A 72,089-nucleotide genomic window follows, 5' to 3' on the forward strand; every position below is an offset into this window, starting at 1 on the left:
GAAACACATCTAGTTCTTATTTTTGTATGTAGGTGCCCATGAGAATGGCCAGATAAAGTTGCTTTCATTCCCTTTGGCAAAAAGAAATGTAATTTTCTGTGAAAGGAATATACACAATAGCAAAAATTTTTTGCTCCTATTTTATTCTCCCTCTCCCTAATGACTTTGAAAAAATAACTGATATCTTGAATCTTTAAAGCAGTAATTAAAATAGAATATCACTGTAATATTCTCATTCTAAAATACTAAATAAAAACCTCACTAAAAATATATCACATTGTACTTTACACAGATTTTAAAAAATTTAACAGCTCTACTTTTATGTTATTAGTACCCCTTCTAAATGTTACAAAACAGAAAACAAACCAAAAGAACCTGAAGAATTGAAATTGCCTGTAGTCACACAATCAGGAAATAAAGAAAAAGTATTTGAACCCAGGCCATTGCTATTCTGTAGTTCGGATCCTTAACACCTGTATCTGGGAGAGATCATGAAGAATAATCCAAGGCCCTTATTTTAAAAATGAAAGAGTTAAGGCTTAAACACAGTAAGCATGTCACCTCATATGAAGAAAGAATGGCTTTTCCACATTTATTGCTCTCTCTGTGCAGTTTGTGCCAGCATTATGATTGCTCAAAGAGCACTTGATGCAGAAGAGAACAGTAGTTTCCTCACAATCAGGCATAAGCTGGCATTCTCTTCAGTACCTAGTCCTGTTTAAGATTTGGATGTTTTGATTCTCTGAAATAAATCCTACCAATGTTTTCGTAGGTCAGTCTCCCAAGGCAACAGAAATGAAAGCAAAAATAAACAAATGAGACCTAATCAGACTTATAAGATTTTGTATAGCAAAAAAATAAATAAATAAAATAAACAAACAAAAAGACAACCTACAGACTAAGAGAAAGTATTTGCAAATGATGCAACAAACAAGAGCTTAATTTCCAAAATATATAAACAGCTCATACAGCTCAACAACAAAAAAAACAAACAACCCAATCGAAAAATGGGCAGAGGACCTAAATAGACATTTCTCCAAAGAAGACATACAGATGGCCAACAGGTACATGAAAAGATGCTCAACATTGCTAATTATTAGAGAAATGCAAATCAAAACTACAATGAGGTCCCACCTCACACAGGTCAGAATGGCCACCATTAAAAAGTCTACAAATAACAAATGCTGGAGAGGGTGTGAAAAGGGAACCCTCCTACACTGTTAGTGGGCATGAAAGTTTGTGCAACCACTGTGGAAAACAGTATGGAGTTTCCTCAAAAAACTAAAATAAGAGTTGCCATATGATCCAGCAATCCCATTCCTAGGCATATATCCAGACAAAACTATAATTTAAAAAGGTACAGGCACCCCTATGTTCATAGCAGCACTCTTCACAATAGCCAAGACACAGACACAACCTAAATGTCCACTGACAGATGAATGGATAAAGAAGATGTGGTACATATATACCGTGGAACACTACTCAGTCATCAAAAAGAATGAAATAATGCCACTTGCAGCAACATGGATGGAAACAGAGATTATCATGCTAAGAATGAAGTCAGAAAGAGAAAGACAAATACCATACGATATCACTTATATGTGGAATCTAAAATATGACACAAATGAACCTATCTACAAAACAGAAACAGACTCACAGACAGAGGGAACAGATTTGTGGTTGCCAAGGGGAAACAGGTGGTGGGGGAAGAATGGATTGGGAGTTTGGGATTAGCAGAGGCAAATTATTATATATATGATGGGTAAACAACAAGGTCCTACTGTATAACACAGGGAAGTATATTCAATATCCTGTGATAAGCCATAATGGAAAAAATATAAAAAATAATGTATATGTATGTATAACTGAATCACTTTGCTGTATAGCAGAAATTAACACAATATTGTAAATCAACTATGCTTCAATAAAAAAAGATTTGGATGTTTTGTGTATCCTTATAGGCAAATAAACTTTCAAACATTGCAAATGTATTACCCCAGAAACACATTAAAGATTTAATTTCAAAGGCCAAGTAAGTAAATGTAATATATACATATTACTATTATTACTAAACATATTGCTATATGTTTCCAAGTATATAATTTCATTGTAGGGGTGGATTACCATTGGTGGATCTAGTCAGAAGATCTAGGTGTGAAAAACGTATGAACACAGCAGTTTTAACTGGCTTGTATCTTTATTTGGTGTTGTGTTAGGAGAGAGAGTGAGGATAATGCAGATAATGGTGTTACTGACTGCAAACAAAAAAGGGGGAACATCTCAGGCTGGAAAACAGTATTAAAATTCAGAAAGATTTACAGCAAGATCCTATTTGACCCACCTCCTAGAGAAATGAAAATAAAAACAAAAATAAACAAATAGGACCTAAGGAAACTTAAAAGCTTTTGCACAGCAAAGGAAACCATAAACAAGACAAAAAGACAACCCTCAGAATTGGAGAAAATATTTGCAAATGAAGCAACTGACAAAGGATTAATCTCCAAAATATACAAGCAGCACATGCAGCTCAATATCAAAAAAACAAACAACCCAATCCAAAAATGGGCAGAAGAACTAAACAGACATTTCTCCAAAGAATATATACAGGTTGCCAACAAACACATGAAAGGATGCTCAACATCACTAATCATTAGAGAAATGCAAATCAAAACTACAATGAGGTATCACCTCACACCAGTCAGAATGGCCATCATCAAAAAATCTACAAACAATAAATGCTGGAGAGGGTGTGGAGAAAAGGGAACCCTCTTGCACTGTTGGTGGGAATGTAAATTGATACAGCCACTATGGAGAACAGTATGGAGGTTTCTTAAAAAACTAAAAATAGAACTACCATATGATCCGGCAATCCCACTACTGGGCATATAACCGGAGAAAACCGTAATTCAAAAAGAGTCATGTACCACAATGTTCACTGCAACACTATTTACAATAGCCAGGACATGGAAGCAACCTAAGTGTCCATCTACAGATGAATGGATAAAGAAGATGTGGCACATATATACAGTGGAATATTACTCAGCCATAAAAAGAAACGAAATTGAGGTATTTGTAGTGAGGTGGATGGACCTAGAGACTGTCATACAGAGTGAAGTAAGTCAGAAAGAGAAAAACAAATACCATATGCTAACACATATATATGGAATCTAAAAAAAACAAAAAATGGTTCTGATGAACCTAGGGACAGGACAGGAATAAAGACACAGACATAGAGAATGGACCTGAGGACACAGGGAGGGGGAAGGGTAAGCTGGGACAAAGTGAGAGAGTGGCATGGACATATATACACTACCAAACGTAAAACAGATAGCTAATGGGAAGCATCCACATAGCACAGGGACATCAGCTCAGTGCTTTTTGACCACCTAGAGGGGTGGGATAGGGAGGGTGGGAAGGAGATGCAAGGGAGAGGGGATATGGGGATATATGTATACATATAGCTGATTCACTTTGTTATACAGCAGAAACTAACAAACCATTGTAAAGCAATTATACTCCAATAAAGATGTTAAAAAAAAGAAATATGCTCTTATTATATATCCTATATTGGATATATAACTATATAGCTATAGTGTAGTTATGTAAAATGCTACTTATATGTAATAAAATGTACTCACACACAAAAAAAATGATGTTAAAAAAAATGGCTCAAAGATATTCTGCTTAAGTGTAAAAAACTTAAAGGAAAATTTTAGATAGATTAAAAGAGACCTTGTTTTGAAAGGGAAGAAAAGCCAGATGACAGCAAAGACAGAATTCTTCCTGCCCTCTTTCTTTTAATTTACCCAGTACTGGCAGGCCTAAGTAACACAGCATATTAGCAATTCGGATAAGAAGGGACTGTAGCAGAAAAAAAAAAAAACCAAAAAACAAAAAACAGAATTCTTTATAGAAACTATTGAATATTTACATTAAAAACTTGCTAGAATTATCCCACAAATGTATATTTCAGTAGAGGCTTATTAAAAGAGGTTTTAATAAGCCTTTAATAAGAGAGGTTTCATGTATGTTTAAACATACATGAAAAGCAAAAATTACAATTTAAAATAGGTGATTCATTAGCCTTCTTAAGCTTCTCAGTGTCAGAGGAATATCTTAGAGGAGATTGTCTATAAGTAACATAATCCATTGATTTGCTGCTACACCAAAAATGATTCTGCTAGTCTCTTTAACTTCATAAGCTAAAAAATAAATAGACAAATGTAGCTGTGGTCCTGATTCTTCCTGCAGCATGAAGAGGGGCCTATAAAATATGTCCCACCTCCTTTCATGTAAGATGCATCCTTCTGTTAAGGATTTTAACCCTCTATTTATTTTACCATGTTGCACCATGCAATGATTCTGCCCACCTTCACCATTTGACTGTTCGTAAAAAAGTATATTTTACTCTTTTCCACGAAGTTGGAATCCTGTTTTATCTCTGACTATTATTAACACTTGTTTCTGCAAGATTAGCAAAATGATGACAATTGATGAAGTTCGGTAATGGGCACATGGATGTGTATTGCATTATTCGACTTTGTGTTTGAAAATTCTCATAATAGAAAGTTAAAAGTAAAAAAAATTGGATTTTATCAGACATTTGAAAATTATTACATTTAAGAGGATATTTGATACTTTGAGGGAAAATCTTAAGTCATGATAGCAGATATAGAATATACTACTAAAACCATGTGTTTAGATGATTTGATAAATCTAAGATGAAAGAATCTTTCTAGAACAATGACATCATGTAGAATATATCTAAAATTTGCAAATAGTGGAATAAAAGAATATACACATTTTCTAAAAAATTTAAAAACTCTTGATGTGGAATACTCACAGAAAGAAAATACATACAGTCTAAAAGAAAGATACATTATACATTTCCTCTTATTCTCAGGAAACCTCTGAAGCAAATATTCATAGCACATAAGCACTTTATATTTATTAAGCATTGAGGGCTTGACTGTATATAACATACTCTATGAGCCATGAAAAGAATTTAATCCAAAAGGGATAAGTTTAGAGTGTCTACCTTTCTTTCCCAGCAGGATCCTGGACCTAGGCAAATATATTAACCTCTTTATTCAGAGAAAAACCAGCAAAGAGAGTAAGGAGACATGAAGCAATAAATAGGAGTTGAATAAATACTACCTTTGGCAAAACTACTCGTTTAGCCAGTTCATTGAATAGATTGAACTCAATGTAGATCATTCAGGAAACAATTTTTTTCTTACCACCTTTTTCAAAATCATTTTCTTATCTTATCTGTCCTGGACAATACATCTTGCAAATTCCATGCCTTCCTGTGTTACAGTCTGATGTTAGAAAAATCACATTTGCAGATGTTAAATACTATAGCAAAATCTACTATAAAAATTCAGATTCAATTCATATTTTCTCACAATCAGTAGCCAATTCAGTTCTGATCCAGTTTTCAAGAGACTGGCAGTGAGAAATGGATATATGTTGATATATATTCCAAAGTGCTCAGCCACTGTGCCTAATACTCTTCTCCTGAGTCTCTCCTAATTTGGGAGAACAAGGACATGAGAGAGTTGAGAGGGAAATGGTAAAGTCTGTCTTGACTGGCGCTGGTGTAAATCTGGCTGTTGCTATCTGTAATAGAAGAGAAATCCTTGCCCTGACACCACAGAGTTTGTTGGATAGTAACACTCATGCTCTGGAACTTAAATTACCCCTCAGAATTGTTTCTACGTGGAGGCAAAATATCTGGAATCCCACCCCAACAAATTATTTCTTGCTACTTAGTCACTTTAAGTATTGGGAGCATGACTGCATATATTCTATCAGCCATGGGAGAAGAAATCTAATCCAAAAAAAGACAAGAGTATGGTGTTAGGGTGAGGCTTAAAACTCCCAGTCACTTCTGACTCTCCGTACAATAGAGAGTCAAAAGGCAAGAAAATTCACAAGTAGAAGACTATTGCTATGAAGGGTGTGGAAGCTGGAACATGGGTACGCAAAAACATAAAAGGCACTGAAGGGCCCTGGGCAGGACACCGATAATGTTCAGTAGGCTCTCATGTATGTAAACCAGACACTCTATCTGTCCCCACGTAGGATTTGTTACTTAAAGCAGTTGGACCAGGGGAGACAAAACTGTGCACCTATCAATACTGGTCAGAAGAAACCCTACAGATTACCCATTTCTATTCTCAAATCCTCTTACATCTTGCTTTAACTTTGTGCTGACACAGCTCCCTAAATTCTAATTTGCCGCTATGTTGGAGAAAATGTGAGTAGTTAGTGAAATAAGCTAGGGTCCCAACAGATGCAATTCATCCTGAGGATTTAATTGGTACTTATTATCTCCATCCTCTACTACCTATTTGGGTGTCTCCTGACCCTAACTTCTGCTCATATTGGGGTCTTCACTGGAGGGTGATCCAGACCTTCCTATTAGAGAAGTCATAGTTCCCATGATTTTATCAACCTGTTTTTGCTGCAATTGCCCATTCACTGATAAAACTGGGCATTAGCATACTCAGAGATGCCCCAGTAAATAATCTGATTGCCAAAGATATTGTTCCTCCCCCAATTATATAGCAGCAACCCTATCTCTTCATGATGCCCGGTGTTAATTACCCAGACCAGTATAGTATAGTAAATATTTTTGTCCTTTTTAAAAAATTTTATTTATTTTTTTATACAGCAGGTTCTTATTAGTTATCCATTTTATACATATTAGTGTATATATGTCAATCCCAATCTCCCAATTCATCACACCACCCACATTTTGTCTTTTTTTAACTGCTGATCTACTTGCACAAAATGTTCAGAGTGATAAGGGGAAGGCATAGCTTTAAATTTAGTGGAAATTTTTTTAAATTGTTCACAGGTGGAAGTATTTTTTTCTCTAGAAACCAGGACCTCTAGACCCAAGACCTTAAACTTTCAAATACGGGAAGCATAAGTACTCAGTTTTGTCGCTAGGAATGTTAGTAAGCAGGGCCGCCCCTACTTACATCTCAGAGTTCTAAGATCAATATTGTAGGAGAGGAAAAATGTTTTCCCTTCTTCCCATCTTAGTTCTTTGGCTGATTTAATAAATTGACTTAAGGCAGATAAACAGGAGAAAAACATATTTAATTTCATACATACAGGAGCCCCAAAGATATGAGGCTCAAAGAAGTAACCAAAGCAAGCAGCTTTTGTATCTTTTAGACAAGAAAATAAACTTGTGAAGAAATGACAAGACAAGGGTTTGGGCTTAGGGGAGCAAATAGTGAAGAAGTAACGAGGGTTGTTTATACAATCTTCTCGGCCCTAAATTCTCTATCTCTGGTAATTAAGATGCCTTAATTACCCTCCTGGTATAGGGATGGTACCATTCACACAGGAGATTTATTTCCTGCTTTCTAGGGGATAAAGGAGGTTAGAGTGTTCTCCTTGCACTGGCTGTTTCTTAAGTAACATTAATTCCAAATAATCAACATGTCAAAGTGACATATTTTGGGGTGGCATATTCTGGTCCCCTTCAACTTGTTCTATCTGCTAAGGACACAGCAACATAAAATGACCTTTGAATTGAGATATACACTGAATATTGAAGAACAACTCTTGGTGCACATAGGCTGCTCCTCTAAGCTGACAACTCAGATACACCTTTAAGAAGGCATTCTTACCCACTGTCTACGTAGTTGGAGCAGTGGATTCAACGGTCATGTATCCACTGTAACACTTCATTTGCCATAAAGTGGTCCCTTTGTCCAAGGCAGTTAATCAGATTCTATGTAAGTAAACCAGACACTCTGTTTTCAGATCTGTAACTCGAGCACTTGGTCAGGAGAGCCATGTTTGTACTCCTGTCAACACGAGTCAAAACAAAGTACTGTTTTCTCCAAAATGGAATGGGTCCAATGTAATTGGGCTGTTGGGCTATTGGACAGAAAACCACAGTCTCTTCCTGGCTGTGGCTGGAAGCTACACTGGGTCTTTACCATGTGACCTTTCCAACAGGGCAACTTGCTTCATCAAAACCAGCAAACTCATATAACCATTATGGAGAACAGTAAGGTGGTGTCTTAAAAAACTAAATATAGAGCTACCATATGATCCAGCAATCCCACTCCTGGGCATAGATTCAGAGAAAACCAAAATTCAAAAAGATACATGCACCCCGATGCTCATCGCAGCAGTACTTACAATAGCCAAGACATGGAAGCAACCTAAATGTCCATCAACAGAGGAGTGGATAAAGATGTAGTACATACATACAACGGAATACTACTCAGCCATAAAAGAGAACAAAATAATGCCATTTGTGGCAACATGAATGGACCTAGATATTGTCATACTGAGTAAAGTAAGTCAGACAGAGAAAGACAAATATGATAATGCTTATATGTAGAATCTAAAAATATGGTACAAATGAACTTATTTACAAAACAAATAGAGTCACAGATGTAGAAAATAAACTTGGTTACCAGAGGGGAAAGGGGGGGAAGGATAAACTGGGAGATTGGGATTGGCATATATACTACTATATGTAAAATAGATAACAAATAAGGACCTGCTATATAGCACGGGGAACTCTACTCAATACTCTGTAATGACCTCTATGGGAAAAGAATCTAAAAAGGATTGGGTATATGTATATGTATAACTGACTTACTTTGCTGTACACTGGAAACTAACACAATATTGTACATCAACTATACTCCAATAAAAATTAAAAAACAAAAAAAAGGCCAGCAAACCGAAAAAAAGGCAGTGGAGATTCTGTTAATAAGACTGAAGCACAAACCTTTAAAATCTAATCAAGAAGTGACTTTTCATTAATACTGCAGCAAACTATTGGTTAGAAGCAAGTTTCTCAAGGGAAGGGAATTATACGAGTTAGTTGGTAGGATTTCTAACCTTACAAAATAAATTCGTTTTACTGTAACCCCCTTCTCTGATACTTTTGATTCCTTCTTCCACATTCTAACTAGGCTTATTTGGAAACTGTTTTATTATTTAATGTGGACCATTTTTTTTTTCTGAACTTCCAAGAACCATCCCAGTAATTTATTAATTCCTGAATCATGGCAGAATAGCTGCATGTCAAAAATTCTTCCTTAGCCAGACTGACATTCTTTTTTATTAAGATATAATTAACATATAATGTTATATTAGTTTCAGGTGCACAACATGATTTGATACATTGTATATATTGCAAAATGATCACCACAATAAGTCCAGCCAACGTCTAGCACCACACAGAGCTACACATTTTTTTCTTGTAATGAGAATTTTCAAGATTTACTCTCTCAGCAACTTTCAAATATACAATGTGGTATTATTATCTATAGTCATCATGCATACATTATATCCCAGGACTTGTTTAGCTGGGAATTTGTACCTTTAGACCACTTTTAGCCATTTGCCTACCCCTCACCCCCCGTCCTCCCTCCCGGCCAGCACCAATCTGTTCTCTGTATTTATGAGTTGTTTTTTTTTTTGATTCCACATATAAGCGAGATCATACAGTGTTGTCTTTCTCTCTGACTTATTTCACTTAGCATAGTGCCAAGTTCCACCCATGTTGTCGCATTCAGACTGACATTCTACTCCCCTTGATTCTACATCTCAAAAAAAACTATGTTAAGGCACGCTTACCTTGTTCTTTCAGATATGTATTATCCAGGGCCTGTAGTTCCCTTAGTGAAAAGTTGCTTTCCTTCTTTAGCAGTTTCAACGCTTGGTTAGGCTGAAGCTTTGCCCTTGTATTCGGTTTGGTGACCAGGAATCAAGTTAAGCAGATCATTAAAGGGAAAAAAACCACATTACAATGTCTTTAGCATAATATTCAAGTAATGGTGTTGAGAGAGTTGCTATAATATAATAAAGGTAAGTGGGTATAATAAAGTCTGGCTCCATTTTTTGATGTTTGCTACAGTTTTGGGCTCCACACTCTCTGCTCCCTTCTGCTCCAAATCTTAACCATCTGATACAAAAGCCCAAATGCTTCTTCATTTGGTTCCGGTGGGAAGTTCAAACCATTCTCAGGAAGCCTCACCCTAGCCCCACCCCATAACCTCTATAAAACTCCAAGCCAGTCTCTTTTCCCTTCTTTCCCAAGTTCTTTGGAACTGCCCTGCTCTCTCCTGAAAATCTCAGTACATGAGTAATAAACCTTCTCATACCTTCCTGATGATGTCATTAGTACTGATATCCAAATTAAATTTTGGTTGGCGGTCCATCCTGACTCTGTGGTATGGCTACAACAGTGGGCTACTTACTTTTGCAGGCCCAGAAGGTTGTGCGTCTGGGCATTCAGGTGAATTTATTTATATAATCACACTCCAATCTAATGATCCCAATTCTTTCTGAGGGCACTGATGATGATGTAGGAGACCTGGCCAAGTTTTCGAATCAGCTTTCTTTAAATGTTTGCAAATTTTGTCCCTCTTACATTAAATTCTGCACCTAGTCTTCAACTATATTTGCCCTCATGCTGCAAATGATAAAGTTCTCTTAAATACTGGATGGAAGTTGTCTGACTTTCACACTTTGTTAGTAATTGATCAACATGTGTTTATCATTTTCTCTCTTCAACACGTCAGAATCATCCAGTAACAATCACCTATTCCCATAGTCCTTACATGTACCATAGTTAAGTCAGAACATTTATTTCCATTGGTATCACAGAGTGGAGAATCTCAACAATTTTAAGGCTGGAGCATGCTAAGGGCTATCGACAGTCCGTCTCTCATGAAAATGGTTCCTTATTTCCAACTCACCAGCGAGTGATCCAACCACAGAATCCTATCATTAGGGTCCGCTTCTCTGGCCTTTCTTGGTACCAAATGTTTTAGATTGGCTTCTCTAAAAGCACGGATTCAGGTAGAAGTGATTATTTATGAAAGTGCTCTTAGGAAAAGCCAATAAGACATGGGGGAAGCATGATGGAGAAAGCAAAGGAGTCAAGCAAGGGTTTAATTTCAGATGAAGTCTCAGACTCAGCTCCGAATTGAGCTTTAGATCATACATTACACCTGAGAATTCTTCCTGCCTTGAAGCAATGTGCTGGGCTTTTGTTTTCCCACACCACTTACTCCTTAGCTTCAGGAAAATGTGTCTTGAGGGTGAGATAAAATTTCCAGGCCCTTCTGGATTTCCAAGCCTGCAAGAAGGCAACTCAAATGCCCAAAGAAAATCCTCTGGAAGCCCCAATGAGAGAAAAACAGAACCTGAGGGATTGGTGTATGTAGCTAATAAAGAATCTGAGGGAGTCAGAGTAGAACATCAACATTCTCTGTTACATTTGTTCTTACTGAAGTGTTCCCATATGATACATAATTTACCTAGAATATGATCCTCCTTATATACTCTATCATCAGCAGTTTAGCAAGAAACTCCCAAACTGAAGTGATGGCAGTAAGACAGTATCAGTATCACCCTATCATCACAAACCTAATTTTGCTAAAAATCTGTGTGTATTTTCTGTTATAGATTTTACATTTGCTTTCAGATTACTGTGTCCCTATTTGATGGTCCAAACTACCTCCCTAGCTTTTGGACATTTCTACTTCATGCACTTGATTGTCGCTATTTTATTGATAAGTAGAACGATAAACTGACTAGTTTTGTCACTAGTCCACAATACTCGTCCAATCATCCCCAACTTAGGCAATCATGTTTTATACTATTAAGTCAGTCCTTCAAATGCTGTGGCAAGACCTTCATAACCACAGTGTGCTCTTTCTGTTTACCTCAGGCCTTTTGCTATCTGTGTCAGGATGCCTCCTATTCACATGAAAGTATAGAAGGTTACATTGGCCCATCTTTGGCTCAGCTACAATGTATATGGTGTATAGCAGGCCTATTAAGCATCAGGTGATAAGAATACAACAGTGAACAAAATAGTTAATGTGATAATAGTTAATTTTACATATCAACTTGATGGGGCTCAGGGATGCCTGCATAGCTGGCAAAACATTATTTCTGGTGTGTCTGTGAGGGTGTCTTTGGAAGAGATTAGCATTTGAATCCATAGACTGAGTAAAATAGATTTCCCTCACCAATGTGGGTGGGCATCATCCAACCTATTGAGGACCTGAATAAAACAGGTGGAGGAAAGGCACATTCATTCTCTCTGTTTGGGTTGAGACAACTATCCTCTCTTGCCCTTGGACCTTGGCACTCCTGATTCTTAGGATTTCAGACTCAGATCAGGACTTACACCATTGCACCCTCCTCATTCAAATGTTCATCAATTGATTAATGAATATACAAAATATGGGACAGCCTTACAATAGGACCTTATTGAGAAATATAATGGAAGGAAGCACTGATATATTCTACAACATGGGTAAACTTTGAAAATATTATGCTAAATGAAAGGAGCCTATCACAAAAAGCCACAAATTATATGACTCCCTTTATATGCAATATCCAAATTGAGAAATCCATATAGATAGAAAGCTAATCAGTGATTGTCAAATTTTCTGAGGAGAGGGGAATGGAGAGTAATTGCTAATGGGTAAAGAATTTCTTTTGAGGGCTTCCCTGGTGGCGCAGTGGTTGAGAATCTGCCTGCCAATGCAGGGGACACGGGTTCGAGCCCTGGTCTGGGAAGATCCCACATGCCGCAGAGCAACTAGGCCCGTGAGCCACAACTACTGAGCCTGCGTGTCTGGAGCCTGTGCTCTGCAATGAGAGAGGCCACCATAGTGAGAGGCCCGTGCACTGTGATGAAGAGTGGCCCCAGCTTGCTGCAACGAGAGAAAGCCCTTGCACAGAAACGAAGACCCAACACAGCCAAAAATAAATAAATAAATAATTAATTAAAAAAAATAAAGTTTCACCGGGTTCTAGGTGAAGCTTTAGAAAAAAAAGAATTTCTTTTGAGATATGAAAATGTTTCAAAATTAGATAGTGATGATATTTATATAGCTCTGTAAATATAATGAATGAAATATAATGAAATATATAAATATATTTAGTGGCGTTATTAAGCCACTAAATAGTTCACATTAAAAAGATAAGTTTAATGATATGTGAATTATATCTCACTAAGCTGCTATAAAAAGATAAGGATACAGATAAATTGAACATCAAATAGAGGAATATATAGTTACAGATTGTTACTAAAAGGAAGTAAGGTTAGTGTTGCCAATGCCAAACAAAACAGATTAATAGTAAACTAATCGACTGGGATTGAGGAAGTCACTTAATAATGATTAAAACTTCAATATACTGTAAATACATCAAATCCAATCTCAAATGCACTTAAGATAGCCTTAAAATATGTAAAGCAAAAATATAGATTATAGTAAAATATATGTTTACATATATATGAAAAAAGCTATTCTTACTGGATGATTTTAGCACATCTTTCTTAGTTATCAATAGTCATGTAAACATAAAATAATATATAGACATATTGAAGACAAACTATAGCATATTAGACACTGTCAAAGCAAAAATAGTGAATTACAAGGCTTAACGGTATATCCAAAATAAAAAATAGTTTAAAGAATGGGGAAAAAATGACAACGTAACCTGTGGGACAGTATAAAATTGTATAACAAACATGTAAGTGTAGTTTTGGCAAAAATGGGGGAATGGCAGAAAAGTATTTGAAGCTATAATAGCCAAAATTTTTTCCAAAATTGATGAAAACAACACCATTTAAAATAATGCATGCTTCAAAGAATATATCAGAAAGAACTTAAGAAATATTTTAACTGAATTATAAACAAGCACAAATATCAAATTTATAAAATGCAGTTATACAGTGTCTAGACGAAAATTTATAGTTTTAAATGCTCATATTTAGAAAAAAATATCTAAAACAATGAAAGTATCCACATAAAGAATATAGGAAAAGAAGATGTGCTTGAGCTCACTGTACGTAGAAAGAAGGAAAGAGTCAAGATATCATTTGGAATTTGAGTGTGTGCATTTTTATTCCATATTCCAATTTTATCATATGCTCTATGTGAGAGAGATCTTCAGAATGTCCCTCATATTCCTGACATAATAGTGTGCAAGGTCATCACTTGAGTTTATGGATCTGTATTAAGTTTCTATTGCTGCTGAACAAATAACACACACTTTCTAGTTTAAAACACCAGGTATTTATTATCTCACATTTTCCATGCGACAGGAGTACTGGCATAACTTTGTTGAATCCTCCCCTCAGGGGCTCACAAAGCTGTAATCGAAGTGTCACCTAAGGCTGCAGTTTCATCTGAGGCTTGGAATCCTTGTCCAAATGAACATGGTTGCTGGCAGAATTCATTTCCTTGCAGCTGTATAACTCATAGCTACTTGCTTCTTCAAGGCCATCAGGAGAGTCTGTGGTGCTTTAAGTCTCCAAATTCTTGACCCTTTTTTAAAGGACTCATCTCACAAGATGATTAGACTACCTAGGAAATATCTCTTTTGATTAACTCAAAGTCAAGTAATCAAGGACCTTAAATATCCCTTCACTTTTGCTAATAGCATCATCTCATCCAGGAATACCCTCTCTCACCTTCGAAAGACCCATTTATACTCAAGGGGAAGGTATTATACAGGGATGTACACCAGACGTTGGGAATCCTCTGGGCCATCTAAGAATTCCTCTTACTGCAGGTTCTTTATTTTCAAGGTTGTATAAATTCTTAGGTAATGCACATATTTAACACAGAAGTACATGGGAAGTTTCAAGAGCTATGTAAAATATTGTAAATAGAGATGCCATTTCATTGTTTCTTAAAACTCCCAATTTCAGAAATTTCACATAGAAGATTAACTACTTTTGACAGTCTGGTTGGAAATAGTGTTTTTGGAAAGTTATTGCACATCTTAAAATTATGTTTCCATAGCCAGCATGCCTATATTTACATAGAGTATATGATTATGAGATGTGGCTTTGGGGAGACATGTGTCATTGATGCTGGAGTTGAATGGAGAGATAAAAAAGGAATATTCAACGATGAAAGATAGCCCCTCTGACATTAGAATTTTATTTTTGAAAGTAAAAATATTTAATAATTTAAAGGAATTTAAAATAAAGATATTTGGTACTCCTGAGTGAAGAATATTTTGTTTTGGAAAATATCACGTAGCTTGACTGATCAATATATGTCATTACTAAGACTCAATTTATTTGAGAGAACAGGTGATATTTAAATGCTTAAAAGTTTCAAACTCCCAATGAGTTTTCTAAAGAACATGTTTGAAATTCCAGAGAAGAGGAAACAAAATGGTACTTTTTCTAAAAATAATATTGATAGCAGAAGAAAAAAATTACCTAAGGGAAATAATACACTTTAATAGTTTTTCTATATTCATGTCATTCATAGAGTATATTTTCAGGAGCTCTTGGACACAATTACTAGTAGCACTCCTTCAATTTATGATTCTCAAATATTTGTTGTCTGTGTGAGAATAAACAAATGAAAATCAAAATCATATGGGTTACTTATTTATGCTTTTTCTCCCATCAGACCACAAATATAAACTTATGGTTTGCTCTTCTGTGTCACAGACCAGCCAACAAGGAGGAGAGGAAGACATGGGGTAATGAATAAGAGTGTAATAGTAATGGCTGCTAAGAAGAGAAAAAAACGATGGGTCTCTTAGGTATAGGGACCCCATCAATGTTGATAAACAAGATCCTGAAAGTGAACAACACATGTTTTATCATGTTCTGAATCTAAAGGAAATGGTGTCCTTCCTGGTATGAGAAAATCTTAGACTCCTGGCCATGAGAAGTGATATTCCAGCCTCATTTGGTGAAAGATGTGCTGCTTCCCTGTGTCAATTATTTCTCCTGCAGATCTAGCCCTTGGCAATACTGCTTGTAAAACCAGTTTGTTAAACAGGTTCAACTTCATGTGGAATAATCAGAAAAGCTTCATTTATTTATTTATTTTTTTACCATATTAAAGAAAACCCTCAGTCCGACCTTACTTCTTTGTCGCTGGCAGATGCCATAGATTCCCTTCTCCCTCTGATTTTAGATCCAAGACATTTTCAGATATTAAGTAAGATCTAATAATAAATTTTCAAATTTTCATTCAATTTGAACAGCTCTTATTCCTTTAACTATCTTATTATCTATCTTATGAATGTCTCTTATTCCATTAACTGTAACAATCTTTCCCATTGTTCCATTATTATTCCAAATGTTCCAAATGTTAAGATCATTAACATTTTCCTTTTACTGTCTAAAGTTCACATTCTTACCCCACTTGCTCTACTGATTCTGGTTGCTTTAAAGGTGATACAGGTGATTAGAGATAAATGAAAAAAAAATAAACATCTGACCTATTACTTTTCTAACTTGGGCTCATGTTTCTGCTTGGCCTTATATTTAATGTGACTCCTGTGTGTGTTCCTTTGTTATCACGGACAATTACCCCATGTTGATCCACCCCTCAATGCAATTATAGACTCTTTATTGATGTCTTAAAACAAATTTTTAAGCCCCATTCTTGTCAAAAAGGTGGCAATACTTTAAAAGCACTGAAACATACAGAATTTGTATGAACATAATGGAATTAAATTTGTGTCATCTCTCTTCTTCCCTGATCAATTTGACTAGAGGCTTATCAATTTTTTTAATCTTTGAAAGCAAAAGCAAGAACAAAAACATATCTTTTGCCTTAAATTATTTTCTCTATTGTTTTTCCTGCTTTTTATATTATTGAATTCCACTATGATCACTATTATTTCTTTTTTTTCTGCTTACTATATTTTAGTTTGGTCTTAATTTCCTAGTTTCTTAGGCGGAAACTGATGTCACTGATTTGAGACTTACCTTTTTTTCTGATATTGTTTTAGTACTATACATTTTCTTTCAAGTGTTATTTTAGCTGTATTCCCAAATTTTGCTATGTCGTATTTTTATTTTAATCGTCTTTAATCTCTTTTTCATTTTCTGAACATTTTTCTAGCATTGATTTCTAATTTAATTCAACTGTGCTCCATTTCTCACACTAGATACAAAAATTAATGCAAAATGGATCATAGACCTAAATGGAAAACCCAGGACCGTAAAGGTTTCGAAGAAAAAAGGGGAAATTTCAAAATCATTGCGACTTTGGGTTATGTGGTGATTTCTTAGATATGACACCAAAAGTATTATCCAAAAGAAGAAAAATGTTAAATTGGACTTGATCAAAATTTAAAAGTTCTCACTGTATATTTTTATTTATTTCTTCAAAAGTCAGAGTCCCTGATGAATAAAATAGATCTCTCTGGCTTCGAAATATCTCTGTCCTTCATATGACTTTTGCTCTTCTGCTTCTGTGAGGGACATATTTCTGCTGCTGGTCTCCAGGGAGTATGATTCAGTATTTGTTTATTCAGTGTTCATGGTGACTTTATTGACCATGATTTTCATGAATAATGAGAATTGACTCTGTGTTTGTGTGTTTTACTCTAAAAAATTGGCCATTTAAGTAAGTAAATATTTTTTTTCAAAGCTTCAAAGAAGAAAAATAATTGCCTCCAGTCCAGAATTGGAATTTTTCCTTCTTTTTTCTTTCTTTGTGGAGTCTTTCCTCACCTCATAGCCAAATGTTATTTTTTCTGATCTCCATTGACTGTTTTCTTTCTACACTTCCTACCTGCAAAGGTCCAAAGTACAATATTGAGTTACCAATATACAAATGTTTGCTTTAGTTTACTTCCTGACTTAAAATCTTTGATGCTTTATTTTTTCATTAAAATAAAATTTACGTATCTTAGCTCGATCAATAATGCTCTGCATAACCTAAACCTTCTTTAAACTCATCTCCCCCATGATACCATTTGACCACTGCTTCTTTAGCAACACTGGTCTTTTAACAATGAATGTGAGAGCAGGAGGGTCTCTCTTGAATATGATGTGGTTATCTTGAGAAAGTATTACTAGTTATTTCTGGGAGGCAGAGTAAGAGTCTTAAAACAATGAGGACTATGGTTTTTGAGGAGTAAACACTTTTCAGATAAAGGTAGAAAATACAGGTGGATTTTTAATGATTATTGTGCATATTTGAATTATTTTTTCATTAATTTAACAAATATCCATTGATATTAATTGATTGACATCTATGCATCAGAAGTTTTTAGTTTTGCAAAAAGGAAAGGGCGAACAACAACAGAAAAAGAATAGGTTACTTATGGGAGGTGGGTGGGAAAGTGGTATAAAGGATAGGGATGACATTAAGTTTCTTTGAATACATCTTTTTACATATTTTTTGCTTTTGAATAATTTTAAAAGTTTTATACTTATTCACTAAATAATATTAAATCTCAAAGTCTGGAAAACAAAACTTCAAATTAAATATGAAGAAAAACAAATATGTAACTATAATCAAATATAAATTTAACCACAGCAAAAAAAGAAGAGAGGATTTAACCCAAATAACACTTAATGAAAATACACTGTATATTCTCAGTGGACTATATACTAAAGACGTATATACTAAAGTTTGTTATTGTTAATGGTAATTTAGTAGTAATTTAGAAATTACTGTGATATAATAGACTTGAGCAAACACATGTATATACTGATATTCTTCAGGATGAGTGTTATCATTATCAGAGAAGGCAGATTTTGAATTATTTAATAGGAGAAGAATAATTATGAGGGGATCATATATATTCATTTATATTCCCTAGCTGTGTCCATTTTAATGACCTAGAATTATTAACAGCCCAGGAGCAAAAAGAACAATGAATCCATAGTTCTTGGTTTCTAAATACCAGTCCCCATTATAAAGAAGAGGAGCTCCATGAAGAAATGGATGGTTTCAGGAATAGAAAAGGAAAAGTATGAGGTGAGATTGGGACATCTCTTTTGACAGGAAGTAAGAGAATGCTCAAAAAATAATGGGAAAATGTCAGAAGGACAAAGAAACCAACTTAAAAGCATTTTCACAAACTGAATTTGGGTATCACATATCTAATAGGTCAGCTGTTATTTAAACTCAGATATATCTGACTCTAATGCATATAGTCTTATCCTTTACAATAGTTTATTTCAAATTGTGAGTGGCAACACATTAGTGAGTTATATAACCACTTACTGTGCCATAACCACAATGTTAGAAAATGAAATGAAATGATACACACACATATATATTTGAATGCATTGGTAAACTTCAAAAAGTATCTTTAATAAGACGCATATGATACATAGTAGAATAGTCACATATTCAAAAATACATAGCCTTAATAACACAAACATCAGTAAATAGAACTTGGGTGAAAAAATATGAACACAATGTACACACATTTTTACATGGTATTTTATTTACTCAGGTAGCTTCAGGGTTTCATTATCATGAAATAACTAAGTACAACTAATGACTAGATTTAAAAAATCATGTTTTATATTGTCAATGCCTCCTTCTGTCACATGGCATTTATTATTTAAAAATTACTGAAATATAGAAAACATAGGTCTCAATATTTTTCTTTCAAGCAGGCCCACTAACTCTTAAGACACTCAAGAGAAGTGTATCTGTGGGTAAAATATTAAAAATTTTCTGGTACATTCTAAAACATAGGAAATCTAAATAAACAGTTTTCTATGGCCAATTGTAGAATGCTTCCAATGTTAATAAACCACAGGCAAGATTAGATCTTGGCTTTTACCTGCCATACTATTTTCCCAGGGTGTGTACATTTTTGGAGAAATAAGGGAGCCTGATTAGGACATGTCTTAAAGCAAGGATAGGTAAAATGACATTTTTCTATACTTAACCTGAAGAATGGGAAAAAATAGAGGTTGTTATGGAAAATCCATAATTTAAATTTTTTTATTTTAATTTTTAATTTTTTTAAAAACTTTTATTGGGGTATAGTTGATTTACAATGTTGTGCTAGTTTCAGGTGTACAGCAAAGTGAATCAGTTATACATATACGTATATCCACTCTTTTTTAGATTCTATTCCCATGTAGGTCATTACAGAATATTGAGTAGAGTTCCCTGTGCTATACACACTACTATATATAAAATAGATAACTAATTTTTTTTAATTATAGGAAAATCTCAACCACACACATAAGCAGAGAGTGCTTCTATTTCTCACCGAAGGTCTTTTGACTCTGTGGTATCAGAGAAGCTATTCCTTTGTTGCTGTTTGATATGAGGACTCCTATAGAATTTGCTTCTGAAATGGGAGAAAAGAAAGGTTAGAGATGAGTGCCTATTGCAGATGATATCTTAAAAACAACACATTTAATTCATCCTCCATGTAAGATTTGGCCAATGATTTTTCTCCCCTCAATGATGGTTAAAATAGTTTGCATACGTGATCTCCAGGTTGTAGATGGGGCCACAGAGGCTCATGACGTTGAAATGATCCATTTCCCAGGGTCACAGGCTTTTTTAACAGTTGGAAATTTGCTTTCATCTATATTTACTGAGAAACTTATTTTTGTTCTATAATTTTGACATTCTCTTTTACAAGGTCAATGGGATAGAAGGGAGGCAAAAGAACAGTGAGAACTGGGGAATTCACGTTCCTAGCAATAAGAAGATCTTAAATTTGAAAGAAATCTGAATACTTGTCTAGTTATCCTTTAATTGTATAGAGGCTAATTTGGGGTCTCAGACGAAACAAACAAAGCAAAACAAAACCAAGACCGAGATTCTCCAGAAGGTAGAAAGTTGAGTGAAAAACGTTTACAGACCTTGCAGAGTGGATGAAACGGATACTCTGTGCCTTTGGTGGACGATAATAAACAAAATAAATAAATAAATAAATAATGTGAAACTTCAAGAAACCTCATGTTCTTGAAATTTCAGAGAGGTGATTGACAGAAACAACAACAACAACAAACCCTCCACCCCCCAAAAAAAGCACACTTATTTTAAAACCTTTCAAAGGGCCTTTAGTCACCCTTAATTCCTTTCCAAGTAAAAGTTGAAGAAGAAACAAATCTTCACACACATTTTATAGATCAAATATCAAGTCATAACAGAAGAAAAGTGCCAAACATCTGTAATAAGCAGATGAATAGCTTTAATAGAATATTAATTGTTGTTGATTTCATATCAATACTCAAATGAGTTCCTCATGTTTGAGAGGAGGTTCTTCAAAAGAAAGGGAAAGTTAAATGCCTCTTTTTGAGGGATTGTATCAAGCTATAGCATTTAGAATCTCTGTGCCCTGTCAAGTTAAAACTTAAAAGTACCCAGTTTCTGAGTTATAGGATTTACTAGATAGATGGCTGGACTTAAGCTTTCTCACTTGTAAAATGGGAAGAATCACCTTTACGTTCTTATACGAATAAGTTAAAACAAAAAACACAGCAGATCAGAATCTGCTATAATTTAGGCATTTGGTCAATATTAGATATTTTCACTTCCTTCTAATTCTTTTCTAGAAAATATAAATGTGGTTTTGAAAAACAACATAAGTCAATTTGGCCAAACACAGCTACCAAAGTTCTTTTGGTATAAAAATGTAAAAATGTGAAGTTTGGCAAGGTAAAGTTTTGCTGCTCCACAACCTCATGTCCAATTTGTAATGGGAAAAAAAAGAAAAAAGAAGCAGACCAAATTTTTATATTTTTTTACATTCGACATAAATATTCAAGCATATATAATAGAAATGATTTTTACAACCAGTTCTCTATGCTCAGGGAAGTCCCAGCCCTTTTAGGTACTCTGACTACTACCTTGCATGTAAACTTTAGAGGAAGATGTCAAGATTGAAGATACAGGGCTTAACCACACTTTAGCAGATCATAACCAGAATTTATAGTTGGCCACCAGACAGTTAAGGATTTAAAGAATCTTCCCTAAGGATGAAGAATGAAGGCCTCTCCAGATTCTTATAACCTATTCATGCAAGGATGAGAAATGTCACAAAACTACTACAGTCAATTCTTACTTATTTCACTAATATCCGTCCTTTGAAATCATTCCATAAATCACCGTTTATTCCACAAAAATTCCTTCTTACATGGTGAATGCTAATTATTAAATGAAGATTATCGATAGAGATGTTACAAATAGAAATAGTTTTGGTTGCCTTCCCTTGAATGTGGTCCTTTAATGCCTTTCTTCCTAAATATCTCTCCTGGTTAATTTATTAGGTAATTACATTTTTCCTGTGATTTTTTTTTTTTTTGGCAAGTCTATATGAGTTCCCCTAAACTATGTAACATTGTAATGAACTATAATACTAAATAGTGTAGTTATATTTTAAGTATATTACAGTTATCGTTAATGTCTGGGTTCTCTATCTTTGATGAGTTTTGCATATATTTTTTCATTTTAGAAATCATTTACATGCACGTGGAAAAATCTCTGAGTGATCTAAAAGACTACAGAGTGAAATGCTAGTCTTCTTCTCATAGTGTCTCTAAATTGTCTTCTGAATTTTAGTTGTATGTTGGTAGTTCGCAGAAGTGATCAGAGGAATTTTATATATATACCTAATGTATAATACGATGTATAATATATATAATTTTATATGTAGTGAATGTACACAAATATTAGCATAATATAATGCTTCTACACTGTGCCTACTTAATATGAAACAGAAATTGAAAGCTTCCAGTGTTTTTTGATGTGTATTATTCTTTTGTAATTTTGTAAGTAAACAGTTGGAAATATTATACTGTCTAAATTTATAGCTTTCTATGCTCTACTTACTTTTTCTAAGTCAGTATCTATCCACTTCCTACTTTGGGTGATACAAGCATGGAAAGACTTATATCCTCCTTGCACATTTCCTTGTATGCTACCAAAAAGTTAGATTTCTTATGTAGTATTATCAGTTTCCTACTGATTATATTACGTTGTTACATTTATATATTTTAATAAAATAGACAATTATCAAATAGTGGCACGATCACAGGAGGGAAATGAAGAGTTATACTGCAAATTCTACCCAAACTACCCACACTTCTGACTGAGTCCTAAATCACATTATGTATAGAAATGAACAAAGGTAGCTCAGCTAAACAAAAAGTTTTGAACTGATACCAGAGCTGAATCCCAGTAAAAAGAAAATAGTCACAGTGTTATAATAATACTTTTTGGCTAAAACAAACAAAAATACTCACTAGAAAAAAAAAGAAAATTTGAATCTCCACAACTTAATATCCCTACTATCAAGGATACAATCCAATGTCACCTCAAATGTAAAGAATCAAAACAAAAACAAAAAAAAGGAAAACATTCACAAAGGAAAAGAAAATGTACTGAGACTGATCCTGCTATGACATAGATTTTGGAATTATTATACAAGAATTTTGAAAGAGCTATTATGACTATTTTCAATGAAGTAAAATAAATAGCTATATGCTCCAATGAATGAAACATTTGGAAAATTAGGTAGAAAAGTAGTCATAATTTTAGAAAGTCAAAATGGATATTTTTAAATTGAAAAATATAATATCTGATATAAATAATTTGTTGGATAGAATTAAGGAAAGAGTAAGTGAATTTGAAGATAAATTGATGGAAATAGTCCGGTGTGAAGAACAGAGTTAAAACGATTGGTGAAAAAAGTGAAACTTGCACCTCTTAGATAAATTTAACGAGTCCAACATACATGTAATTAGAAGCACTAAAGAAGAGTAGGGAATAGAGCGGGAAAAATATCTACATAAACAATGGCTAAATATCCCGAATGGATGAAAAGGCAGACATTTTTTTTTTTTTTTTTTTAATGGTTACAAGAATGACTCACTGTTCTTTTTCTTTATTTTTGAAAGCTTGATGGTATTCACATTGCTTAATTTGTGTCATGCTTTTATTTATTTATCTATTTATTTATGGCTGTGTTGGGTCTTCGTTTCTGTGCTAGGGCTTTCTCTAGTTGTGGCAAGCGGGGGCCACTCTTCATCGCGGTGCGTGGGCCTCTTCACCATCACGCCCTCTCTTATTGCGGAGCACAGGCTCTAGAGCACAGGCTCAGTAGTTGTGGCTTACGGGCCTAGTTGCTCCGTGGCATGCGGGACCCTTCCAGACCAGGGCTCGAATCCGTGTTCCCTGCATTGGCAGGCAGATTCTCAACCACTGCGCCACCAGGGAAGCCCAAGGCAGACGTTTTTGCAAATATAATCTACTCATCCAAAACTGAGCAGAATAAACATGAAGAAGCCCAAAGTAAGACACCTCACTACCAAACTCTTGAAAATCAATGACAGTAAATGTTGAAAACAGCAAGACTAAAATGACGCAATAACAAATTTATTACAATTGGCTTGTCATCAGACACGAGGGAAGACAAAAGAGGGTTAAAAGAGCATTTTTTGAATTTGAGAGAGAGAAAAAGACAACCCAGAATTCTGTGCCGGTGATCATGTTATTGCTTCTCAGCTACAAATGTACCCCTCATTGTACGGTGGATAGGATGCCTGGTGCATTTCTTCCTTTTCAGCCTACGTGATGTGAAGTTTTGTTAGTAAAGTGTGTGGAAGGGACACAGGAGGAGGAAGGGGCTTCTGTCTCTGGTTCTGGTGTGCTCTCCTTTCTTCATAAACCTCTGACAGTGGATGGTTTCTGTGACACCCAGTGAAGTTCACCCTCAGTGAGTTTTAGCAGCAATCACCCAGGGAGCTTGGCAGGAAGTTCCATAGTTTCTGCAGCTGGCTTTTCTCTTGAGTTAGTTGCATCTCCTGTGGGTGGTTATGCTGGGAAGTCACTGCCAACCCAGTGAGATTCTTGAAGGTATATTCAGTGACACACTCCATGAGCAGATTTCCAGTAAGTTCCATGGTCAACACTGCTAGTTTCTTGGGGAATTCAGCAGCAGCCTGCCAGGCAAATTTTTGATGAGCTCTACATGTTCTCTAATGGGTTTCCTGGTAAGTTGAACTTGACTTGATTGTTATGGCAATGATGAAGACTACAAAGATTTTGGTATGAAGTGAAATCTGGAGAATGAACTATAGTATTTATGTTGAAAATGAAAGCTCAGGTCCATTAACTCTCAGCACAAGTCAGTTTTTGAATGAGAAATCCTCAGTGATACCCCTTAAAGAATCTATTATTGTCTATAGACACAGAATTGATACTGTGTAAAAAGAAACACAAAATTTAATTGTGTAAGTAGTTGAATTACATCTTAGTTGAATTGATAGTCTTATCAAGATTCCCATGAAAAATAAGGACATTGGGACAGAATGGGATCCTGACACTTGGAATGGGGACATCTGGTGGATCCACATGAAACTGATAATCTCCAACCTTTAAGTCAGTACTAGCATCTTTTGCCAGTGGAAGCTTGTACTTGGCATCTGAGGAAACTAGCCTTCAATTGTCTTAAAACTGTGAAAACATTACTAAGGTATATGCCATAAGAAGGGGAATGCACATTTTCCTCAAGACAGACCAGAACTATCCCTTCTTCCACTACACCCATAAGTAGAATCAAAACTCAGTATGCTTCAAGAGTATGGGTACACACTACAACCCAGTAGAAGATAACTTACTCACCAAAAGAGTTGCAGTACTTTGCTAATATATATCTGCAGGAGAATATATGTGGGGTGGATTCCAAGGCTGAAAGACAAATGAAGGTGAAATATAACACACAATTGGACCAAATTCAACCATGTGCGTATACTTAATAGAGAGTCCATATTTTATGATTTGGCTCTTCAGCTGGTGGTAGCTCTAAATTTTAATTGTTTGATTAACTGATAGTTAGATAAAATTTAACTTGTTGAGGTTGAGATGCCAGAGCTTCCCTGGCATGATGTAAAGAAGGGGATCCAGAAGATATGGGATTAGAATGCATGCCTGGATTTATTATCTATGTATTGCACACTTACCCACCACAATTACATTTCATAAGAAGATTTGTAAGATATTACCTTTACTAACATACTGAAAAATACACTTGTAATGGAGCAACATCCATCTTTTAAAGTTTTGGCTGTTCTCCTTTTCAGGGCAGTTATGACTATAGGGGGTGTGGCTGTTGTGTTGGAGTCCCTGACTTTAATAGGATGATAGGATCCTAGAAGAGCAGAAGCCAAGTGTCAGCACTTAATCACCAATCACTAGCTTGGCAAATTTACCGTGAAAGGAAGCAGGGACACATTGAGAATGTCTTGGCCCATGTAAGACCTTTGGCAGTGCTGAATTGAATATTTTGTCCTGATGGATGAAATATATGAGTGGTCTATTAGACTATTTCTTAATCTAGGTGAGAAGAAAAGCTCCAGAATGGTTGGGACTTGGAGGTGGTGTTTGATTGGAAGAGGAATGAAGGTATTTTCTGCAGTCAGAAAAGTGTTCAATATCTTGATTAGTATGTTGGTCACATGTTGTATACATTTATCAAAACTTGTCAAGGTGTTCACTTAGTACACATACATTTTACTGTATGCTAGTTTTATCTCAATAAAATAAATAATAAAGTGTTACATCTCTAATAAAATTACATAATAACTCTCCATCATTCCTATTGCAAAATATATTATATTATATTATATTATAATATTCTATAATATTTTTCCAAGACATACCCCCACTTAACCCAAGCTTGCTTTTTTTTTTTTAAATAAATTTATTTATTTTATTTATTTTTAAATTTTTTTGGCTGCGTTGGGTCTTTGTTGCTGTGCGCAGGCTTTCTCTAGTTGCGGCGAGCGGGGGCTACTCTTCGTTGGGGTGCGCGGACTTCTCATTGCGGTGGCTTCTCTTGGTGCGGAGCATGGGCTCTAGGCATGCGGGCTTCAGTAGGTATGGCGTGTGGGCTCAGTAGTTGTGGCTCGTAGGCTCTAGAGCGCAGGCTCAGTAGCTGTGGCACACGGGCTTAGTTGCTCCGCGGCATGTGGGATCTTCCCGTACCAGGGCTCAAACCCGTGTCCCCTGCATTGGCAAGTGGGTTCTTAACCACTGAGCCACCAGGGAAGCCCCCCAAGCTTGCTTTTTGTTCTCATCTCATACCACTTCCCACTGGAAAACTGCAGTTTACTCCAATCACACTTGCTTATATTCCAATTCTTTCAACATGTCAAGAAACTCCCAAATCAAGCTTTTTTCATTTAATCCTCATTCTGTCTGCAATATTCTTCCTCTAATTGTTGATAACATTAAAGATAAAAATAATATTTAACATTACAAGTTAATGTCATAAGTTTCATGCTTTAGTAGGTGTGTACTATTATCACTACCTTTTTATAGATACGGAAGATGTAGCATGAGCTATTAGTTAAACTTTCCAAAGTTGTCCAACTAGTAAGTGACAGAGCCAGGATTCAAAGGCATGAAGTTTGGCTCCAGAAAAAATTATCTAACCCGATATAGATGTTACTACCTACTCCCATTCATTCAGGTCTCTGTTCAAATGTTACTTTGTCAAGAGGCATTCTAAATCTGAGTCCCGTTGTCCCTTAATGCTCTCTATCTTCTTATTACAACTTATATTTATCAAAACTGTATTAACATAACACATTAAGTTTATGTATCTGCTTATCTACCACTTCTACTAGAATTTGAGCTATATAAGAGCTAGGACCTCAACTATTTTATTATCAGCTAGACCCACAATGCCTAGAATAGTGCCTGGCTAATTGTAGGCATTATTTGTGAACATTGAATTAATTTTGTGGAACAGCACTATATAGTCAGTACTATTACATCAATTTTAAAGAAAAATAAATTTTAAAATAACAGAGCTCTGCTTAATGTCACACAATGATAAGTTAATGATTATCTTGGGAGTGATATGAAAATGGTTTTATGTAATATAAAAAACTGTACTCTTAACCTTTTCCAAATATCATTTGTTAATATAATTGTATCTGTCTTCTTAATTGGTCTAAGCCTATCAAATTATTCCATGATTGAACTATTCTCATAGTTCAATAAAACAATTTCTCCTATCCTTTAGCTCTTGATTTTTTCAGCTTTATTTTGTGTTCTGATATTTCCAGAGACACCTGTTTTGTCACCCTGATAAAATGAGAAGTCTAGTGAAACTAGCACAAGGCATAGTGCTGGCATAATACAAGAATATTCTGTAGAGTTTAGATACTTTATATAGAAGACAAACTGTAGAAAGCTGATGTAACCAACCATCCCGAGCATAGTGGGATTTGCAATGACCTCCAATACTTTGGAACCACATCTGCACATGGCAAGTTCTTCTTTCATTGTGAAAGTCAAAACCTCTGAAAAGAAAGAAGCAGAAGTACATTTATGCATAAATACATGAGATAATGATTAAAAGCGAAGACTATTGCCAGTGATTATTACCATTCTTTTCTGTGGAGTCGTTTTAATCCTTCCCCTCGTTCTATAGCCTCCAAGTTTTCTCAGTCTTCCTAAACTACCAAAAATTTCTCTGAAGGCAGTAAATCAATTTCAGTTGTGAAAGAACATAAAGCATATCATGCAGAGGTATCGTAGTTTAACACTCTCAAGTGAGAATGTATTACTAGCACATATTATTAAAACCAAGGTGCGAACTGTGAGAGGAGGTTTGAAAAACAGTTTGTTAGGTTTTTAAATTGCAGTTTTCCATGAATCACTCAATGGTTCATAAGGACAATTTGAATTTTGTGTTAGAGACTCTGGGTCTTATTTAAATAGTCTATAACATTTTAGCAGGCTGTCACCCTGTTTAAGCTTACACCCCAGGCCCTATTCTATTTCTGTGGCCTGAGGTTCCAAAAATTATTTGCTTTAGAGCTCTTGCAGTGCTATTTTGGCCAGCTTGGTTTGTCTTACTACTGTCACTCCTGCTAATCCATGCTGCTGCCACCTAAGGGGGATGAAGGCACATCTCCAGTAATGCCACCTCATGCTTCTAGTGAGGGAAGAAAGTCTTCAGCTCTAGAGGCTACATGTTGTTTGTGGTAGGATCCCTTTGCCAGAAGGGTTAGGCTTTTAAATCAAACACTTTGAACAGAAAAATACAAGTGAAAAATGTACATTTTTAGAAAATGTCTTGTATGTCTGCAGTTTGACTATTTCCATTTCTTTCCAGATTACAGTGGAAGATTAATGTTATTTTAAATAGAGTGAATCAATTACCTGAAATAAAGTATTCAGTAACACTAAAGAAATTTCTCTTTGAATTTTGTTTTGTTTTGTTTTTTCATATTAGGGTATATAAAAGAAGATGAAAGATAAAATTTACAAGGTAGATATCTTTTTATGTCCAGGTCCCAAAAGGGAAATTAAAATAAAGAGTAAAATATCACTTACCATTATAAAAGAAAATAGACAAAATACGACATAGAGATAACAAATGTAACATGTGCCTGTCTCAGAGAACATGCTGTGTAGTCAGTAACACCTGGCTGTCACCACAGTTAATGACAATGCCATCATGATTGGCATTGCCATCAAGGATTGTTTGGAGTCCATTCTAGAACATAAATGGAAGTGAAGAGTTTCAATAACTGATCACATAGAAGGATGGAAACATGGACCCACATCTAATTGTGGAATTGTGTTGTACATAAATAAGCAAAATTTACAGATTCTAATTGAATTCTTGGAAACAGTTATCAAAGACATTGGCATAAGAAATCTTAATAAGCAGTGAGCTGGGAATGATTGGGGCACTGTAGCTCCCCGACATTTCAAAGAGCAAAGTACAACATTGGATCAGAGCCTTCTGGTCAAATCTAGGAGGAGACACAATGGAGTTAATAAAGTGAATTCAAAAGAGACACGGCTACAATAATAATTTCTGTTGTTGTTCAACTTGGAAGACTTCTCAGAATGTGCAGCTTGTGGAGCACCTCTTCACCATGTGCTTCCCTAGTACCTGTGGTCTTTGTCCTTCAGGCTTCTAAAACAAAATACCACACACTGGGCAGCTTATAAACAACAGAAATTTATTTATCACGGTCCAGGAAACTGGAAGTCTATCTGTTGCTTCTTCCTATGAAAAAAAATTATCTTTGTCTATGCCTCCATTAATGGCTTGATGTATTTTTACCTATTAGCAGATATAAAAATATTCTAGTTTCTCAGTAAGTTTCCTTTGTGCTTTCTTATATTCAGATGGCTCCTAACATAGGTATTTTTTATTTAGAAAATATCAATTTTTCCCTATTTTTTATATTCTGAAGTGAGACTCATCTGCCAGGAAAATAGTCCATTATGAGTGACCAAACATAACTGCTGGCATGAAAATGATCTGAGACAATAATTTAAGCAACTGAGAATCACATACTAAGTCACACTGCAAAGAAATAATAGGGAAAAACAAGGGTTAAAAGAACACCTAAAATGTCAAAAATAGATTTTAAAAAACCTGGTCAATTAAGGAAGGGAGGGGCAAAATATATTTGGATAAGAATTGGTTTCATTATTTTAAACATTATAATGTATTTTTCAATTTTGATTACCCTCCACATAACCAGATTCTCTGTTAAGAATTTGAGATTTTGCAGTATTAAAGATAGACACCATCTCTGCCCTCATTCTGCTTAGAATCTAGTATGGATGACAGTGACACGCAAATACTTACCAGTATGAAGAAGGTTCCGAATGATTATATAGTATTCAGGTAACATAGTACCAGGGAAAATGAACAGGATTTCTTTCTCTCTCTCTCTGTCTCCCTTTTTTTTTTTTCTTTTTGGTGGAGCATGATATTTAGTCTGAGAAGAAAAAGATAACTAGGGGAAGGCTGGAGAAAATATCAATTATTGGCTGGGAGAAAGCATATTGCCAGAAAGAGCAGCTTTCATGTAGATCCTCAGGTGGGGAGGATAATATCATTTTCAAAAAAAAAAAAAAAAAGAGTGTCATTTAGGGAATTTTAGAACTAGTTCAAGACTTTGGACTTTATTCTAATTATTATGAAAAACTTTGGAGAGGTCGAAGTTCACATTTCCTTTATAGAATTATCAGGTAGAATACAATGAAATAAATTGGTTGGAGAGTTAGCAATGGATGAAGAGGACCAGTTAGAGGACACTATTTAAGGTGAATGATGTTGGAAGATCTGACTATATTTAACACAATGGAGAGCAAACATTTATGGTTATCCATTTATTATAGTGCTAAATTATAGAATAATTTGAACCATATTGGATCTTTTAAAAAGAAAAGCAAGGTTTATTATATTTTTAAAATACAAACTGCCTGCCAAGTTTTTGACGAATAGAGAATATAAAGTACCTAGCACTGAGCGGGAGATAACTTGAGAACAAAGATTAAAAAAAAAGATCACATGAAAAAATTATTTTAAGGCCATTCAGGTCTCTAAGTTGTGATGTGGACTAGGTACTTTTATATGCTTTTCTTATTTATTTTTTGTTTATTTTTATTTCTCTAATATTTAATACTGTTCTTGTATAGTATAAATACATGTGTGTAAATATGTGGATCATGAATAAATGCATGAATACATAAATAAATGAATTAATAGTAAGTGAATGAACCAAAAATTAAATACGTTGTCAGAATATAGGTGTCCAATTTAAACAAGATGTTCTAAAAAGGAAATTTAAATAAGGTTCTCATGGTTCTGGTTTAGTCAAACTTGTCTGTATTAAACACACACTTACTCTATTAAACTTAGAGCACATTTTAACTGGGATATTGAAGAACTAGTATGTGCCCAGAAGGCAATCATGGTGATCCAAAAAACTCCCAGTCTGGGGAATCAGAAATGTTTTACTTTTTTTTTAAGCATTACTAATGTTTATTCTTTCACTTGTCTACAAATATACATTTATGGGAAGATTACTTGCCCTTATGATGTAAAAAAAGCTAGAACGAGCATTGCTTCCAACTTAACAACATATACTGGGTAATCTTTAAAATCACAACTTTTCTTGAATTCATCTGAGAGCTGAGGCCACAGTGAAACCAACTAACTTCAAGTTGAAGGGAAGGTAGGCATCACTAAGGAGCGATTGGACAAGAGGACTTGCTCATCTGGAGAAGTTGCTGTTGGATTTTTGGATAATGTCACAGACTGTGGGAAGAATTGAGCTAAAATTTTTAACAGAATTCTTGTGGCTGCTTGTGGACTACTATGAGAGTAAGGGAATCCCAAGCTGCACAAACACGAGGGAGATTTCTGCCCACTCGAAGGCTCTTTTTCAAGGACCTCACTGAGGGTCCCCAAGAAAAATTGGAACAAGGCTAGAGAACTGAGGAAACCTCCCTTTGAGGCAGACCTGATGGAGGAGAACAGAGCTGCTGCAGGAAGGGAGAAGCCCTTGCATCTCCTGTATCATCCTGGAACAGATGGAGGAAGAGCAGCTGATTTCCTCACCCTCAGGACGAGGATGAAGACACATTGCAGCTGAAGGATGGGAACAGGAAACCTATGTGCAGAGTTGGGGCAGGGTCACATCCAGAGCCCAGATCATTAATGGAAAGAGTCACTGAGAAGACCTCACGTGGAGACCCAGAACTCCAATCATTCATCCAGTGCTTCTCAACTCTGAATCCCTCTTTCCTTGTCCTGTGTGATACAAGAACATTATTTTTCCCTGAAAGAACACTGGAGAAGGAAGGGGCTCTCTTCCTGGTTCTGGCAGGCTTTGCTTCCTTTTGTTTCAGTGGTGGAAGCTGGTGTGCAGACCCTTGATAGAGCTCACCCCAGTGAGTGTTGGTGGCTTTCTGCAGGTGTCTTCACTGAGAGCTTCCTGTGTAACAATGCCCCCACAGGTACCTTTTTTGATCTTTCTGTGGGAGCCCTAGGCAGCTTCCTAGAAAGTTTCACAGCACCCTCCCCTCTGCTGGCATCTTCCCAGTGACTTTCTGGTGAGCCCAGCTGGTGCCGAGCTAAATTCCCTGCAAGTTCTTCAACACACCCAGCTGACAGCTTGACAGCTTCCTAGTGAATTTCTTGCCCACCCACCTCAGTCTGTTATATGCTTTTTGTAAAAAAAAAAAAAATCACTGCCTGCCACTCCTGGCCCACAGTTCTCTGTCTACCATCCTCAAATCACCAGTCTTCCAGGGGTAGATATTTAACTTGTCAGCCCTGGTTTGTAGTTTTCAACCCACCTGCTTCAGTCCACTGACTGCGGATTAGCTCCAACCAAGCCCATCTCAATAAATGTATATTCTGGAAGCCCATACACTCCAGCAAAATCTGAATCCTAGGCTTGGAGAGGATTATCCCCTTCAACGCCTATGTCTTCCTGGGATATTTTCTCTCAGCAGTAGATGATTCTTTAGAGTTTTCTTTTATTCCCTTTTAATAGTCAATTCCTTGAAAATAGTTCATAATTCTTTCATATTATTATGTGGTTTCCATTTCCTGACTGGACCTTAAATGATACAGAATTTGTACTGTAAGTGGTCCCAGAAGATAGATTCACAAAATTGAGATTTGGGATTGATTTAATCCTGCTTTTGGGATTGAGCCCAAGAGATAGACTGGACCATTTATTAATTTCTTACCTCTCAGCTCCAAATGCACCAAATTGCCCTGTTTGTGACACTGGAACGCTGGAAAAAAGAAAAGTTTGACAGCAGAGGGCACTGGAGGGACACTCAGAGAATGAGGCTTTTCATCCTGGTTCAAAAGTGTTTTATTCTTTCTGCTGCTGGGAAGTTGGGTTAGTATGACTGACACCAGGGAGAGTGGACTCTCGTGAATTTCAGCAGCACTCTCACAGTTGGGTTTTACAGCCTAGTTGGTTTTCTGGGTGGGTCAGCAGCACCACTTACAGGCAGCTTCCCAGCAAGACCTGAAGCCCCAGCAGACTTCCTCCTGTTTTACACAATGGAAAGTTCCACAGATGCCTCACCTGACTTCCCTAAGGCAAGTCCGATGGCTCTACCCAAGAGCAGTATCTGGGCAAGTTCCACAGGTTCTCCATCAGATCTCCTGGTAAATTTAGCAGAAAGCCATGTGGACAGCTTCCCATTGAATTACATAGATGGTCCTGCAGACTTCACCATGTTGTACTCTCACAAGGTCAGTTTCCTCATTCTGCAAGCTCCCTGGCCAGCTTCTCGGGGTGTTTAATATACCCTTCTTCCTCCTCAGTTCGCTGCTTCCCAGTGGTTTTCTGATGAATACAGCTTCCACCCTATTTAGCTTTCCAGCAACTTCAGAAGCACCCCCACAAACAGATTCACAGCAAATTTCTTCAGCACCCTAGAAAGTGGCTTCCTGCTCACCGAATGTAGTCTTCTGGTACACTAGTGGGGAATTTCCTATATGCCATCCCCAGTTCATACTTCCTTGCTCACCAACCTCATCCCACAAGTACTCCGGTGCCAACTGTGGAAAAAAGTTTGCCTGGGAGTAGCTCAAGAGACTTGTCCATTCTTCAGTGGGCTGCAATCATACACACTTCAACAATGACTGGATTCCAGCCTTGGGAAGCACCCATACTTCAGTGTTTGTTTTTTTTTTGTGTGTGGTTTTTTTTTTTTTTTTTTTTACAAGAGATAAATAGACTGACACCAAGCATTGTACATGGATGACCACAACAAAAGCAACAATGATTGCAATTACCAAACATGAAACACACTCATACTATGTCATAATATTGACATTCAGTCCAGTAATCATCCACTGTAACAGCTCCTTTACTTTGCAGTGAAAATTGATTTGTATATTCTTTGCCTCTGAGTCCTTGTGGGATTTTTTTTTTTTTTAATTCAGACAGAAAGTCACAAAAATTATACTTATCCTCATCAGTTCACTCAGTCCCATGTAATTAATTTTTTTTTTCATCTTGATCTTTTGTTAGCACTTTTATGAGTTCATCAGTTTTTCATTAGAGTTCTGAAAATGCTTATTCATTCAGTTCAGCAGTACAGTCAGTTACCAGAAACCTGTACTTGTCAGTCTTTTCCATGAATTTCTTGAAGATGAAACCCTTTTATAGGAACATATTTGCAAAAGCATCAGAGTACACCCAGAACTGTCTGTAAATGACACAAGACTTAAAAATGACCACAGTTAAAGATTTGATGAAAGTTCATAATAATGCAGTTGACAAGAAAATTAGTTATTTCTGAGATATACATTTTAAGGTAATAACTAGGATTATGACTTATAACATTATACCAGAACATATAAGATTTTTAGAAATTTCATGTAATGTCTGAAACATTTATATTAACATATTTCCATACAAATAACCCAATGAAAGTTTAGTATTAGTTGTTTTGTTTGTTTGTTTATACTGGAGGTTCTTATTAGGCATCAGTTTTATGCACATCAGTGTATACATGTCAATCCCAATCGCCCAATTCAGCACACCACCATCCCCACCCCATGGCAGTTTTCACCGCTTGGTGTCCATATGTCCGTTCTCTACATCTGTGTCTCAACTTCTGCCCTGCAAACCGGCTCATAAGTACCATTTTACTAGGTTCCACATACATGCATTAATATACGATATTTGTTTTTCTCTTTCTGACTTACTTCACTCTGTATGACAGTCTCTAGATCCATCCACGTCTGAACAAATGACTCAATTTCGTTCCTTTTTATGGCTGAGTAATATTCCATTGTATATATGTACCACATCTTCTTTAGCCATTCGTCTGTCGATGGGCATTTAGGTTGCTTCCATGACCTGGCTATTGTAAATAGTGCTGCAATGAACATTCCGGTGCATGTGTCTTTTTGAATTATGGTTTTCTCTGGGTATATGCCCAGTAGTGGGATTGCTGGATCATATGGTAATTCTATTTTTAGTTTTTTAAGGAACCTCCATATTGTTCTCCATAGTGGCTGTATCAATTTACATTCCCACCAACAGTGCAAGAGGGTTCCCTTTTCTCCACACCCTCTCCAGCATTTATTGTTTGTAGATTTTCTGATGATGCCCATTCTAACTGGTGTGAGGTGATACCTCATTGTAGTTTTGATTTGTATTTCTCTAATAATTAGTGATGTTGAGCATCTTTTCATGTGCTTCGTGGCCGTCTGTATGTCTTCCTTGGAGAAATGTCTATTTAGGTCTTCTGCCCATTTTTGGATTGGGTTGTTTGTTTCTTTAATATTGAGCTGAATGAGCAGTTTATATATTTTGGAGATTAATCCTTTGTCCATTGATTCGTTTGCAAATATTTTCTCCCATTCTGAGGGTTGTCTTTTCGTCTTGTTTATGGTTTCCTTTGCTGTGCAAAAGCTTTGAAGTTTCATTAGGTCCCATTTGTTTATTTTTGTTTTTATTTCCATTACTCTAGGAGGTGGATCAAAAAAGATCTTGCTGTGATTTATGTCAAAGAGTGTTCTTCCTATGTTTTCCTCTAAGAGTTTTATAGTGTCCAGTCTTATATTTAGGTCTCTAATCCATTTTGAGTTTATTTTTGTGTATGGTGTTAGGGAGTGTTCTAATTTCATTCTTTTACATGTAGCTATCCAGTTTTGCCAGCACCACTTATTGAAGAGACTGTCTTTTCTCCATTGTCTATCTTTGCCTCCTTTGTCATAGATTAGTTGACCATATGTGTGTGGGTTTATCTCTGGGCTTTCTATCTTGTTCCATTGATCTATGTTTCTGTTTTTGTGCCAGTACCATATTGTCTTGATTACTGTAGCTTTGTAGTATAAGCTGAAGTCAGGGAGTCTGATTCCTCCAGCTCCGTTTTTTTCCCTCAAGACTGCTTTGGCTATTCGGGGTCTTTTGTGTCTCCATACAAATTTTAAGATGATTTGTTCTAGTTCCGTAAAAAATGCCATTGGTAATTTGATAGGGATTGCATTGAATCTGTAGATTGCTTTGGGTAATATAGTCATTTTCACAATGTTGATTCTTCCAATCCAAGAACATGGTATATCTCTCCATCTGTTGGTATCATCTTTAATTTCTTTCATCAGTGTCTTATAGTTTTCTGCATACAGGTCTTTTGTCTCCCTAGGTAGGTTTATTCCTAGGTATTTTATTCTTTTTGTTACAATGGTAAATGGGAGTGTTTCCATAATTTCTCTTTCAGATTTTTCATCATTAGTGTATAAGAATGCAAGAGATTTCTGTGCATTAATTTTGTATCCTGCAACTTTACCATATTCATTAATTAGCTCTAGCAGTTTTCTGGTGGCAGTTTTAGGATTCTCTATGTATAGTATCATATCATCCGCAAACAGTGACAGTTTTACTTCTTCTTTTCCAATTTGTATTCCTTTTACTTCTTTTTCTTCTCTGATTGCCGTGGCTAGGACTTCCAGAACTATGCTGAATAATAGTGGTGAGAGTGGACATCCTTGTCTCATTCCTGATCTTAGAGGAAATGCTTTCAGTTTTTCACCATTGAGAATGATGTTTGCTGTGGGTTTGTCATATATGGCCTTTATTATGTTGAGGTAGGTTCCCTCTATGCCCACTTTCTGGAGAGTTTTTATCATAAATCGGTGTTGAATTTTGTCAAAAGCTTTTTCTGCATCTATTGAGATGATCATATGGTTTTTATTCTTCAATTTGTTAATATGGTGTATCACATTGATTGATTTGCATATATTGAAGAATCCTTGCATCCCTGGGATAAATCCCACTTGATCATGGTGTATGATCCTTTTAATGTGTTGTTGGATTCTGTTTGCTAGTATTTTGTTGAGAATTTTTGCATCTATATTCATCAGTGATATTGGTCTGTAATTTTCTTTTTTTGTAGTGTCTTTGTCTGGTTTTGGTATCAGGGTGATGGTGGCCTCATAGAATGAGTTTGGGAGTGTTCCTTCCTCTGCAATTTTTTGGAAGAGTTTGAGAAGGATAGGTGTTAGCTCTTCTCTAAATGTTTGATAGAATTCACCTCTGAAGCCATCTGGTCCTGGACTTTTGTTTGTTGGAAGATTTTTAATCACAGTTTCAATTTCATTACTTGTGATTGCTCTGTTCATATTTTCTGTTTCTTCCTGGTTCAGTCTTGGAAGGTTATACCTTTCTAAGAATTTGTCCATTTCTTCCAGGTTGTCCATTTTATTGGCATAAAGTTGCTTGTAGTAGTCTCTTAGGATGCTTTGTATTTCTGAAGTGTCTGTTGTAACTTCTCCTTTTTCATTGCTAATTTTATTGATTTGAGTCCTCTCCCTCTTTTTCTTGATGAGTCTGGCTAATGGCTTATCAATTTTGTTTATCTTCTCAAAGAACCAGCTTTTAGTTTTGTTGATCTTTGCTATTGTTTTCTTTGTTTCTATTTCATTTATTTCTGCTCTGATCTTTATGATTTCTTTCCTTCTGCTAACTTTGGGTTTTGTTTGTTCTTCTTTCTCTAGTTTCTTTAGGTGTAAGGTTAGATTGTTTACTTGAGATTTTTCTTCTTTCTTTAGGTAGGCTTGTATAGCTATAAACTTCTCTCTTAGAACTGCTTTTGCTGCATCCCATAGGTTTTGGGTCGTCGTGTTTTCATTGTCATTTGTCTCTAGGTATTTCTTGATTTCCTCGTTGATTTCTTCAGTGATCTCTTGGTTATTTAGAAACGTATTGTTTAGCCTCCATGTGTTTGTCTTTTGTACGTTTTTTCCCCTGTAATTGATTTCTAACCTCATAGCGTTGTGGTCAGAAAAGATGTACGATATGATTTCAATTTTCTTAAATTTACTGAGGCTTGATTTGTGACCCAAGATGTGATCTATCCTGGAGAATGTTCCGTGCGCACTTGAGAAGAACATGTAATCTGCTGTTTTTGGATGGAATGTCCTATAAATATCAATTAAATCTATCTGGTCTATTGTGTCATTTAAAGCTTCTGTTTCCTTATTTATTTTCATTTTGGATGATCTGTCCATTGGTGTAAGTGAGGTGTTAAAGTCCCCCACTATTATTGTGTTACTTTCGATTTCCTCTTTTATGGCTGTTAGCAGTTGCCTTATGTATTGAGGTGCTCCTATGTTGGGTGCATATATATTTATAATTGTTATATCTTCTTCTTCGACTGATCCCTTGATCATTATGTAGTGTCCTTCTTTGTCTCTTGTAACATTCTTTATTTTAAAGTCTATTTTATCTGATATGAGTATAGCTACTCCAGCTTTCTTTTGATTTCCATTTGCATGGAATATCTTTTTCCATCCCCTCACTTTCAGTCTGTATGTGTCCCTAGGTCTAAAGTGAGTCTCTTGTAGACAGCATATATATGGGTCTTGTTTTTGTATCCATTCAGCAAGCCTGTGTCTTTTGGTTGGAGCATTTAATCCATTCACGTTTAAGGTAATTATCGATATGTATGTTCCTATGACCATTTTCTTAATTGTTTTGGGTTTGTTTTTGTAGGTCCTTTTCTTCTCTTCTGTTTCCCACTTAGAGAAATTCCTTTCGCATTTGTTGTAGAGCTGGTTTGGTGGTGCTGAATTCTCTTAGCGTTTGCTTGTCTGTAAAGCTTTTGATTTCTCCATCAAATCTAAATGAGATCCTTGCCGGGTAGAGTAATCTTGGTTGTAGGTTCTTCCCTTTCATCACTTTAAGTATATCATGCCACTCCCTTCTGGCTTGTAGAGTTTCTGCTGAGAAATCAGTTGCTAACCTTATGGGAGTTCCCTTGTATGCTATTTGTCATTTTTCCCTTGCTGCTTTCAATAATTTTTCTTTGTCTTTAATTTTTGCCATTTTGATTACTATTTGTCTCAGTGTGTTTCTCCTTGGGTTTATCCTGTATGGGACTCTCTGCGCTTCCTGGACTTGGGTGGCTATTTCCTTTCCCATGTTAGGGAAGTTTTCGACTATAATCTCTTCAAATATTTTCTCTGGTCCTTTCTCTCTCTCTTCTCCTTCTGGGACCCCTATAATGCGAATGTTGTTGCGTTTAATGTTGTCCCAGAGGTCTCTTAAGCGGTCTTCATTTCTTTTCATTCTTTTTTCTTTATTCTGTTCCGCAGCAGTGAATTCCACCATTCTGTCTTCCAGGTCACTTATCTGTTCTTCTGCCTCAGTTATTCTGCTATTGATTCCTTCTAGTGTAGTTTTCATTTCAGTTATTGTATTGGTCATCTCTGTTTGTTTGTTCTTTAATTCTTCTAGGTCTTTGTTAATCATTTCTTGCATCTTCTCAATCTTTGCCTCCATTCTTATTCCGAGGTCCTGGATCATCTTCACTATCATTATTCTGAATTCTTTTTCTGGAAGGTTGCCTATCTCCACTTCATTTAGTTGTTTTTCTGGTTTTTTTTCTTGTTCCTTCATCTGGTATATAGCCCTCTGCCTTTTCATCTTGTCTATCTTTCTGTAAATGTGGTTTTTGTTCCACAGGTTGCAGGATTGTAGTTTTTCTTGCTTCTGCTGTCTGCCCTCTGGTGGTTGAGGCTATCTAAGAGGCTTGATGGGAGGCTCTGGTGGTGGGTAGAGCTGACTGTTGCTGTGGCAGTCAGAGCTCCGTAAAACTTTAATCCACTTGACTGTGGATGGGTGGGGCTGGGTTCCCTCCCTGTTGGTTGTTTTGCCTGAGGCAACCCAACACTGGAGCCTACCTGGGCTCTTTGATGGGGTTAATGGCAGACTCTGGGAGGGCTCATGCCAAGGAGTACTTCCCAGAACTTCTTCTGCCAGTGTCCTTGTCCCCACAGTGAAACAGAGCCACCCCCTGCCTCTGCAGGAGCCCCCCCAACACCAGCAGGTAGGTCTGGTTCAGTCTCCCCCGGGGTCACTGCTCCTTCCCCTGGGTCCTGATGCGCACACTACTTTGTGTGTGCCCTCCACGAGTGGGGTCTCTGTTTCCCCCAGTCCTGTTGAAGTCCTGCAATCAATTCCCACTAGGCTTCAAAGTCTGATTCTCTAGGAATTCCTCCTCCTGTTGCCGGACCCCCAGGTTGGGAAGCCTGACGTGGGGCTCAGAAGCTTCACTCCAGTGGGTGGACTTCTGTGGTATAAATGTTCGCCAGTCTGTGAGTCACCCACCCAGCAGTTACGGGATCTAATTTTACTCTGATTGCGCCCCTCCTACCGTCTCACTGTGGCTTCTCCTCTGTCCTTGGACGTTGGGTATCCTCCTTGGTGCGTTCCAGTGTCTTCCTGTCGATGATTGTCCAGCAGCCAGTTGTGATTCTGGTGCTTTCGCAAGAGGGAGTGAGAGCACGTCCTTCTACTCCGCCATCTTGTTTAATCCCTCCCAAGGATATTCTTTTGAGATCTCTTTATCTCTCAGTAATATTTAATTCCTCGTTCATAGTTAATTGTTCCTTATGTGAAAAATTCCTATTTCATATTACTCTGAGGCATCTTTCTACTGACTGAAACTGACTAATACATTCAAAAGGTGAGTACCTGAGTCTACTTTCAAGATGGCAGAGTAGAAGGACTTGAGCTCACTTCCTCTCACAAAAACACCAAAATCACAACTAACTGATGAACAACCGTCAAGGAAAAAGACTGAAACCTACCAAAAAAGATATACTACATCCAGAGACAAAGAAGAAGCCACACTGAGATGGTAGGGGGGGCACATATGTGATCCCATACCCGCTGGGTGGGTGACCCACAAACTGGAAAATAGCTATATTGCAGATATTCTCCTACAGGAGTGAGAGTTCTGAGCCTCACGTCAGATTCCCCAGTCTGGGGGTCTGGCATTGGGAGGAGGAGCCCCCAGAGCATTTGGTTTTGAAGGCCAGTGGGGCTTGATTGCAAGAACTCCACAGGATTGGGGAAAATAGAAACTCCACTCTTGGAGGGCACATAAAGTCTTGTGTGCACCAGGACCCAGGGAAAAAGGAGCGACTTCATAGGAGCCTAGGGCAGACCTACCTGCTGGTCTTGGAGTGTTGTGGGGAAGCAGGGGGTGGCTGTGGTTCACTGTAGGGACAAGGACACTGGTGACAGAGATACTGGAGAGTACTCTTTGTATGAGGTGTCCTGGAGGCTGTCTTTTTGACACAAAGACCAGGCCCCACCCAACCGCCTGTAGGCTCCAGTGCTGGGATGCCTCAGCCAAACAACCAACAGGGCAGGAACACAGCTCCACCTCTCAGCAGACTGGTTGCCTAAAGTCTTCCTGACCCCACAGCTGCTGGTCAACACACCCCTTGATATGGCCCTGCCCACCAGAAGGACAAGACCCAGGTCCACCCACCAGTGGGCAGGTACCAGTCTCTCCCACCAGGAAGCTGGCACAAGCCCCTTAGACAGGCTCATCCGCCAGGGGCCAAGCACCAGAAGCAAGAAGAACTGCAATCCTGCAGACTGTGGAATGGAGACCACAAACACAGTAAATTAGACAAAATGAGATGGCAGAGGAATATGTTCCAGATGAAGGAATAAGACAAAAGGCAAGTGCCTAACTAAAATTGATGTTGAATCAAAGAAACAGAATACCTTCCCCTTGCTCCACTACTTCAGTCAGCATGTATCAAGTAACAAAAGGATATGGGGATGTATGTATGCATATAGCTGATTCACTTTATTATACAGCAGAGACTGACACAACATTGTAAAGCAATTATACTCCAATAAAGATGGTATAAAAAAAATAGCACATCTACACAAAGAAATGAAGAATGGTGGGTATGGAATAAATAAAGAGAATAAAAATAATTTTTTCCTCCTTTTTATTGCTCTTAAATATGACTGTCTAAAAAATAGCAACATTTGTCTGTTTATAGCAGAAGTGAAAGTAAAATGTAATACAAAATTAGTACAATGGATAGGAAGAATGTATTGGAGTATATTGTTTGCAGTCCTTAGATTACAGCAAAAGTGTCATAATGTTATTTGAATATATACCATAATTAATTAAATACATATATTGCAAACTCAAGAACATCTATTGAGGGGACACATTAATTTTAAAATTGTTCTAACTAATAAGCTAATTGTAGATACAAAATAAACTAATAAAAGAATGCTCAATCCAAAAGAAGCAGAAAAAAATAAAAGAAAGAAACAAAGAACAGATGAAATGAACAGAAAACAGCTAGGAAGATTTTAATTCAACCATATGAAAAATCATATTAAATCTCAATGATTTAAACCAAGGGTTAGCAAATTACAGTCCAAGGGCCAAATCCAGCCATGCCTATTTGCTTGCATATTGATTATGGCTGCTTTTACATTACACTGACAGAACTAATTAGTTATGACAGAGACGTAATGGCCTGGAAATATGAAAATATTTATGATCTAGTCTTTTATAGAAATGTTTACCAACCTCTGTTCTAAGCACATCAGTGAAAAAAACTGAGGAGATTATTAATTTAAATTAAAAAGGCAAGAATCAATTACCTGCTGTAAACAGGAAAGCCACTTTCAATATGAAAATATATATAGATTAAAAGTAAAAGAATTGAAAAATATACACTATACAAACACAATCAAAATTTTAAAAAGAATCATAGTGGTGTACATACATTTAATATATACATACACACACATTATTTTTTGACTGTTCATGGTAGAATCAACAAAGTATATCATATCCTAGGCTATAGGATTGAAAAAATATAAATTATGTTCTCTGACTACAGTGAAAGTAAACCAGAAATCATGAACACAAAAATACATGGAAAATGGACAGATACCTGGGATTTACACTCTACATTTAAAAATAAACTATGGATCAAATGCTAATCACAGAAAGAAACAAAAATATTTTGAATTGAAGGACAATTGAAATGCAGCATATAAAATTTATGGAATAACACTAAAGTGCTTTTGGGGGGAGCTTTATAGCTTTAAAGTTATCAAATTATTGATTTAAGTTTCCATCATGAGAAACTAGGAAAAGAACAAAATATAAACAAAAGAAGCAGAAAAAGATGGAATTAAGATCAGTGCTGAAAATGGAATTAAGTACCAAAAATAAATTGGTTTTCAATACACTGTCAGAAAATAGTTGGAAATTACAATGAAAAAGACCACAATAGCATCAAAATTATGAATACTTACATTTAAATTTCACTAAATAAGTGTAATACCTGAACTATGAAAACTATAAAATATTAGTGAGAAAAATTATAGAAGACCTCAATAAGTGGAGAAATATGCTATGTTCATGGATCAAAGGGCTCAATCTATAACTATTTATTGTTTGTCCAGAATTCTTGCAGGTACTGGAAACTTCATGGATCTGACAATCTAAAGGGAGATAGGTTAATAGATAAATGGTAGATAGATAAACGATACGTAAATAGATAATATATATGTGCATGTGTATATAATTTCAGAGAGCAATAAGTGATATGGAGAAAAACATTTACATATTTTACTTTGTTTAATAATCTAATTCTATGATGACTAATGTTGCTTTCAGAAAGCAGCTTTTTATTTGTTATTCATATAAGAATGGTGGCAGGCTGTAGATTCGAGTAAGGCAGGATGCTCTGCCCTTATTCATTGGTATATTAAGTTTTTATCATCAAAGGACCTACAGAATCAATACATTTCCTAGAATGGAATTAGTAAATATACTCTTAAATTAGATATATACTTCCACAGATTTCTAAAAGAGAAAACAGATACTCTTTATAGTTGAAAGAATGTGTCCACTTCATAGTATTTTACATTTTTGGCAATGACTTTAGGTAAATATATTAAAGATCTATATTTAAGTCTGTGTTTATGGATGTTTCCTAGAGTTTCTTTTACAAGGAAAGGAGTAAAACAAAAATATACAAAATCTAATCATTTATATGAACTGATATGCATGAAAGATATTTTTTTATCTACATGCAGATGGAGAAAATTTGTGTGTGTGTTTTCACAGGGTCTATATGCAGATCAGAGAGATGAAGAATGGAGGCCTGATGGGTCATCTATCCTGTCCTTGTCTTCTGGACAGGTTTTGAGTTTCTAGAGAAAGAGGAGGGTTTATGAAATTCAAAGCACAAGCAGAAATGAGTCACAGAATTGGTGGGAAGGTATTCTTTCTTATTTCACCAAAACCTTACATGCATATCTGGAGCAGAGAAGATGCGGGCAGGGAGGGGAGGTGGCAGTAGCTGAGAACTGTTTGTTCCTATGTAGCAGCAGAACACTTGTGGCTTCCAGGTGAATGGTGTTCTAATGAAGGACAATGGCCAGCTGCCAACCTAAAATGAGTTTCAATCAATAAATATTTGAAAACAGTTTTGAAGAGGCCATACAGGAGATCCTTAAAAAAAAAAAAGAAAAGAGCAAATATAATCATGGCAGGCCCTGTCTTTAATTGCTTATGGCAATAGTGAGTACAATGGTATACACTCTCCTAGTATCCCCACATTTTACCTCACTGATCATTATATGGTTAATTGTGTGATTAGTTGTTTAATATTAGTCTCCTTTACTAGAATGCAGTGTCCTGTAAGGACAGACACAATGACTGTCTTTTTCATTGAGTTAGCCCCAGAAAATATCACAGAGCCTAGCCCATTGGTTGAATGAATGAATGAATGAATGCTCTTCCTGAATTTAAATTTGGAGTTTCCAAAAAAGTAGTAGATGTATATTCTCTATGTAAAGATATTGACCCAATGGTGGTGGAAAAGATTGACTTTGTATGGAAAATCTTAGAGGTTTGAAAAGGGAGACAATCTGAATATAAAGCACAGATGGTCTTCAAGTTTTTCATGCCAAACTTGGAGTTTTGGGGATGACTTATTGTTTGGCTGCAACTAGCAAGCATATGGTCTACCTTGTAGAGACTGCCATTTAGTTCATCTGCTGAAGGGATTCCTAAAGTAGATTTCTTCAATGTCTGTCACTGCCCAGGATTTCTCAGCCTTCCTCATGTGCCTCCTCTGACTTCTTCAGTTCCAGAAGCTTCTTTATAGGAACACTGTGGCTGTCTTTCAGCAACTCTAGTGATAACATTGGATTTTACCCTCCATTTCTAAGTTTCTTGACATTTATTTTCCCTCTGTTGGCGCTTTCAACCCCTGCTATCTTCCTTAGTTGCCTGCTAATCTTTTCTGATGGTTACCATCCTGTGGACACCACAGTTCTCCACACAGACTCTTATCTGCTCCAGCAACACCCACCCTCACATCTTTTGCTACTGCACGTTTTAAAAAGCCATATGTTCCAGAGTAACAGGAAGTTCTGTCAAATTTTATGAAATATTGTGAATAACATAATTGGATCCTCCTTGCTCACATCCTTTTTCTCTTTAGATTTCTGTACATCCTTATCCCAGGTGTTCCTGTGGTGCCTAGCCTCTTTTTATAAGAATAATTTACAGAATTTAAAGAATAATTTATACAAATAATTAATTATAATTAAAGACCCACTATAAAATAGGCATTGTTCTGTGCACTTTGAATGTATTTTCTATACTTCTTATAATAGTCTTGCAACGTATGAATTATTATCCCATCTTCCAGATAGGGAACAGCTGGACACTACAGGTTCTTTTTTTTTTTTTTTAACTAATTAATTTATTTAATTTTGGCTGCGTTGGGTCTTTGTTGCTGTACGCGGGCTTTTTCTAGTTGCAGTGAGAGGGGGCTACTCTTTGTTGTGGTGCGCGGGCTTCTCACTGTGGTGGCTTCTCTTGTTGCGGAGCACGGGCTCTAGACCCGCGGGCTTCAGTAGTTGTGGCACACGGGCTCGGTAGCTGTGGCTCGCATGCTCTAGAGCGCAGGCTCAGTAGTTGTGGCTCACGGTCTTAGCTGCCCTGCGGCATGTGGGATCTTCCCGGATCAGGGCTCGAACCCGTGTCCCCTGCATTGGCAGGCGGATTCTTAATCAGGGAAATCCCCTACAGGTTCCTTTTGACGGAGTTCACATCCTACACTTTTGGGAGACAATGTGTTGTCTCTGAGGGATCCTGGAAACAAATTCTGAGGAAACAATTTCCTCACTCTCTGCACCTCTCAAAAATATGGCAGTAATTAAACTCTCCATCCTTGTCACACACAGAGAGGACGGATAATTTACAATATTACTTCTTGGTATTCTGGAAAATACAAGAAGAATTGTCAGGGTTTCCTCTATCAAAATAACTAGCAGATAAGCCCCCAAATTTCCCTAGCTTAACTTCAAAGAAGATTTCGTGGGTTTTGTTGTCGTTTGTTTGTTGCTTTCAGTTTCTCCAGCATCTTTATAATGAAATTACATCGGTCTCACGGCTGGATGTAGGCAGCCAGACGAGGGCGGCCGTGGAGACCCCGTCCTACTCAGGCACTGGCCGCCCCTCAGAGCAGCTCCATGACAACAGTCACCGTGCTCTGCCCAAAGATGAAGGTGCCGACCAGCACGGAGACCACTCCCCAGGCCTCCGAGCAGCACTTAACTCGGGGTCCTATGGGCTCCACACTGATGGCACAGATGAGGCACAGACCTGGGAAGATAAAGAAGGAGCTGACGCCGCCGATGATGCCGATGATCTCGCCGAGGTCGGGCAGCAACAGGGCCAGGGCGAGCGTCATGGTGACCCACAGGACGGTTAGCAGTATCAGACCCTTGGTCCCTAGGACTCGGCCAGGGCCCGGGGCCCACATGCCCAGCAGCAGCCCCTCCTCCAGAAATCCTGCATCACCAGCCTCTCCAGGAAGAGCACGATGGGGTAGACGGTCACGATGGAGACAGAGAAGGGGACCCGGGCAACGATGATGACCACATCACTGCCTGGGTAGGACATCAGGATGTCAGCAGAAACTTCTGTCCCGAAGGTCAGGAAGTCATAAACTCCTGTCGGGGAGTAGATGAGGCAGCAGGCCAGCAAGGACAGCACAGAGACCAGGGCCCAGTGCCCAAGATTTTGGTCATAACTGAGAACACAACTGGGTTTGATCTCATGGCTGTTGTCTTCAGGAAGTAAAAGCAGCATCAAATTTATGTTAGTGTCATGCCTTTGAAACTATAGTGCAGCTTTATTCACATCTCGGCTTAATCTGCCTGTCTTAAAAATATTCTCTACACTGCCATCTGATAGAAATTTATAAATACATTTCTAAATATCATGTTATCTTTATGTAAAATCCTTCTGTGGTTCTCATTTACCAAGCACAGACTTTTTTACTATGATGTACAAGATGCTTCAGAATTTGTAGCCCATGGGGTCTCCACACAAGTAACACCCCCTCATTCATTTCCTAACTTCTGTGTTCCAGCCATGAGTAAGATTTCGTTGTTCCTGTATATCTGGCTATGTTTGCATACACTGTTCTCTTTATTCCCATCTCTCCTCATTTTTGTCCTCAGGAGCAACTGTTACTGATAGAATTAAATCATCCTTCATGCGTGTTAGGTATAGAAAGCAGTTGAGAACCTCTGTATATGGATTTCTACATAGTTATGGCATTGTTAACATTCTATAGTAATTATATGTTGACCCGACTTCTCTCTTTACTAGGTTAAACTTCCTCCTTTATACATGCTTGTATGTGAGTGCCTGGTACAGAGTTGATTATAAGTTGTTAGTAATTGAATCTGTGAAGGTTGGAATGTTTTGCAGAAAGATGGCTTGCTCAATATCCTTCCTTCTTTTCTTTTTTAAGATATTCATCAAGATTAAGAAGTCCCAGTATTTGAGGTTTTGTTTCCTTAAAGAAAGGAGACTGTAGAAAAACAAAATGATCTTTATCAATACAGTGCTGTCAACTCCGTCCTGCTACCAAGAACTTGATCAACTTTAAAATATTTTAAAATGTTCCAAACACCAACACAAATACCAAAGAATGGAAGAGGAAGCCACCTGGTATAATTATGTTCAAAAATGGCAAACCAGGGCATTTTGAGAGATGAGTGGATTTGATGGCATTTAGAACTTGATTTGTGCACAGTAAGGAAAAAAAAATTCTTACGATCCAACAAGTATTATTTAGGGTTCTATTTTCAATTCATTAAATTCAGCTCCAAAAGAGAATCTCAGAGGGCACATTCTCAACCAAGATTTGCAAATTGCACAGTCCTTCCTTAAAGGCTCCTTTTCACTTGAGTGGGGAACACTTCACCACAGTGATTCCTAGTTTCCAGTAATGTGCTCACTGCCTCAGCTGTTTCATCTTTATGTTAATACCAAGTCTGTTTCATAGGACTGACATACTGTCTCTTTGAAATAGCAGGCAGGTCACAGAGAAGGCCATTTCTTAAAACAACAGTCATTCTAAAGCCACAGAAGGATTTGTATCATCCACAATCCTAGCCCTGGGTTACAAACAATACTTGGCATTTGCATCAGCCGATTGCATGAGTTGAGGATTGCGTGCGTGGTATTGGGGAATCTTGGAAAGTCTCTATGGGCACTAACGAAGGCAGGCAAAATTGTCATCTGGTTGTTCCTATGAGGGGAGGGAAAATCCAAAAGTTTTTAATTCAACATTTGAATGAATTGAGAAATGAACAGAAAATGTTACAGTGAGACCAGCTTCCATTCCCAATTTGCCTATAAGGCCCTCTCCTTTCCTAGTAGCAGAATTTGTCTTATGTCCTTGAATTTGAGACAAATAGAATAGTTGTTACAGATTAATGAACTAGAGTTTGAATTACTTTTTTTAAAAGCAATAGATAAAACATTTATCCATAAGAATTTGGAAGATGCTATTGAATATCTTTCAGAAATTAAATAATGTAGCCAATATTTACTAGAAGGCTACTACATATCTGGTAAGGTAATAGAAACAGGGGATAGAAATATGAATTTCCTTTTCATTGCCCTTACACAACTCAAAGTTAAGCAGAAAAATGGAGAAGCACATTTATAAACCAACAGTTATCATTTGAAAGGTACACATTATATTATATCCTTTATATACTAGTCTAGGAAATGCAAATTCATGTATATACTAGACTTGTATAGAAAGGATATCACATAGTATGTACTCATTTTTGACTGGCATCTTTCACTTAGGACGATTATTTTGAGATTCATCCATTAGTACCATGTATCAATAATTGTTTCCATTTTTTATTGCTGAGTATATTCTTTTATATGATTTTTACCACAGTTTGCTTAGTGATTCACCTGTTGAAAGACATTTAAGTTGTTTCTAGCTTTGGGATAATACAGGTAGAACTACTGTAAATATTCATGTACTAGTTTTTCTATGCACATTCTCTCCTTTCTCTTGAGTAAATATCAAGAGTGGAATGGCTGGGTCATATGGTAGATGCACGTTTGACATTTAAGAAACTACCAAGTTGTTTTACAAAGTGATATATATATATATATATATATATATATATATATATATATATATACACACACACATATATACACATATATATCATGTATATATATTTATATACTTACATAAACATATATTTATTGATATATAAGTTTACTTATATACCTATATAAACTTATATACTTATACAAGTTTAAATATCTGAGTTTATACTCATATATATGAGTTTATATACTTATGAGTATATATACTTTTATATAGACAGAGAGAGTTTAATAAATTGGCTCATGCTGTGAGAGGGGCTGGCAAACTGAAATCTGCAGGGCAGGCCAGCAGGCTGAAAACTTAGGCAAGATTTCTATTTTGCAGTTTTGAGGTAGAATTCCTTCCTCAGGAAACCTCAAGTCTTTGATCTTAAGGTCTTCATTGGATTGGATGAGGCCCATATATATTATAGAAAGTAATTGTCTTTATTTAAAGTCAACTGGTTGTAAAATAAATAAGTCCACTGATTGTAAATGTTAATCACATCTAAAAATACCTTCAAAGCAACACCTGGACTTGTGTTTGACTAAACAACTGGGCACCATAGTCTACTCAAGCTGACACATAAAATTAACAATCATGTAACACAATCATTTACACACCTATACACATACACACATACAATCACATTACTCCCTCTAAGAAAACAATTTAGAAGCACATTTAGTATCTGATTCCAGCTTTAAGTAAAGAATTTTGAGAAGATTTTCATTCTTCTCAGTTAGGTCAAACGTAGCTCCTGTTTCACCCTGTATCCTACAGTTAAATAAAACATACAACCACTGAAAAACCTTTCAAAACACAGAGGTTCAGGGAGAATACCATTAAAGCTCCAAGAATGGGCAAAGAAAATACAGTGAGTGTGGGTGTATAGAAGACTACACATACTACTTGCCTAAGGTGGGCAATAATCCGTCCTCTGATACGAGTTCCTTGGTCTCACAATCTGGCAACGTATAGTTTTGCTCCCTGGGATAACTGTATTTATCTCTAACCATTCAATGACATAACCCAGGGCATTTTAAGTGGACATAATAGGGGACAGGAAACCATCTATTTCAACTGGGTAGATTATGCAGTCCTAGGAACTGCTTTGCAGTTAAAAAAACAGGCTGTTGTACAAAATTGTTTGAAGTTCCTCAGGTATAAATGTAGCACCCTACTAGGCAGCTAGTCAATTTGATTATAATAAGCACTATGAATTAGAAACTAATTACAGAATGTTATAAATCCATAATTGTTGAATATGAATCATGTGGTGGTTTCTTTTTCTAAGGAATAGTCTTCGATCCTTTCCATCTTTTCCTATAGCCCTCAGAGTAATGACACCCATTCTTGTTGTACCTAGAGACGATGTAAAATAATAGGCAGAGGTGACAAAAGCATAGTTCAACATTTTCCTGTCACAAGGATGCATCCCATAAAATGGAGGCAATTATTGCTTCTGCCTTGTGCAGTCAAGAGCAGGAGATAATGGAGGGTGGAATAAAAAGAATCAATGTAACACATTTTTATAAAAACTCCTGTATCCAAAAATTAATCTCCACTGCATTTGTTGCCTAATTGTCTATTTGCACATCACCTTAGAGAAAAATGTTTTGTTTAACTCCTGGAGATGGAAGCTTATTTGATCCTCCATACTCTAAGATTGTTAGCATCAGATAGCAAATGGCCTCTCTTAAAAAAAAGAAAGAAGTGCACGTAATTCTCTTTCCAATGTCAGACATGATACCTTAGATGGAAATTGGTTTTTTTCTATCAGAATTCTACTGAAGACCATAAGAAACAACTAACATATCCCAACATCCTGAGATTTTTCTGCCAAATTCTTTACCCTTCCAGGTTTGGTGTGTACATGGACTGAAATCTAGATAAAAGTTTAATCATCTCTTTTCTTAATGTGTGACCAATGGAACTCCCTCTTACTTCTCCCTTCAAAACATCTCCCATTTATCCTATCTCAATTTGTTCCTTGTTTTGGAGTATGTTACTTTCAACCAAAAATCTTGGTCTCAATTTTTGTATATATTGTTAATTATTTGATTTGAAAGTCAATAGAAATCCAGTTCAAGCTAGCTAAAATAGGAGGATTTATTAGCTCTTTTATCTTGGAAGTTCAGGAGTAGAGAAACTTTTGGGGCCAGTTGGATTCAAGATGCAAGTAATGCTGAGAATTTTCTCTTGCTCTGCTTCCTTCTAAGTACAGGCATGATTCCAGCCCGTAGTAGGTGATGCAGATGCAGATAGTCTATGAAACAAATTTGAAGAAAAAGTGGTCTGAATCATGATATGTTTTAGAAGGGACCTTGTGAGCTAAGTCAATGAGTCAAAAAACAGGATGAAAATTCCTTTGCAGAAGTGGCGGGGGGATGCAGATTGAGAGTGGAAAGGAGGATAGAATAAGCAAAGGATAGGAAGACAGAAAAAAAACTTCACCTGTTACTGCTATTGTAGGTACCAAATCTTATCTCTTTATGTCTCTCTTAGTGGTGTCTTATAAGAACAAGTGGAGAGAATGGAACTTACTCTGATTAACACGGGAGATGCTTCATCAATAAACAAGGATCGAAGTTTGGAGATGGCTTCTTGCTTTACCCAATGAAAGTTCCTTAATCTGGGTAATGGTGGCAGTTAAAATGCCAGCAAAATGTGGAGGAAGGGACTCAGTCATAGACTCTGCAAATGTGGACCTATAGAGCAATAAGTAGCGGTAAGGAGAAGGCTGAAGGAGCAAAACTTGTAACGTATCATGTTGGATGGATTTTTTAAAACTTGTTTATTCCCTTAATTTTATTGACTTGACTGCTTTGCACTTTTCACCACTTTAAATAATGCTCTCATGCATATGCTTGAATATATATTTCAGACCTCATCTTTAAGTACTCCCTCAGAACAGATTCCTAAGCATGGATTTACTGGATCAAAGCATATAACATTTTTACACCAAAAATCAAATTGGTAAAAGAGCATAAATAGACAACACATATGCACTCACACAAAATTCACAAAGAATCATTTTATACAGATGTCCACTCATCATCGATCAACAAAATGCAAATAAAACCCAATATTATGTTGCCTATGTATAGAATATATAATAAATATATATTCTGTATGTAATACTATATATGTGTATGTATAAATTGTGCATGTATATACATATGTGTGTATGTATATATATAATTGTGTATGTGTGCACTTCTGGTGCTCTTTACCAATTTTTTTTTTTTTTGGCACTAAAATGTTCTCAACACATTCTCAATATTATTGCAGCACTTTGCCAATACGGCTCAAGAGCTTTAAAACATTATTTTTCATTTTGATTTGTAAGCTCCATTAATAAGTAAAGGATATCTCTTTTCCCTAAAGTCTTTGGTATGTTTTGGGGAAAGAAAAAATTTTAAACATGTATGAGTCCTACCCATACCCTCAAATTCCTGTCACACCACCCTGAACTATGTGCACTTCTTGTAATGTATCGTATTCTCTCTCATTTTAAGTGAAAGGAAAAGAGATGGAGGGAAGAGTAATACACTAACATCTTTAAAATAATTATTTCTGGGTAGTTAGGTTTGGGGTAATTTTAATTTCTTTATCATTTAAAAAAAATAACTTAATTTTAGAATCAATAAAAGTCAATAAACTAAAAAAGAAAAAAAAAATCCAAATACTCAGAGAGCTGAAATCAATGGCTGGGTCTAGTCCAGCTGGGAACTTTCTCTGACAGAAGAGCACAACACAGTGCTGTGTATATTTTTTGTTAGTTATAAATACTTTTAATAATATTTTTAGATAGCATAATACATCCAATATATTATCATTTCAACATGTAATCAGTATTAAACATTATTAATATTTTACATTTTTCTTTTTGGACTAAGTCTTTTTTTAAATTGAATTATAGTTGATTTACAGTATTGTGTTAGTTTCAGGTGTACAGCAAAGTGATTCAGTTATACATATACATATTTTTTCAGATTATTTGCCATTATAGGTTATTACGAGATACTGAATATAGTTCCCTGTGCCAAATAATAAATCCTTGTTGTTTATTTATTTTATGTATAGTAATATGTATCTGTTATCTCAAACTCCTAATTTGTCCCTCCCCCCCACCTTTTCCCTTTGGTAACCATAAGTTTGTTTTCTATGTCTGTGAGTCTGTTTCTGTTTTACATATAGATTAATTTGTATTTATTTTTTAGATTCCTCATATAAGTGATATCTATATTTGTCTTTCTCTGTCTGACTTAATTCATTGAGTATGATATTCTCTAGGTCCAACCATGTTGCTGCAAATGACATTAATTTCATTCCTTTTTAATGGCTGAGTAGTATTCTGTCATATATATGTACCACATCTTCTTAAACCAATAGTCTGTTGATGGGGACTTGTGTTGTTTCCGTGTCTTGGTTATTGCAAATAGTGCTGCTATGAACACTGGGGTGCATGTATCTTTTCAAATTAGAGTTTTTGTCTTTTCCAGATACATGGCCAGGAGTGGGATTGCTGGATCATATGGTAGCTCTATTTTTAGGGTTTTTTATTATTATTATTTATTTATTTATTTTTGGCTGCATTGGGTCTTCATTTCTGCGAGCGGGGGCTACTCTTCATTGCAGTGCGTGGGCTTCTCATTGTAGTGGCTTCTCTTGTTGCGGATCACGGGCCTAGTTGCTCCGCGGCATGTGGGATCTTCCCGGACCAGGGCTCAAACCTGTGTCCCCTGCATTGATAGGAGGATTCTTAGCCACTGCGCCACCAGGGAAGTCCCTATTTTTAGTTTTTTAAAGGGACTTCCCTACTGTTTTCCATAGTGGCTGCACCAATTTACATTCTCACCAACAGTGCAAGAGGGTCCCCTTTTCTCCACACCCTCTCCAGCATTTATTATTTGAAGAATTTTTGATGATGGCCATTCTGGCCTGTGTAAGGTGATACCTCATGGTGGTTTTGATTTGCATTTCTCTAATAATTAGTGATGTTGAGTATCTTCTCATGTGCCTGTTGGCCGTCTGTATGTCTTCTTTGGAGAGCTGTCTGTTTCAGTTTTCTGCCCATTTTTTGATTTGGTTGTTTGTTGTTTTTTGATATTGAGTTGTATGAGCTGTTTGTATATTTTGAATATTAACCCCTTGTCAATTGCATAGTTTGCAAACATTTTCTCTCATTTCATAGGCTGTCTTTTCATTTTGTTGATAATTTGCTGTGCCGTGCAAAAGCTTTTGATTAGGTCCCATTTGTTTGTCAGGGTGCTCTCTACTGACATGCCTCCAGGAGTGCTGAGAGAGGGGAGAAAAGACTGTGTATTTCTCTGGACCACTTGTTGAAATTCTTATATGGGCCTCCTTCAGGTAAACGTTGCAAGCTCTAGAAGTCATGCCTAGAGTCCCAGGAATAACAGTCCAACAGGTTGTACCTGAAGCTAACCCCACCCCATGGCTGAGAGTTCAAAGCCAAGCATTATAAATATGCTAGATGCTGATGGAAACCAGTTGTAGATTTTCTGCTGGTGACACTTTAGTGACTTTGGACAGTGTAACAATCCTGGCTAGAAAAGTATATTTTGTAGTCAGTATCTTTCCCTTTTATGATTGTTTTATCTTTCTCCATTAAGAAAAACGTAGCAGAGCTCCACTCTCTTCATGACACTCAAGATTTTATAGGCAGTGATCTGGAAAAGCAGATTCTGGGTTGGATCCCAATAGCTCCTATCTGCTGCTGCCTGATATTTCTCAAGAAGTCCCTGGGGTGGAGTAAATAGTGAGTGTTTCAGTTGTCAGTGAGTGGGGAACAACAGAACTGATGAGCAAGCCTGTAAAAAACTGAGTCACTCGGATGGGGCTCAATACAATGAGGCTAGACTTACTTTTTTGAAGAAGGAGCAGTAAGCTTTCACTGTACTTGAAAGTAAAGATTTGCTTTGACCATGCAGAGAATATTGTTTTGTTTTCTTTTGCATTGTTTTTATTATAATGATAAGACATGGTGTGTTTTCCTTGGATGATGCATTGGGCATCCAGAACTTCTCAGCCTGAGCACTGTCTAAATATTCTGTGACAACAGGGATGGACTTGGGGGTTTAGAGATATGTCATGTCTGATTTACAAATGTAATAAGTTATGAGAGAGCATAATTAATAAAGCAAAAAAGTGACCAGGAGATATGCTAAAAGGAGCATAGTCTCCTCATGTCCCACAACAATTTATTCAATTTTTTTCCGTTAGAAACTCATGATTGACTCAGGACACAAACATTTAAATAGGGAAAGTAGGACCTAGAAAGAATGCAAAGCAAAATTTTTTTAAATTAATTAATTAATTAATTTTATTTTTGGCTGTGTTGAGTCTTCGTTGCTGCGCGCAGGCTTTCTCTAGTTGCGGCGAGCGGGGGCTACTCTTGGTTGCGGTGTGCGGGCTTCTCATTGCGGTGGCTTCTCTTGTTGCAGAGCACAGGCTCTAGGCACGCGAGCTTCAGTAGCAAAATGACAAAATTATTAAAAACATGTAAACCACTAAAAAAGCCTGAAAGGATCTATCTCAGATATTTTCTGGTTGCTACACCTAAGTATCAGCTTTCTCACCTTTGAAGGAAGGTGTTGAGATGAATGGTGAAATTTTCTTGAGTGGAAATTCATCTCGTTCTAGAGAAAGGTGTCTTCCTTTTCTCTTTTTTTTAAACTTTTTTTTTTTTTTTTTTTTTTGGCTGCGCTGCGCGGCTTGTGGGATCTTTGTTCCCCTATCAGGGATCAAACACAGGCCGTCTGCAGTGAAAGCGCTGAGTCTTAACCACTGGACCGCCAGTGGATTCCCTGCTTTTCTTTAACTGATAAACCTTTCCTCTCATCTGTCCTTTTTAGCCCAACACTCCAAGCATTCCCTTCTGAACATTGAGTTTTTCCTTGTTCTCTCTCCCTTCTTCCTTCTCTCTTCTCTCTTCCCCCTCTCTCTTTCTTCCTCTCGCTTCATATCTCTTTTTTTTCTATATTTTCAATCTCTCCTCTATTGGTTCTTTTCTTTTAGGGAATAAACATGCTCTCATTCTAAAGTAAAAATAATTTAAAAAGCAATCTCTCTTGAGTTGTTATGCCTCTCTCCTCCTATTCTATTATCTCTTTCCTTGGCTTTCAAGTTAGACCTTTGAAAAGTTAGCCCTGTATTGACCACTTTAACTCACTCTTTACAGGATAGACATGATCCAGAAAGGCAGAATGACTGGGGCATTTCTGATGCAATATCATTTCTTCCTCAGTTAGATATGAGGAAAGGACCAAGTTTATCAGAAAACTTCTCCAAAACCTCTCTTCAAAATAAAATTTAACCCCATCAGAATAAGTCAAGAATGCAGTAAAAACTAGCAAGATTCTACATGCAACAAATCAAATACAAAGCCACCAGGTCTTGATATATTTAATTCAGCTTTTTCATTTTACTTAATTCAATCCCCAGCTCTCTCTACACATGCTTGGTCCATGTAATCATCTTATATTCTCTCTTCAAGTTTTTTTTTTTTTTTAAACTCTTCAAGTTTTTGTATGATAATTTATTTATTTTGAAATTCAAGTAACATTAAAAAAGATATTAGATATACATTTTTTTTAATGTTGTGAAATACTGGCCACTAGATAGTTCTACTTACACATTCTCAGAAATATAATCCTTGCTCATTTCCTCTGGTACCTCCTTTTCCTCTCTCATTTTTAATAACTTAATTCCATAATACTGGAACATTAACATGGGGTGATAAGGTGGTGGATTCAATTATGCAGACAAGGTCAAAATCCCAAAGAGTGATGGAGCAACGTAGATAGAATTAACTTGGAACCCTGGATACCCTTATAGGGCAGAGTTGCCTGCCCACCATGGGTCCCTGCCAATCGGGCTGTTAGAAGGGTGTTAAATAAAACCTCTATCTTGTGTGAGTAATTATTTTAGTGACTTTTTGTTTTATAGCATCATATTCTGTACACTAACTAGTACACTTTGCTCTCACTAGTATATTAATCTCCCTGCAGAAGGTCATGAGACTACTGACTAAATTAGTAGAACTCTAAAAATAGTAAAATGACTGGTTTTAATGACATAGGAATGTGTGAAGAAGTAATGGTGTTAAGAATGGGGCGGAGAGAGATTCAACTAGACACTTCTGGTGGTGACTGACAAAAACCATGGATACAAACAGTTTTTTTGAGGAAAAGGTCAACCCTGTTCAACTCACTGGTTTCATCTGTTGGAATATCTTGGGATCTGCTTGGAAGTGAAGATTCTCTTTTGACTAGAAGTAATTATTCTATTAGCCTAGGGGGTTCATAGGCTACTGAGTTGAACACCTAATCTTTTTCCCCTCTGTTAGCGTAATACAAGATTTCTAATACTGGGAGGATTTATCTTCTAGCTAGGATCTGCCTCTCTTTTCCTTCTTATCAAGAATATACAAGAGGCAAGAATAAAAATAAACAGTAAAAGTATGTAATGCAGACACTTACCTGAAAATCTATATCTTCAAAGAATGTGATTGTGTTCAATAATCACAGCTGAATGCTGAAAGTCTGAGACAATTCTATAACTAGGTCAGTAACCAATGAATCGTACATAGACTTTGTCAATATATCCCAGAACTTTATAACCAACATAACCAAGTTAGAAAGGGTTTCTTCCCCATAAAACTTGCTCCTGTTTTTATTTTCCTTTCCATGTGATGTCAGACCATGTTATAAACCAAGTGTCGTCTTTGAACACCTCCTAAATATCTCTCTCATCAGTCTGCACATGGCAACATGAAAGCTATTGCATTAGTTCATCCCTGGTGACTACCAAGTTCATCCCTAGGGTCATCAGGTGTGACCCCATTAGGTCATGATGATCTAACACAATACTACTTTTACTGGTCCCTGCCAAAAATCTTACCCTAGTGCACTCCAATATTCTACCACAGTTCTGAAAATATTGCATTCCTATGGTCAAAATTGTTTATTAGACTTCTCCCACCTAAACCCCTGCACAGCTGCTCATGATTCTTTGTAATTGGGCTACTGCCTTCCTCTCTAGTCTATTTTCTCACATCATCCCTTGCACTCTGCCCCTTGATCATACCAACTACATACTGTGTATTTCCTTATCCTTTGTGCCCTTTCCTCTTGAATCCGCTTTTCCAACTTCAGCTGGCAAAAAAAAAAAAAAAAAATCATGTCAAAAGGCGTCTCTTCTGTGAAACTTTTTCCAGACATTATCATACCTCCTACAATTCCCACTTCTATTGAGACAGTGGATATAACCAATACCATCTTTTTTTCCTTTTTCTGTACTTTATGCTGATTTCTGCCTTGTTACCTGCAATATTAAAATGCTTTTGTAAATATCTTAACAAAATGCATTCCAGCACCCAAAATAATAGCTGGCACATGATAGGTACTCAGGAACTTTTTGCTGAATGCATAAATAAATTAATGAGAAAAGGTCATGAAATTACTACTTCAGAAAACATAAAATATATTCTTAGAGGGATGCTGATTTTCAGTCTTAAAAATTTTAAGTATTAGAGAACTTTTTATTTTATGACCAAAATTAATATTCTGAGACTGATTTGCTGAGAGGTCCATTGCCCAAAGGATCATTTAGCCAAACAATCAGTTCATTTAATTCAAGTTTACTCAAATGTATACTTTAGTCTGATTCTAAAGTCAATTCAGATAAGATAGATTGGCAAGGCTAAAGTGAGGGGTGTGGGGCTTTTATCTGAGGATATAAATGCCTTGAATCTTCCTCCTGCCACCAGCCTCCCTTCCTTCTCTGTACCAAAGTTTCTCAGGGACTGACAAGCCAGACAGACAGTGTTTTTCATTGAATCTCTTGTCTGTCTTTTCTCCAGCAGAGGGGCCCCTCGCTCTGCACCAGTTTTCAAGATCCATCAGTAGAGAGCTGGGCAGAGAAGTGTTCTTAATTAGCTGTTGTGACAGCAAAATAAAAACCAGCCTAATGACCTGTTGCAAAAATCTTAAAACACAGTTAAAACCATCCAGATTAATACTAAACATTGTAAGCTTTTTATTTTTAGTTAAAATGAACAAGTTTTTTTCTGTAAGTAAAGAGGAAAATGTGGAAAAATTTTAAATCAGCAAAATTTGGAAAGAATCTTAGAAAATGCTAACGTGTTGGGAAAACTGTAAACAACTTTAAAAAGATTTTTTTAAAAATCAATATAAAATGGCATCACGTATGAAATGAAATTTCAGTTATAATCATAAGAAAATAAAATTGAAGAGAAAAACTAAGTCATTCAGTAATCTTCAGGTTTGACAAATTGAACAACTCTTTAAAAAATGTTTTTTATAAGCTGATATTGATTCAGTATATTCAAGAACATCCTTTAGATAATAAGATTTTATATCTATGAAAATTCAAATCATCATCAAATAAGATTTTATGTATGAATGTAGATGACTATATCCATCAAGTTAGATTTTCAGCAAAATGATGCTTTGATGAGTTAGCTTTTGGAGGGTTGACCTCTTTCCTCATGTGGGAAAACTAGAACCCACCAGACTATACAATGTGTCTGCTGATGGCCAAGCTGGAGAAGAGAAAATAATATCTCCTAATTACAAATCTACCTCTCTTTCTAGTGTAATGCATTGTCCATGTTGCTCCTCATAGACACAAAACATAAAAGAGAATAATTTTTAGCTAGAAGAAAGAAATAATTTCTAAATAATCAGCAGAGTAGAGCCTTAAAATAGGGTGAATCTGAGCAGAATGAGAAAACAGAAACAGAACTCACGGGTTATGTTTCAAATTTACTTACTTAATAGATTATAAATAAATCAATAAATATTAATTTGTATTTCAAGAGGGTGACTTTCCCAAGGCCATGCAAATACTAAGTTTCTACTGTTAATTTCCACCACCACCCCCCTTTCTCTCTCTCTCATCCTCTATATCTGCTTCACCTAGGATGTCAAGAATTTCTTGGGCCTGATTTTGGTGGTGCATATTTTCTCATCTCCCATACTTAGCCTAAAATACAGAGTAATTCTGCTAATGACAAATTGGTTCTGGGTTCTAAGTGACCTCTATTCCAATGAAGTTTTGGGTGTTGATAACTGCTCCTCTCCCATTCTATGCTGTATTCCCATTAAGTCTTCCTCATCTTGAAACTGAGCAGAGGTAAGGAGCAATAATGATACTTAAATTCATTTTATGATTATGTACCAACTCTTTGGTAAGTGCTTGAAATGTCCTATCAGGGCAGTGAATCATATAGAATTCCCCAAAGAATCAGCAGTCCAAGGGAATGCTAAGCCCACATGAAAGCTTTGTTTTCAGGCCACAGAGGTCTGAAACCACAGGAATTTCTACCACATCTTAGACAGAGCTGAATGATCTCCTTTTTAGTTTCCACTATTGGGCAACTACTCTTTATAAAATCTCTAAAGGGCAGGCTAATATATGAATCATGGTTGACAAAGGTTGGTGCTCAAAACTACTTTTCAGCATAAGAAAAATTAGCCCAGGAACACATTCTAACCAAAGGGAACTGAGTCCTGGTAGTAAGTAATGCTATGTGTTACCGGAATGTTGTTGAAATAATGATGGAGAGATGTGTTGCCTGCTGATTCTGCAATGACCTCTTCCTTTACAGAGATATTTAAAGAAACCTAAGCTTTGTCCAGTTGTTAGTATCAATTTCTGCAGTTCTTCCTGCCACTTACAGACACTGATAAAATGCATGGGAACCTGATTTGTTCTATGTCTCTAAGTGATATTCGTATGCCAATGGAAGTAGCACACATGTGAGTAATACAAGGCAGGTAGAAAAGTCCACATTAGCTGTTGAGTCAACTAGTTGTAGAATTCTGAGCTTGTTAGGTTGAATAAGTCTAGTATATCACATTCATTTCACATATTGTGAAATTTTAACCCAAGGAATATGAAGGACTTTCAGAGAAAAAAGGAAATGTTAATTTTTGCTTTTCTATTAGGCGTTAAAGGTTGAGCTGCTTACTTTTAACATTTGTTTAACTTTCACATCACTCTTAAAGGTAGTATTAGTTTTTTCATTTCAAAGACACAAAATTTAAAAATAAGAAATTTAAATAACTTGTCCAAGTTCGCGTGACTTACAAGTGGCAGAGCCACACTTGACATTCAGATTTATTTGATTTAATAGTCACCTTCTTACTATAACACAAACAGTTTGACAGAGTGAACATTCCTCTTTATGGCTCACCAAGTGCTTCAGAGTTTCTGCTAAATCTTTTATTCAAAGGACATTGCTTCTAAGAGTGAATAAAAATACAATACATTCCATAATTCAATAGTTCAAATATTTATTTTCATGAAATCAATGTTCTAAAATAGTGGTTGATTCAGTGTATGCAAAATAAAGTTATACTAATAAAATGCACTTTCACCTCATATCTTGGGCTTCTGTATAATATATTTAAGGCTGCTACCACAGACTGGACAAAGGAAGAAAGAGAGAGAGAAAGAGAGAGAAAGAAAGAAAGAGAAAGAAAGAAGAAAGAAAGAAAGAAAGAAAGAAAGAAAGAAAGAAAGAAAGAAAGAAAGAAAGAAAGAAAGGAAGAATATTTCAAACCCAGGGCTTCTAGACATACTTGGCAAGTGTGTGACAGTATAATCAAGAATAAGGTTTTGAACATGCAGATGGCCAACAGGCACATGAAAAGATGCTCAACATCACTAATTATTAGAGAAATGCAAATCAAAACTACAGTGAGGTACCACCTCACAACAGTCAGAATGGCCATAATTTAAATAGTCTAAAATAATAAATTCTGGAGAGCATGTAGAGAAAAAGGAACCTTCCTACACTGGAATATAAGCTGGTACAGCCACTATGAAAGACAGTATGGAGGTTCCTCAAAAAACTAAAACTAGAGTTGTCATATGACCCAGAAATCCCACTCCTGGGCATATATCAGGAGAAAACTATAATTCAAAAAGATACATTCACCCCTATGTTCATAGCAGCACTATTCACAATAGCCGAGACATGGAAAGAACCTAAATGTCTATGACAGATGAATGGATAAAGAAGATGTGCTACATACAGACAATGGAATGCTACTCAGCCATAAAAAAGAATGAAATAATGCCATTTACAGCAACATGGATAGAACTAGAGATTATCATACTAAGTGAAGTAAATCAGAAAGAGAAAGACAAATACTGTATGGTATCACTTATACGTGGAATCTAAAATATGACACAAATGAATTTATCTACGAAACAGAAACAGACTCACAGACATAGAGAACAGATTTGTGGTGGCAAGGGTGAGAGGGGTTGAAGATGGATGGAGTGGGAGTTTGGGAGTGGCATATGCAAACTATTATATATTAGAATGGTTAAATAACAAGGCCCTACTGAATAGCACAGGGAACTACATTCAATATCCTGTGATAAAACATAATGGAAAAGAATATGAAAAAGAATGTATTTATATGTATAACTGAATCACTTTGCTGTACAGCAGAAATTAACACAACATTGTAAATCAACTATACTTCAATAAAAAAATAAATTAAAAAAGAATAAGGCTTTGATTTCCTGTTCTCTGTCTTATGATCATTCCTTTGTAATATAAAACTTCCTACAATTAACAAACTCCAGAAGTTATGAATTGATTCTCATTTTCAAATTTGTTCTTTCTCTAGTTTAATATGATAGACAGATTCTTCTCTAAAATTAATGTGTTCCAAAAAAATTATCAATTACAGCAGTTACTACTATGCCATAGCTGCCAAATCCAAAAGAAAATCTAAAAAATGTTTAAAAAGAGAGAGGAAACTAGGTTTTCAAAAGGCAGGCAAAAATCAACTTCAATCTACAGGACAATTTTAGATTTTAATAATGTAAGATTCAAATTGCAGAAATAAAAGAGAGCAGCTTGTTTGAGACTATCCAGGCATAAAGCAGTAGAGGAAGACTTTGAGAGGCTGTAAACTCCCTATAATTAGAATTGTTCTCTGAGAATCTGGTAATCCAAGGGGTCTGTAGAAGGGTTTCAGGCAATTTGTGAACAAAACAGTTATATCAAACGGGTATGTATCTGTATGTTTGTGCATATGTGCACACAGATATATATATATTTCAGAACAAGAGGGTCCACAGTTTTCATCAGACTTCCAAAGGAGCCCATCTTAATTGTTTTTACAGACTTCAAATTCAGAAACACTTTCAATGTGCTGTAAGCTCGTTCCCACTCTAGATTCTGTGATTTGCAAATGACCATTTTCTGTCGGAGAAAAATATGAATGTTAATATTATTGAGGGTGAAGTGTGTCTTAGTGAAGAGCACTAAAGTTTGGATATGCCTGTTGGAAACTCTGAAAGAGCATGAAAGAGATGGATTAACTGGAAAAAATATATATACCCTGAGTTAAGCCTAAATCTGTGAGGACAGGTGCCTGGCTTGATTCCGTCTTGTATGTGCCTGAAAGCAGTCCACTTAATTCATGATGATGTATTACGTTTTTACTCATCACTTATGTTTTCCAGTGCCAGTCTTACCCGCAACTTCCATGGATATTAGTAAATTCATGAATATATTCTTTAGCCCCTAAAATTATCAGCACAATACATCTTTGCTAATCTTTTCTTTAAATATATGTGATAAAAAGAAATCCTGCCTCTGAAATAGGAAGGACTTTCATTCTACCACTCTGACAGAGGACTTATCCTCTTGTTCCAAAAGATTATACTGAAAGTAGATTCCTCAGTAACCATTCCTTCCTAGGATTCTGGGTTCTCAGGCTAAGGTATTGTTCGTTTCTTTTGAGACCCCTATGGATTCTTCCCCATCATTGCGGTTAATACCTCCATTTCCCAAAGCTTAGGCAAAGAAAGATTTTTTTTAATTTTTGAAAGGAATATTATTTAATTCCAATTTTAAACTCTTTCCTTAGTGCATAAACAAGCCAAGACATTATATTTCTAATTCAGGAAGACAGTTATAAACTGTTTTGATCTTATTTTGTTAAACATTGATCTTGTTCAATTGAGTTAGGAACACTCAGAATATCTTTAATTTTCTTCCATTCCACTAACAAAATTTGGTTTTTTCCCATTCTTTTGATAAGATATTGTATGTTATTGCTGGTAAAAGTTAAAAAGAATAAACACATATTTATTTGAATTTGGACAATGAGTACACATTTAATTTTATGGTCAGCGTAATGTATCAATAATGGTAACATTTCAATCACTTTAAAAGAATGTCTAGAAAGCACAAAGGGAATTTAGGTAAGGGTACCATTTCAGAGGTGTCCTTCATATCAAACCACAAAGTCCATCACCTACCTTACCTACAGGTTGGCTAGCCACTTTTGAAAGAAAATGCATAAACTTGAAAAGAATGTTTGTTTCCTGTCCCCAAACATTCCTAGAAAGATAATCTTTTTATTTTTCCTGGTAAGTCAGATAAAAATGAAAATTCTAGTAGTACTGAGGAAAGGGGCAGAATAGACATTAAAGTAGACAAGTAGCAGTGTCTACAATCACATAGGGGCTAAAACTGAATTACAGATATTGAAGGATAAATGAGAAGTGAGTGAGTGAAGATAGTAGGTAAGGTACTGAGTTACCCATAGATTGCAATTCCCACGGGGTCAGAGGCTGCTTCTCACATGGATTTTGAATGATTGTATTCTCATTTCCTCTCAGTACTTTGCTCAAAGAAGATCTTCAGAATATATAATCTATATATTGTTTTCTTATAATCTACTTAATGATGAAAGCATCCCCCAACCACTGCAGTCATTTCAAAGTATAGTCATTCCTCTGATGACTTCTCTGTTGATTCACTGTGAACTGCAGAGGGGAATTACGCTTCAAATGTGTTGTCAGTCTCTGTCTGCTTTTTCCATGGGGACATTCAATATCTTGAGTGCATGTCATGTACGGTTGATGCTGGGATTCACGTAGGGCTCTGCTGTACAAAACTTCTAGGTCAGGTGCTATTAATTACGTTGTACAAACATGCCAAATGGGTGCGGTCATTTTGGAATAAGAATAAACAGTAGGAACTTAACTAAAACTGTAAAATTATTCAAATACATGATATAAATTATTTCTGAGTCTCATCAGAGACACTTTTTTTTGTGCAATCTTTCGCTTCCAACTACAATTGAGATCAGCGCATACACCCAATTTTGGCAAAAAAGCAAAATTGTAATTAGTTCCATAACAAGTCATATTGGACACGTATTGGTAAATAGATCCAAATTGTCACTTGATGACATTTTCATATGTCACCAAATGTGTGTTTTAGTCATAAAATTAAATGTTAGTTATTTCTCTGGCACCTGAAAGAAACGAATGGTCCAGGTGAGCATTAGAAATGGCCCAAATTAGAAAATAAAACTGAAAACATTTAAATTACTCTTTAAAAAAAATAAACATACATTATCTATGTATGTTTACATACACAGCTTCTATGGGTAAGGAACTTAATTACTCTTTCTAATACTTGCTTGAATGATTTTTTTTCACAAGCTGTATGTTTTAAGTATGAGAATTCCTGTGTGGGAAATCTGGACCATGTACTAAATGTACCATGTAGACCAAGTTCTAAATGTGTCAGGATGTGATGGTGGAATAATATTTGAAATTATAAAAGCCACAGTCCTGCCTTAGTGTATTATAAAGACAGAAAGACAAATAAACACATGATAAATCTACAATGCGATGAGTTCCATTAAGCACAAATTCAGTGGGTTCTTAGAAGGAGGGAAAAAAAAAGGCAAATCAGTGATGCATAACCAGCTAGAGATTACATATTATGGAAAGTGAATGGGGTTAGAGAGGAATTGAAAGATTATAGCTTAGCTGGGTAGAAATTATGATAACATGTTAAGAAATCGTAGCTCTACAATAGAAAGACTCTTTAATTTGGACTGTAGAGGAGTGTAGTGGTAGGGGGTGGACACAGACTTACCACGTAAGTGCACCAAGCATGATCCATGAGCTGTGTTGCACACATATATCTATCTTACTGTTCTTCAAATGTGTATAGATGTTCCTGGGATTAATGTAGATTCACTACAGATTACATTATAGTTTTCATTTTTATTTTCTCAATACTCATGTTCTCAATGAATAGAAGCAACCACAATCAGTATAATATGGAGGAAGTCTGGAAATTATTTTGTGTAAAAAAGAGTTGATATTTGTTGAGCATTTACTAAGTGCTAGTCATTGTGCTAAGCACTTGTCATTTATTAGCCTAAGATTTTAAAAGTTGCAAAAACCAGTTCCAGGTAATGGTAAACTATCAAATTATATACAGAAACAGAATGAAGTAATGAGATATGCACTTTAGAGAGAGAGTTTGTATAGAATTTATCAGTCTGCTGGTAGATAAGGGTAACATCTAAATCTAAGCAAAACGACTCAAAAGAATCTTGACCCGTGAGAGTAACAGTAGAGTTATCTACGAGAGGACTGGAATGAGAACGTTTTGGAGACTTGGTGATCCATTAGTTATGGTTGATATGGGAAAGGAAGCCATGAATAGATATAAATAGTGCTTAAATTTACTTAATACAATGATGACAGTGACATGAGAAGGGAGGGAGAGGTGATTGAGAATTAGTTGGTATAAGACTAACATTTGTATTGTATTGTTACAATACAATATAATGGAGAATATAAAGTTGTTTTATATGTGTGCTATGTCTTTTCCCCATTGACATAGTTTCATATTCTTCTTGCCTCTTCAGTTAATTAGAACCAGTTAATTAGAACCACTGAATCTCATTGGAAGAAACTGGAACTTAAAGAGCTTCAAATCTGTTTTTAATGTTAACTTCCTGGCTCCATGAAGCAAACTGCATAAACTCATATACCATCTCCAAATGAGAGGCTTTAGGAGTTTAAAGACATATCCTGTCCAATATTCTTTTCTTCATCTTAATATTTCTTCTATCCTTAAACCATCTCTCCTTTGAACACATTTGACATCTGAAACCCTATCTTATAAAGGAGTGCCTGATTATGTCTAGATACTGAGTTGTGTACTGACAAAGTTGATTATTGAGATGTGTTTGGTCTGAGAATAGGAATACTTAAGATACCTTTACCACACTATGTTATAAAGTCAATTTGCTTTTTCACTTTTAATTATTTTAGGACTTAAAATACAATACTTAAACATCAAGTGTGTGTATATATATATGAAATATAAAAAAGAAATTAAAATTATCTGTAATTACCCACCACTGAGATATTTTACTCTGTTTCCCCTATAATCTTTTAACTTCATATATATCTGTGTATAATTAATTGCATGCCTGTGATTCAGACAGTGGCTTCCTTTTTCTCTTTTTTTTCTGGCTTAATTGAGGTGTTATTAACATATAACATATGCAAGTTTAAGTGTACAGTGTGTTGATTTGATACACATATATATTGCAAAATGATTACCAAAATAAGCTTAGTTAATACATCCAACCCCTCACATAATTACCACTTTTGTGTGTTATAACATTAAGATTTACTCTTTTAACAACTTTCAAGTATATAATACAGTATTGCTAATTATAGTTAGCATGATGTACATTAAATTCCCAGAACTTATTCATCTTATAGCTGGAAGTTTGTACCCTTTGACTAATGCATTCCCTGCTGTCCCCATCCTGCCCCTGTCAACTACCACTATTTATTTCTATAAGTTCGGCTTTTTTAGATTCCACATATAAATGAGAAAATACAGTATTTGTCATTCTCTGTCTGACATATTTCACTTAGCGTAATGTCCTCAAGGTCCATCCATGTTGTTTCAAAAGGCAGGATTTCCTTCTTTTCTTGGCTGAACAATAGTCCATTCCATATATATATATATATATACATATATATATATATATATATACATACATATATATACACATATATATACACATATATATATAATATTAATATTTTCTTTATCCATTCATCCATTGATGGACACTTAAGTTGTTTCTATGCCTTAGCTAATCTAAATAATGCTGCTATGAACATGGGGGTGCAGATGTCTCTTCAAGGCAATAATTTCATTTGCTTTGGATATATACCCAGAAGTTGCATTGCTGGATCATATGGCAGTTCTACTTAAACATTTTTGAGGGGCCTCCATACTCTTTTCCACAGTGGCTGCACTAATTTACACTCCCACCAACAGTGCACAAAGGTTACCTTTCCTCTACAGCCTCACCAACACTTGTTGTCTCATCTTTTTGATAATAGCTATTCTAATAGGTGATGTCTCATTGTGGTTTTGATTTGTATTTCTCTGATGATTAATTATGCTGTGCACCTTTCATGTACCTGTTGGCCATTTGTATGTCTTCTTTGGAAAAAATGTCTATTCAAATCTTTTTTCCATTTTTAATCGATTTTTTTTCTGTTGAATTGTATGAGCTCCTTATATCTTTTGGATATTAATCCCTCATCAGGTAGATGGTTTTCAAATATTTTCTCCCATTCTGTTGGTTGCCTTTTCATTTTGCTGATTGTTTCTTCTGCTCTGCAGAAAGAGTCCTTTAGTTTGATATAGTCCCACTTGTTTATTTTTGCTTTTGTTGCCTGTGCTTTTGACATCTTATCCAAAGTATCATTGCCAAGACCAATGTCAAGGAGATTTATTCCTATGTTTTCTTCTAGTACTCTTACAGTTTGGGGTCTTACATTTAAGTCTTTAATTCATTTCAAGTTAAAGTTAATTTTTGTGAGTGGAGAAAGATAGAGGTCCAATTTCATTCTTTTGCATGTGACTATCAGTTTTCCAAACATCATCAAACACCATTTATTGAAGAGACTATCTTTTTCCCATTGAGTATTCTTGGCTCCTTCTCAAATGTTAGTTGACCATATATGTGTGGGTTTATTTCTGGGCCCTTAATTTGGTTCCATTAGTCTATGTGTCTTATTATGCCAGTACCATACTGTTTTGATTACTATAGCTTGGTAATAAAGTTTGAAATCAGGAATTGTGATGCCTCCAGTTTTGTTCTTGTTTCTCAGGATTGCTTTGGCTACTCAGTGTCTTCTGTTGTTCCATATAAATTTTAGAATTGTTTTTTCTCTTTCTGTGAAAAATGTCATTGGAATCCTTATAGGGATTGCATTGAATCTATAGATGTCTTTTGGTAATGTGGACATTTTAACAATAACAGATCTTCAGCTCCACGAATACAGAATATCTTTCTATTTAGTTGTGTCTTCTTCAATTTCTTTCATCAGTGTCTTGTAATTTTCAGTGTACAGATCTCTACTTTCTTGGTTAAATTTATTCCTATTTTGTTCTTTTAGATGCTATTGTAAATAAGAGTATTTTATTTCTTTTTCAGATAATTCATTGTTAGTGTATAGAAACACAATTGATTTTTATATTTTGATTTTGTATCCTGAAACTTTACTGTATCCTTTTATGAGTTTAAACAATTTTTGATGACCCCTTTAGGGTTTTTTATATATAAGATCATACCATCTGCAAGTAGAGACAATTTCACAGAAGCCACACAGGGCCTTAGAAGCAGGCCAGTGCAGTGGTGAGCCGAGAGCCTGGGTCGGTGGGAGCCACCTGGGTCCATAGTAGTGACCTGGGGCCACTGTAGTGGGTCTGGTTCTGGGAAGACTGGCTCTGGGGTCCATAGCGAAATTGGGTGCTCACTTCAAACTCCTTCCATGAGGAGGTGCTTGGTGAAGGGGTCATGGGACTAGTGTGAATCTATCTTTCCTACTCTCCCCAATGCATGTTTTCTTATTTCTGTTCTTCACCCATGTGCTGTAATCCCTCACCTGAAACCTTTGGCTCTAGGGAAGGTATTTTTGTGCATGGATAGTTGTTCAAATTGATGTTTCTTGAGTGTGTGGAGGGGGCAGGGTGCTAGAAGTACCCATGCCACCATTTTGCTGATGTCACTCCCAGATTTCTTTCTTTTCTTTGCAATTGCCTGGTTCTGTTCTAGATAAGACTTTTGCATGTGTCCTTGTATTTGTTGTTTGCTCTTCCTCTGGGCCTACACGCAACTCCATTGTCCTTGTCATTTAGGTATTTGCTGAAAATCACCAACTCAATAAACCATAAATGAAATATGGCACAAAAAGGCTGAAGTTCTGAGTGGGTAGAATATAAATCCTGGCACAGCTAAACATGCCAGGAAGTGAGGGGAGACTCTTATGAAAGAAGGAACCAGAGAAAGAGAGCCCATGTTTTGTGTGTAAACTCTGCCCTAGTTTCTGGCTGATCCTTGAAACATGTTTGCAAGGGGCAGACTTCACTTCAACTAAAGACAAGAGAACTGCAAACTATAGCACAAAGAAAGGTGGGTGTGGATAAATGAAGCTATATGTTTACAAGATTTCTTTATTTTATGTTAAGGGGTACAATATTAACTAGAATAACAGGTTGTGAAATTAAAACCATTAAAAATAAGAAATACAGTCAATAATCAAATGATAAATTAATATAGAATTCAAAAAATCATTCAAATGATTGAAAAGAAGTCAGGAAAGGGAATCAAAGGCATAACAATATCAAACAACAAAATAAAGCAAAACAAAACAATAGAGGGGCAAACAGAAAACAAATAATGAATTGGAAGACCTAGATTCATACCAATAATTACATTAAATATAATTGGAATAAACATTCCAATAAAAAGTGAGATATTTTCAGAATGAACAAAAAAGTAAGAATCAGCTATGTACTCTTAACAGGATACACATTTTAAATATAAAGATACAGCTATGTTAAAAAATAAATAAATTGAAAAGGTTATACCATGCAAGTACTTATCCTAAGACTGGAGTGGGATTTTTAATATTAGATAAAATAGACTTCCAGATAAGAAGTATTACCTGAGATTAAGGAGAAATTTTATAATGATAAAAACGTCATTAAAAAGAATTGACAATCATAATTATGTATATATTTAATAATAGAGCCTGAAAATTTTAAGCAAAATATAACAGTAATCAAATAAATAAGTTAATTAAATTAAATAAGCATAGATTTTAGCACCAATCTTTTAGCAGTGTTGAAAAACTAGACAAAAAAAAAAATTGGTAAAGAAATACATAATCACAACAACATTCTCAACCACTTGACCTATTTGGTGTTTATGATGCACTATACCCAAGAACTTCAAAATACACATTCTTTTCATATGTACATTATAAATTCACCAAGATGGACCATATCTTGGCCA

This window comes from Balaenoptera borealis (assembly GCF_965194805.1).
Source record: "Balaenoptera borealis genome assembly, chromosome: 17".
Lineage (NCBI taxonomy): Eukaryota > Metazoa > Chordata > Mammalia > Artiodactyla > Balaenopteridae > Balaenoptera > Balaenoptera borealis.